The sequence below is a fragment of the Vanellus vanellus genome, assembly GCF_965231255.1.
Source record: "Vanellus vanellus genome assembly, chromosome: 4".
Lineage (NCBI taxonomy): Eukaryota > Metazoa > Chordata > Aves > Charadriiformes > Charadriidae > Vanellus > Vanellus vanellus.
The window spans coordinates 40,502,838-40,574,926 of NC_138909.1; the positions used below are offsets into that span (position 1 = coordinate 40,502,838).

Consider the following 72,089-nt stretch of genomic DNA (forward strand, 5'->3'; position numbering starts at 1 on the left):
TTAACTGCATTAGTGATTGACCACCCGTAGGAACTCAGCCACTTTTGTAGGATTTTGGCTCTAAAGAAAAAAAAGTTCAAGAATAAAAATAGTGTGGATAGGCCTAGAAATTTGACAGAGAAATAAATAATGCTTTCTGCTTATGGCTGCAAAGTTGGAAATAGTTTGAAAGACATCTGCATCTCTACAAGTAAGCGTCTAACACTGATGTTTCCAAAACTGCCTTTTCCCAGCATTTAAAAACCCAAATTAGTGCTAAAATATTCCACTCAAAAATCCTTAGAAGCCTGTTGAAAGAGAGTTTGTTTAAACTTTTTCCTCCAAAACCAGAATAGAGTTTTCATTTTCAAGTCCCTCTGTGCCTTATTAGATGCATTTGCAACAGTTCTACCTTTAGGTTTACTTGGTTTTAATCACAAATTATGAAAAAAATCACCTCTAAAGAATATCATCATCACTGGACAGTGAAACATTCAAAATTCAGGAATGACAAAATTAAGCATCTCTCTACAGATATACAATTTTTCATCCACAGATAAAAAAGAAAGAAGGTGGTGTTTTAAATAGCTTTTGGGTTAAAGATTCAGAAGTCCTGCTCACAAGATCTTTCAATGCAACACTATGCAGTGGCAGTATAGGATCTATACATAAAGTACATCATGCAAAGACTTGAGTTTGCAACAAAAGCACTCAGTATCTAAATCCTGATAGAAAGGCAGATCAGATTAGTCTGTAATTTTCAAAAAGGAATTCATCCCTGAACAGTCAAATCAATATTCAGTATGTCAACAAATCCTATATGTTAAAAGTCTCGTTTGCACAAGTATTCAATCCAAATGAAATTATTTTAGTCGTATTATAAAAATAAGCAGGAAAACATTGGATTTTTCTAGCATTTTAAATTATTTTCAGGTCAATCTTCTCCCTCAAAGCAATTTTAGATTAACATTTCCATAGAGGACTAGGGGAAAAGAAAGTCATGGGATTTGGACATATTTCCCATTAACCTTTCAGGAAGATAAAAATCTAAATCCCTTATACTTTAAAAATGCTGAGCTAATTTGCTTTTCTCAGGCCTGAGATACAGTGAGTGTCAAGAACGTATCAGCAGTAGCTCAATTTCTGCCTTCTGGTCCTTTGCCTCACACACCTCTCATGTTCAACAGCTTTAACACCATAGAATAAATGACAAGTGAACATCAAGAAATGCCCAAACCAGAACTCTGAATTAGCCTAGTCAAACTAAAGCAGTCTAAAAAAGTATTAAAACACTAATTGTACAGACGCTTAACTAAAACTTTGAAGAGAAATTTTTTGGGTTTTATTTTGCTTATTCATAGAATTCATGAGCATGTTGTTATTTTCAGTATCATCTATCCCAGGTTTGTTATAGTACCCAACAATGCAACAGTAAACTGCTGCAAAATGCCTTTATCTGTCTTCCTATTTGTCTGTAGCTGCTTGAAACAACACAAAATACATTTTCTTATTGATGTGGTACAGTTCTAATTTATATGTATCCTGTATCCTGCTACAAATTAAATTCAAAAGTAGACCTTTTTCCAGATTGCACTTCACTAACGAAATGTGCAGAAATAACAACAACAAAAAATCACTAAGTAAAAGCATTTTACACCTGTTTCTATTCTATACTTGCATGACACAAATGTGTAAAATGGGTCTTTAAAAGTTTCTAATTGGTTTCAATTCATGAGCATGGGACAAGAGGAACATAGCATCTGACCCTGAGTTCTGTCTGAAATGCAAATTAGATTCCACTCAGGATCCAAAGTTTAATGTTTTCCTGACATCCATACCAGCCAGATTGATTCTGCCTGAAATTGCATTTTAAATGGAATCTCCAAACCGGTTACAGTGCACAGGAGACACTGACTTAACTTGTGACAGACTAGAATCATCTCTTCTCTAAAAGGACACCTTCTCTATGGTTAGTTATAATAAACTCATCTTCCGACATCATATATATTCCACCAAAATGAGTTTGAACTTTACAGGAAATTATTTGCTTAGGAATCCAAATCTTGATAAATACCACAGCCTTTTGCTGGTTTTCCCCTCCTGCTTCTCCAGGTGAACAAATGGTTGATTTGTTTAAGAGATTGAGGGTGACAAAATAATGATCTGAGTGTCTTATGCTCCCACACCCAGACACAACTCAGTTTTGAGGGGTATGATAATCCCCTTCTGCCGAGGTCACCAAGTCTTTCTTCTTTCACTAGATTGGAATAATAAAATGAATAGCAAACAGGATTCTCTACTCGCTGACAAAACAGCATCATGACCTACATAACTCACCCAAGGCTGTATTTTCCTCTAGAGTACAGTAATTGTTTCCATCTCAAACCCTGATATCACCACTTCATCACCTTTTGCTGGAGGGATGGAAATCTTTGATGCTTGAGCAATTTCAGGGTCAGAATTGTACTGAAAGCAAAAATCAGGTATACCATAAATAGAAAGAGAACATAACAGGTATATACTGGATACACTGCAAGAGAAAAACCAAACAGCCAGTCACCAAAAGCAGAATATCAATGCAAGTGGTACTGCACTTCTTTTTGATATAAAAGAGGAAGAGGTGAGTGTTGTGGAGTGTCAAGAAGTAGGAAAAGAACCCCAACATATCTGTGTGCTCTCTACCTTGAAGACCGTGTTAGCCAGGACCAAAGATCAAGCACATCACGCTGTGGCAAAGTAAAGCTGTGGAGACTGAGGACTGCAGGGTACGACAAACAAATGTAAAACAGTCCGGGAAATAAATGCATCATGGTGAAGAGTGTAACCAAGAAACTAAATGCCGACCATGGTTTCTGAGAAAAATGCTCACAGAAATGCCTCCTCTTTGCATTTTTAATAAAGTTTGCTTGGATATAGAGGGCCATACTGTTACACAGGACAACCTAGGAATGGTGAAATCAAGCGTGTGAAGATCCAATAGAAAGGTTAAACAGGTCTTTATAGTCTAGGTATACTTCTCACAGGTAAATTGAATACTCTAGAAAATCCACTTTCGGTCAAACATTCAACTAAAGGATTCAACTGAAAACCCACAAAATGTACTCTTTTTCTTTGTTTCTACACTGAAGAAAATATTTTGTTATTTCAGACCTCACGTGCAAGCAATCCTTACAAAACAGGTTTAAGGTTACCTAATTTACATATTAAAAATTGAGTCAAGATTATTAGAATGAATATAGGCAATGATGTTTTCTTCTCTCTAAAGAAAAATCTTACCTGTATCACTTCTTTCCAAAGACAGACCTCTGTGACAACTTAGTCTGAGATTAAGTAGCAGTTTATTTTTGATGATTAAGAAATTCCTAGATTTTTGTTTCCTGCATTCCACAGTAGGGAATTTCGAGTGAAATCTTCCTGCTTAGAACATAACGCAAAGAACAGCCTTTGAGACTCAATATAAACAAACTTAGACGCTTCATAACTATCATCACTCCCACATTAGCTTCAGCCCTTGGTGGAGCAAGTTATTTTATGCCTGTGTACTCACGCTACTCAGGGGGAAATAGAAGAGGCAGAGAGAAAAAATTCTGTAAGTTCAAAGGTAGAGCATGTGACAGTTCCCCACTGCTGTCTCTGCGTACGGGTGGCTGGCTTCATGCTAATAAGTGGCAGGCATTATGCATGATTTCCATCTATTTTAGACCTCAGAAGTCATACAGAAAATGATAATACAGCGTTTTCGCAAATAATTACCTAAAAAAAAATTGAGAGCATAAGATTCACAGGAAAAGCAACAATAATATCCTTCCACAATTACCACAGATTTCATTTACAGCAAATGAAGACTACCCCACACTCAATAACGCTGAGTAAACTTTCAAGTGATTGAGGTAAAGACAGAACATTGCTCATGCTTTCAAAATTATCTATTTGCCCTCAAAAGTAAGCTGTTCTGTAAAAGCTTGGTGCTATGCCTACAGCAATACTTTTATTTGCCTTCTCATCCTTGGCGGTGTTTTCCATATTTTCACCAGTCACCATAGCAAATTCTATTATCAACTCTTCCGTGCAGATTCAGCAATCCTTTAATTCTGACTATGTGCATCACTAAATTCACTAGACAAGAATAACTGACTACACCTTTGACTTGCAAAGAAACAGAAAACAGAACCTGGAAATAGCTAAATATAACCTACAAAAAACCTGCCTTTTTCTAGTTTTAATCTGTGTGGCACTGATATGCATCCTGCCATGAGTGCCCAGCATGATTCAAAAGGTCTCCGCACAGGCAAAAATGCCTTCTTTAGAGAACATTTTTTTTAAATAATTTTCAGGGGTTTTTTGGTTTGTGTTTTGTTGATTTTTTTTTTTTTTTAAATTGGGTACCGTTATTTTTTACATCATTCTCAAATTAAATTGCACAACAGAAAGTGTCATACCTCCTAAGGGAAAATGACAGCAACTGAGACTTTCATTAGCGTTAGTTCCCAAACAACTAATAAAGGAACAATTCTTCAAATCAGCTTACATCCAGTGAAATGGAAACGGTCATTACCTTCCACAGCAAGTCCACCTTCTGGCACAGTATGAATATTTTTGATATAAAAATCTGTAGGATAATGAAAGAGCACAATAGCACAAATGAAAAGCCAGGCTTCCCGCACACTAGTAATTCAGGCTAGGCTATTCACGCCTTTTAGCATCTAGAGACAAAAAGTCTCTGGTGAGAAGACAGAACTCCAGAAGAATGACAGCAATGAAAAGAATAGCTTAGGTTGGGATGGCTCTCACGAGACCCTCCGGTCCACCTCTCCGCTCAAAGTGAGAGTAATGTGGACACTACATCATGCAGGCCCTTGTCCAAAGCCAACTTCTGAATCTGTCCAAGACTGTAGGTTCCACCATCTCTCAGAGCAACCTGTGGCAGGGTGAGCTTCCACACCTGCTGGAATTTTTCTTTAAGAAACTTGTTTGTCCTTTGGTTGTTTACCTCCAGGAAAAGTTCAGCCCCTTCTTACTGCTGACTTTTGTTCAAACTGAAGTCATAAACCAGGAAAAGTACCAATATTGTTTATTTACAAATTTAAGAGTAACGTTGTCAAGTGTGTGATTACAATTTTAATTTTCCCATGTTACCATAGATAGTCATTTATACAGTACAATAGTTTACTGCATCCATACTTCTATTCGTAAACCTCAGCCTTTTGAGACATTACAGCCAGTTTTCCCTCTAAGCCGCTGCTTTTCCTCAAGTATCTCCCCTCTCCTGCTTTTCACATACCCCATACCTTAAGCTTTCTCTGGAAAGCAGCCCATGAAGAAACGTTAAACCCCATGGGGGAATAACTGAAAACATTACAGAAGTGACAGGACTCTCTTGCAGCTCTCCAGGCTGAATGTGAAAATAGACATCATATGAGTCATAAATAGAGAAATAGTGGCCTACTAGAAAGTACTGCTTTGCTGGACTTGCATCTGACCCATCACAGCCCCAGAGCCTGGCAATCCCTGCTGCTTCTGGCACAGATGGAGTCACCTCCGAAAATTCTGTCCTGGACTCAAAACTTTTCTCATGTTCATATTGCTCTACTCATCTTTTGAGAGGAATGAATAACTGCAAAATAAGAAATGCTCTCTTCTTTGGAGGCTTTTACAGACTTCCCAACTATATCTCATTAAACAAAAACAAACTATTGTAAAGTTCTAACATCTCAATTAAGTAAACCCTAACAATTCAGTAAAAAAAAAAAAAAGTTAAATCCTGTATAAACACGCCATCATAATATTCCTACACCAAATACATTTATTTGGAAAAAACAGTATTTCAGACATAAGTAGTGGATTAGGTTGGTTAGTTGAAGGAACATAAACGAATTCAGAGATGAAGCTACTCCACCACAGGGAAGATAAGGAACGATGGCATTTTTCCTCCAGCCCAATTCATCTTAGACCACTCTGCAGTGTAATTTCAAATTTCTTGTATTCAAAACAGAGTGACTACGCAGCTGTAAAATTATTGTGCATATGGAAGGTCAAATTCTTGAAGTTGTTTTTTTTTTTGTTGGTTTTTTGTTTGTTTGTTTGTTTTTTAAACACAGGGAGTAACGTGAAGAGGATTCAGTAAGGGCTGTAGGAGCTGGGATCCACCTCTTCCCTCATAGCTGAGTATTTTCATTGCACAAATCCGCTTCACAAATTTAGCATGGGGGTTTGGGTTTGTTTTTTCTTTGGGTTTGTTTTTGGAGGCAGGGGGAAAAGGGTGAAGTTGGTTTTGTTTGTTTTGAAACACAATGTATCAGATACATTCCAAAGATTTAGTGCAATAAAACTTTGGCTTCATCACCTTTTCTGGTATCAGTGAACTAATTCAGGAACAGGCCAACTGCTGAAACATAGGTCATCGTGAAATTCCTAACAAATAGGTGTCTGCTGGTATTTTCAACTGGCATCAGGACTGGATGCTACCAAGAGCCAGAAAGAACAGAGATATTTTTTTTTAAGCCTTTTTGTCTTTGTTAATAATTCTACAGTAATGCCAGAGTAGTATCTACAAAAAACAGGGCTTATTGCAGTACATGCTGAACATTAAAATTACATCTGTGTTAGCAAGTAGTGTGGACCAGCTGGAGCAGATTTGTAGAAGAAGTGGTGGTGCTGAGGACCTGATGTCTGCACAATTCACATTTCACGGCTTCTATATTCTGGGTAGCTTTTTTTTTTTTAAATTTGGAGCATCTCTAGAGAGGGCGCATCGCACACCAAACTATTTCAGATTAAAAAGCTCGGCCTGCTCCTACCTAGCACCGATCAAGAATTGAGCTGGTGTGCATTACTGTTCAATTTCCAGAGGCAGACAAAAAGGAAGATGTCTTAAAGTGGCTTCATTTGCCAAGGACCTGCCCCTGCTGTGCCTACGACCGAAGGGGTGTCCCAGGCAACGGAGTGGAGTTGAGCAGATGAGTTTCTGTGCGCCTATTACATATAGCACATTGCCTTAACACTTTAATGCAGTAACGTGTTTAATGCAACACGGTAACATAGTAACATTGATTTCTATGAAACAGCTTGACATAAAAACAGCTGAGGCCAAACAAAAGTAGCTGTGATTGCTGCTAAAGTTGTTGGGCCAGTCTTCCCAAGCTTTAGAGTTAGGGCTCTAAAGGCCTGTTGGCAGAGAGAGGGACATTTTTCAAAGAGTTAAAAAGATACAAAAAGAAGTATTTCCGCAACATTCATTTTTCTGTCAAGCGGACCTGGTTGTATTTTCCTTCCCCAAATGGCTGAACTTGCAAACACACTCAGGTTCTAATCTCCCCAAATTACTGCAAGTTTCTACAGCTTTCTCAGTAGCCAGCATCCAGCACGCTCAACCAGGGTCTGACAGGACCTGTGCAATACTATTGACTACAAACAGATATACGGGGTAACTTCATCGCCAATCACGATTGCGTTCCAGATTTTTTCTAATTAAAAAAAAAAAAAAAAAAAAAAAGGAGTTACAGTAGCTCTATTTTCAAATTGAGACGGTGCTACTCTAGCAACCTATTGCAATGCTTACTCTGCAGTGTGACACCGCGTGTATGTGTAACACATTATTTTGGTACAAGGAACACAATCCTCCAAATATTTCAAACTCAGTAATCATACCTAGCTCTCAAATGGTTTTTATAATGAAGAACTAAACTCAATTCCAAGCAAAGTTCTGCAAGTGTGATCAGTACTCGCTAAATGCAGAACACCTGCAGAATTTGTTTAGGTGTAAAAAAAAAGAAAGCGCACACAAAACCAGTATTGCAGTTAACTACCAAGCATTAATATAATAGCTTAGACCATAATACATTTCTGTCAAACTACATTCTGTAGCCTAATTTTATATTGGGTTGTTACACGCAAAACGTTGTTATGGGAAAAGAGGATACACCCTAGTATAACTTAAATCTTAACAGCCTAATCAAAGATTATTAGTCCAGATCCAATTATGAAGTGAAAAGTGACCATTACTATACATCAAAAAAGGTCTCAACAGTAGCAACAGTTGAAATTGTTGTACAGGCGCTTCCTATTGCCTCACTCCTTTTCCTGGTGTTATGCTTACCCTTCAAGTGCCCCTCTGGATCTTGAGGTTGATGGCATCCATTTGCGCCCAGGACACACAGCAAGTCGTCAGCATCCCAAGTCTGAGCGTGACGTCGACGGTTTCTTCCTCCTTAACCTATAATCGGCTTGGGATCACTTTTATGTTTGATAACACACTTGTAACATCTTGCTCTTTCTTCACCTGCCTGCATCTTCACCATTTCATCCGATTTTACTGTATATGGTGCATTTTACACGTGTTATATATTTTTTCTCTCCATTCTACTCAAAACAGGTTTTGTTTAGAGCCAGGACTGCATTTCTTCGAGTGACCGCTGGGGAGCAGTTTACAACCCAGGTTTCCAGTGCCAGACCTGCCCCATGTCTCCACATCCCCGGTACTCCTCTACACTGCATCCTGCACTGCCACTTGAGGCTTCCTCTAGACTATCTTATTCCATTAAATCCATAAATACCCCATTCTACACAAAATAACTACTTGCCACAGCCATTGATGTAAAAAACTATGTGTATACCATAGGGGGGGGGGAAAAAGTACACGTAAAACAAGTTAATCATACCTACCTGGTCATTAACAAATTGTTGTTATAGCTAAACCAAGTGAAAAGAAAGCTCCAGGTGAGTGAAGGGAAGCTTGGACAAAGCAAACCTGCTAAGCCTCAGCTATGACACTGTATTGGGTTTACTCACGCCGTGACCTATTACTAGCAATGGTAATAGCCAGGCTACAGCTTAGATAGCCATAAATTCACCCCCTTCTCCTTTCCCCCAAACCTAAGCAACAGGCTAGAATTAGACATTCTTCTTACTACCAAAAAAAATCTGCAAGAACCGACTTAAACATTAATGTCTGGAATGCTATTGTTCCGATACATTTTGTTGCCACCATAGAGTACCTGTTTGCCATAAAGTTTGAGATCTATACAACCTTCTCAGTTGCACATCTATGAAATAGTAGTTTTAGATATAGGAAAGAATAGAATTATTACTTAAATATATTACAGGCAACCTCAGAAGCCTGCAATTAAATTCTAATTCACAGTAGCAACATCTTGACAAGACAGTCTCCCTCCCTCTGTGTACTAGATTTTTTGCTTCATTCTTAAGTCATTTGGAATTAAAGTCTAAGCAACACCTGCAAAGCTTAATTAGCCTTTAAATACACATCCAAGTAATGAGGCCAACATGAGTTTAAGAATAGAAACACATACTGCACACTTTCAGCAGTTCCACTCAATGGTTCAAAGTGATTGTATTAGTGATTCAAAAATCATTACAACTAGTAATGATTTTTCAGTGCAAAAGCCATCTTAAAGATGTGTTTGTCCCACAACTTTTTTTGGCCTTTTTAAAAAAATTTCATGCACTTTAAGGGTTTCCATCCTAGTTAGTCACAGCCACTTCCATAGCGGTTAGGAAGTATAATTTTAGGACTGACCCTATGGACGGGTGGAGATTGTTCCAGGCTGTCTTTGGTTGACTATTCCACCCCCCTCCTAGAAAAAAGCTGGGAGAGTTGATGAACCTCATCGGTTCGGAAAAGACAGTTTTGACTGTAAAGATAATCAAACAGCAATCTAGTACTATATGCATTTATTATACAAATTTAGACAAGGGAGTTCTGAAACGGGAAACTTTCTCTGCCTGGCAGGTCTGAGGACTTCTTCCTAGAAAGGCTGACTACGTGCTGTATGCATCTATGGGCATTTCTGCACTAGGGACAAAGACAAGCTCGAGAAGTTATGCTTGTTTGTAATTTCCCCATACAATGCAGTTTTACACCCTAAATTAACTGCAAAACATCTAATCGGTAAGTTGATCTTCCATAGCTATTGTAGGACCCTAAATCTGAGTAAGCTTATGTATTTAAGCTGCTGATCCAAATTCTGATCTAGCTACTCCAGCTATTTAAAAAAGCCCCTCCAGCTCCAGTCTTTCAGTTAATATTAAATTAACGCAATACTAAAAGTTGAATAACAGGAGTTTACACCTTATATACACAGTGGCAAACCTAGATTAAAGTTTAGGTGTCAGATTTTTAGTTTCCATGCAAGTAGGTTTCAAAATTTGCAGAAATTGAGGAAAATGGTTTAGCATAGCAATCTACAACCACCCTAAAATATTAAAATACCATCTATGCGACATATCTCATCACTATTAGACAGTAGTTACATAAACTCTTAAACTTATTACAAAATAGATTTCCACCACTACATAACATCTCCAAAAAGTTTTTATTTATCATCTTAAACTAGTAGATATTATAAAAATAAACTAATCTTTAATATTCAGTTATTTTTATCATAGTTTTCTTTTTTTGAATCAGAAAACATATATAGAAAAAAATAGTTTTGAACAGATGTCCAAAGGATCGTGAAACCATTTGTTCTATTGCTGCAGAAAAATAAAGCATCTCCAAAATAAGGGAACAGTCTTAGCACCCTGTTCTTCCTCCCTTTAAACTGCAATGCTCTGTATGCACATTTATGGAAACTTAGTAAGGCCTGAACTGAGAAGGATGGCTATCTGGAGGAGGTGGAGGAGGTGGCGGCAGAGGTGGCGGTGGCAAAAATGGGTACGAGGAGTTGTACGTGTTCGGGCCTGTCCAAATCATATTCAGATTTGAAGGTGGGAGGTGGAATTGATGCATCTCATTAACAGAACCAAAAACTGGAGGAGGAAACGGATACTGTTGCATCACCGGATCTTCTTTTCTATGAGGTTGTGGAAACACTGGAGATTCCTGATGGATTCTGTTGTCCGAAGAGTATAGCTGTGGTGGTCTTACTTGTGGTCTCAAAAAACCTGGAGGGCCTGACAGAGGAGGAAATGGATCCCTGGAGAACCCTCTGCCACGGTATCCCCTTGAGTAACTTGAAGCAGGCTGTTGCATTGACTGATGAAGTCCTTTATTCTCACCTTAAAAAAAAAACACAGCAAAAAGAAATGAAAAAACACACACAATTTTAGTATTCTTTTGGAAAGATTAAGTTTAGTGCTCACAAATCTTTCAAGATGAAGTCATAGAAATTCAAAAAGTAAGCTTATCAACAAATAATACTGGCAAATAATACATAAACAACAAAATAATACTGGCAAGTCTACTGTTTAGTAACTCATCTTGATTTATTAGAGTAATATAGGAAGAATGATCCTGAGGGTTGCAAATTCAGTCATTAAAAAAAGAAATTTCACTTTCTTCCCCTCCAGGCATTTTCATTTGTGTTAATGAATCACAGGAACAGTCAAACTGTGAGTATTTTGATTTAAAAGCAACACATTTTAAAAATGAAGATAAATCAACACTGCATCACACTGAAGTGGTATATAGGTTTCAGACCTGAGTTGATATTACTGCACAAACACAGGACACAAGAAATTATTCAAAGTCAAATTAATAAAATTAACTTACTCTATCAGAAAAAAGGCAGCCTGCACCCTTAGCCAATTAGCTTTCATCATTCATCTTTCAAAGATGAATTTTTCCCTGTACAGGTCACAGTAAGCATATATTTAAGGTTCAGAACAAATATACTGCCACTTTCTATATATACCATAAGAGCAATAAAGGGATAAGCACTATAAAATTAAGAACACTGAAATATTAAAAATGTTTCAAAGAGCTGTTAAGATATTCAAAAGGCTATAGAATTTAAACTAAAACATGATGTCCAAAGGATTTTAGGGCTACAAGCAAAAAGGTATTTAGGCACATATCTCTGAATAAAATCACTGGCTTTTAAGAACCTATATGGACCTAATCCTTGACACTAGACTACATAGAAACACTTTCACCTTTGAAAACCTAAGTCTAGAAAGGTAGTGGGATACCAACACTCCTACTCATTTTTACAGGGGGTTAGGACTTAGACTCCTTTGATGCATGCAGTCCTCTCAGAGGACTCAGTCAAAGTACTTGAGTGAGTATTTTTATTCTTTCTTCTCCTATCGAAGACTATAACAATGAGCCAATTTTAACACGCTCAGAGTTTTATGAAGATGCAACCAAGCAAAACTCCAGCTGAGACCGAGTTTGTGCCTCAATTTGTCAGACATCCTTGTTGTTGAATTCCACAGCCAAACTAAATTGCACACAATGTCAATTTATGCCACATTATTTACAGAAAACCACAGCAAATCATAACCCATACTCCCTTGACAGATTGAGACAAGTCCTCCCGTTGTGTTCTCAGTTAGGGAACATAGTTCAGTAACAGCCTCAGCAAGCCCTAGGCAAAGGCAGGTCTGCAATAAGGTGGCAGAATAAGGATACAGTGGAAAACATGCTGTATGCAAGACAAGCAGAAACTGGTAGAGAAAGTAACCATCAGCAATGAAGGGAAAATATGGCACAATTTAGACCCTTCCCTTAAGGGAGAACTGTCAAAACCGTAGGGCAAAAGCCAGTCCAAGAAAGATTGCAGCTTTATTTAAAGGTTACCTGGGAGGGAGGTACTGTACACAGAGTAAAATGGTTAACAGGATAGTTAATGACTTCCCCGATCAAGAGAAAACAGGTTCAGTGGGGCACAATGTCTCACAGCTTTACGAAGGAAGAGCAGCAAACTCACGGAAGGAGTCAGTTCAAGAAAATCAATGGGGGGAAGCACTGCGCTGCGGACAGTTGAAGCAACTTCGTATGTAAGCACCAGAGGAAGAGCGAAGGGGATGAGAGTCAGTACTACTGAAAGGCAGTGGTACAAAAAGCATGCAACAGAAGCAGACCAGTGAGAACAGAAAAACAGGGATGTGATTTAAATTATTCAACTAAAACGGCAACCAAAAAGCAAAAATTTTTGTCAGTAGAGAGGCATGAGAGAAGATAGGTTACTGCTAACAGAGCACAGGAACAGATCTGTCAACAGCAGCAGGAGAAAAGAAGCTGAAGAAGACTATGTATATTATAAAAAACTATACATAGTTTATGAAACTACTATAGGTTTGTTTATCTAATGGCCATGTTAGGTAAACAGAGAGGTTCTCAGTGGGCTACCAAAGTAGAGTTACTTTAAAGGAGTATTTATATGCCATGGATAAGGAAGAGCTTCCTTTTCAGATAGAGGAAAAAATTTCCCATCTAAGACTCGTATCTTCTTCCTGATCATCAAAAAAATGGGTTTCCAAAAATTGCACATGGCCTTCCTTTATCTTCTCCCTGCACTCAAAGGCTTAAGCTGAACTTGGGCCCAAATAACCTCTACTATAAGCAAGCTCAAACTCCAAAAGGTGGCATCTCTTCTATATCCTCACTGTCTGTCAGCTGACACTGTCGTAAAAGCCTTTGAATTTCCTCTGACAACTGTCCTGTTCCTATAATACTTCCCTTCCACAGTTTAATGGAAAAAAAACTTAATTTTCCTTTTAAAAAAAACTGAAGGACATAGCCACAAATTCCTGAATATAACTTTGAAAAGCACAGAAATACTGATTAAGTATATGAAAGCTCAATCATTAAGATAGATATCATTGTCTATTTCAAACTCAGTTTAACAGATAAAAGCATTCTCCCATAGCATTCACTCACTTGATGGATTTGTTTCTGATTTGAGTTTCTTCCTTCCTTGACTTTGAGGCTTCTTTTTCTTCTGTTTTGCCTCTCTTTCTTTTTCATCATCACTGAAATCCAAGGCCTGGTTAAAAAAAAGGAGAACAAAGCCATATAAAGACTGCACAGAGAACTTCAGTTCTAGCAATAAATCATTATTTAGAAAACAATCCATCCTGCAGTCAGCTTAGAAGAATATTAAAGCTGCACTTCCCTATTTTGCATTCAAAGTGCCATGGTGTGTTCAGCTGGCTTCTCAACACAATCAAAAACTTAACATTCCACAAATTTCTCATAAGACAATTATACAATACTCAGTTATTCCTTCTAATTTTCCTAAAAACAGCAACATTCAAGTACTGAACACAAATTTTTGATTGCCTAGATGCAAGAAAAAAAATTGGGACTCTGATGAAGCTGGCTAGTTATTGCCAAGAAAAAGCTTTCGAAGGGCAACCAAGACTTATCACAGTTGAACTACATTAAAAAAAAAAAAACTAGTCTGAAATTGTCACTAAATTGGAAATTTCTGTAGTATATTTAATAACACTGTTCCAGTTAAACTTGAAATAGCAATGTTATTCCACAGGAATTTTCAGCTTTGGAGAATGTTGTCATTTACAATAGATGCAATGTCACTGCAACATTTTGTTCCTGTTACACAAGGTTTTGCTACCTTTTGAATCCTAGCTTACATTTAGAATGAGGAAGTTATCAGTGACAGGAAAAAAAAAAAAATCTGTCAGTGTAATTAGTTCCCTGAAAAACAGCTTGGTCATACAACTTAAAGGTTTGTTCCCACCCTGCCCCTCCCAATTCTGAAAGGAAGGAGGTTTCTGCCTACTGATGTATCTCTATAGTACATACAAACATGGATCTCAAAAACACTGCACTAAAACAGTGCTAAAAAAGCCACATAAAAGTTAATTCTGAATACAACTATTTCTTTTTTTACCTAAGTGGATTATATTCTTACTCAAAAAAGCCCCAAGGAATACAACAAAATTATATATACCATGAAGTAAGATCTTTCACTAATTCCTGCTTTTTCTAAGGATTTCAATACACCATCCTCCGGTAGAGCAGAAATAACAAACAACAGGTACCTCCTGTTGCTAGCTAATTTCCATGTAACAGTCCATAAAAGTTGCCTCACAGAGAAATCAGAGTTATCTGCTCCTGCTAACCTTGCAGCATACAGATCACGCTTTGTCATCCCATGACCCTGAAGACAAGGCCAAGAGAGATTGTATTACTGAGCCTACAGTTAAGCTGGGCTAATTAGGAGCCTGTCAGAAAAGGAACACTTACCACATACCTTAAAGTAGCAAGCATAAAAGGCCTAACATGGATTAATTTAACATTCATACAAAAATAAGCTTCACAGTATCACAAGAACTGACTCCAGCAATTGCACGCAGTTTACTGCGGGAGCTGGCCAGAAAAGTTACCGAATCAGCTGCCAGCTGAGGGCTCTAAAAGATTCTGGCTGTAAGAGACAATTTCAAGCATCAGTAGCATTAAATTTAATCTGCACCCTTGTCAACAGCTATTACCTTCACAGCAAAAGCTACTTTCTCTCAGCTCATCAGCTGTCACAGTTTGGGTATCTTAGTGTAAACTCTAACTGCTAGAACTATCCAATGATTATTCTAATTAAGGATTACAAGATGTTAGATGTGGTGTTTTCTCCAAAATGGAACACACAGACATATCAAAGTCAAAACAGCCACAGAAACAAAGGTGTCTTAAAACGTAATCAAGTTTGCCCATCCTTACCATCACTGAGTTTGTTCAGGCTTCCTTCCTATAGTGAAGTACAGTAAACCTAAAGTTCCCCAGTATCATAATTAAAATTAACAGTATCATAAATAAAATTAAGAAAAATCATAAAAAATAAATACTAACTTTGGAAAAAGAAATGAATCTATACCTGCAGAAGACTTCACTGCTTGACCATATTTAGCCAAAGTTACTTAGCTTCCTACAAATCCACATCACACTTTTACAATCTCATACAGCTTTACAAATATGACTAAGAAACAAAAAGAAAAGCTCACTATCAGCCAATAAGCACATTTTGTATCATCATCACTAGAAAAATGTTTGATAAAAGAAAGCTAAGACTAGCCAAAAGTTTCTGAGTATACAGACTTTCAAAGCTCTATAGATCACATACCTACAGTCCAATTCCATGCACCACTGCTAATTCTCAAATGATCCTTTTCTGTGAGATGTGTCCCCAAGAAAGGAAGGCTATTTACAGTCAGAACTGATACACAAACATTCTTTGAGAGAAGTTAACACTGCTCAGCTCAGTTCCATTTGTGGGAAGGAAGGAAGAAAGAAAAAAAAAAAAAAAAAAAAAAAAAGGATTTCAAAATGCATCATCCTCACCATAGGGGAAAAAGCAACATTCTGGGCTGACAGACTGATGTGTCATTACAGGACCTATTTCCAAGCATCAAAAAGCTCATGTCACAACATCTCTCCTTCAAGCCAGAACAACTGGCCTGGGATAAGGACTGTGAATGCAAAGACTGATACTGTCCCTCACAGCATCCTTCTGGACAAGTTGTCTAACTGTGTGATGAGTGGGTTCATGGTGCACTGGGTGAAGAACAGGCTGAAGGGCAGAGCTCAAAGAGTTGTAGCAAATCCCTGGGGCTACATCTGGCTGGCAACCAGTCACCAGTGGTGTTCCTCCGGGTTCAAGTCTAGGGCCAGCTCTGTTCAACATATCAACAATCTGGAAACAGGAGTTGAATGCACCATTAGCAAGTTTGCTGATGATACTAAACTGGGAGGTGCTGTTGACTCTTAAGGGACAGGAGGCCTTGCAGAGGGATGTAGATAGATTGGAGCATTGGGCAATGATTAACTAATTTTAACAAGTCAAAATGCCAGATTCTGCACCTAGGACAGAGTAATGCTGGGCACAAGTATAAATTGGAGGGGGGGGAGTAGCTGGAGAGCAGTCCTGCAGAGAGGGACCTGCAGGTCCTGGTCGACAGCAGGCTCAGTATGAGTCGCAGTGTGCCCTGGCAGCCAAGAGGGCAAACCGCATTCTGGGGTGCATCAAACACTGCATAACCAGCCAGTCAAAAGAGGTGATTATCCCTCTGTACTCAGCGCTGGTGCAGCCTCATCTCAAGTATTGCATGCAGTTCTAGACCCCACAATTTAAGAAGGATATTCAGGTCCTTGAACGCATCCAGAGGAGGGCACCAAAGCCGGTGACAGGGCTGGAAGGCGTGAGCGGCTAAGGACTTTCGGCTTGTCTAGTTGGGAGAAAAGGAGGCTGAGGGGCAACCTCATCGCTCTCTGCAGCTTCCTGAGGAGGGGATGTGGAGAGGGAGGTGCTGAGCTCTTCTCCCTGGTATCCAGTGATAGGACACACGGGCATAGTTCAGAGTTGTGCCAGGGAAGATTTAGACTGGACATTAGGAAGCATTTCTTTACCGAGAGCATGGTCAAACACTGGAACAGATTTCCTAGAGAGGTGGTCGATACTCCAAGCTTGTCAGTGTTTAAGAGGCATTTGGACAACACCCTTAATACCACACTTCAGCTTTTGGTCAGCCCTGAATTGGACAGGAAGTTGGACTAGATAATCATTGTGGATTCCTTCCAAATGAAATAGTCTAGTCTAGTCTAAAAATTGTTTATTACAACACTAAAAAAAAAAAACACCTTTCCTACTTAATTATAGAGTAAGAAGCACCTACTATGCAGCTTAGAACTATTCCAACTATGCAAGCTTTTGGAATATTCAACACAAGCAGGTAGAGATCTTTTCAGGATACTATGGTAGACACAAGGCTTGTAGGAATTTCAGCTGTTTTCGATAAGATAGGCTTAAAGTAGAAATTGCAAGGAAAAGTGACTCAATTGTCGAGCTAAAAAAGAAATCTCATGAAAACACCTCAATAAAACTATCAGCCTTGTGATTCTTATTGAATCACAGTGACAGTGGACAAGGGAAGAGCAACCCATGCCATCTACCTGGACTTGTGCAAAGCGTTTGACACTGTCCCACACGATATCCTGGTCTCTAAATTGAAGAGATGGATTCGACAAGTAGACCACTCAGTGGATAAAGAACTGGCTGGACGGTCGCACTCCAAGAGTTGCGGTCAACAGCTCGATGTCCAAGTGGAGACCAGTGACAAGTGGCATTCCTCAGGGGTCGGTACTGGGGCCTGTACTATTCAACGTCTTTGTCAGCGACATGGACAGTGGGGTCGAGTGCACCCTCAGCAAGTTTGCAGACGATACCAAGCTGTTTGGCGAGGTAGACACGCTGGAGGGGAGGGATGACATCCAGAGGGACCTGGACAGGCTGGAGAAGCGGGACCAAGCCAACCTCATGCAGTTCAACAAGGCCAAGTGCAAGGTCCTACATGTGGGACAGGGCAATCCCAAGCACAAATACAGGCTCAGTGGGAAATGGCTGGAGAGCAGCCCTGAGGAGATGGACCTGGGGGTGCTGATTGACGAGAAGCTCAACATGAGCCAGCAATGTGCAATCGCAGCCCAGAAGGCCAACCGTATCCTGGGCTGCATCAGAAGGTGTGTGGCCAGCAGGTCAAAGGAGGTGATTCTGCCCCTCTACTCCACTCTTGTCAGACCCCACCTGGAGTACTGCATCCAGCTCTGGAGTCCCCAACATAAGAAGGACATGGACCTGCTGGAGCGTGTCCAGAGGAGAGCCACAAGGATGAACTGAGGGCTAGAGCACCTCTCCTACGAGGAGAGGCTGAAAGAGTTGGAGCTGTTCAGCCTGGAGAAGAGAAGGCTCTGGGGAGATCTTATTGCGGCCTTCCAGTACCTAAAGGGGGCCTACAGGAGAGCTGGGGAAGGACTTTTTGCTAGGGCATGTAGCAATAGGACAAGGGGGAATGGCTTTAAACTGGAAGAGGGCAGGTTCAGATTGAACATTAGGAAGAACTTTTTCACTTTGAGGGTGGTAAGGCACAGGAACAGGTTGCCCAGAGAGGTTGTTGAGGCCCCACCCCTGGAGGTGTTCAAGGCCAGGCTGGATGTGGCCATGGGCAACCTGGTCTAGTGGGAGGTGTCCCTGCCTATGGCAGGGGGATTGGAACTCGATCTTCAAGGTCCTTTCCAACCTAAACCATTCTATGATTCTATGAAATGTACAATTAGAGTGGAGTTAAGGAACACTGGACAGGAAGCCTAGCTGTCATTGAAGAAATCTTTGCAGATCCTACAGTAAATGATGTCAATGGTCATGAGGAGCTCTCACTTCTACATCATCCTGTATGACTGTCTTTGTGTAGAAGCAGCTCATCTCCTCTCATGAAACTAGTGTTTTGTAATAGCTAACAGTAGCGAAATCTTACTAAGGAACATTCAAAGAATGCAACAGAGGAGGTGTCAAGTTAATCTAACAGAGCAGAGAGCTTAAACACCCAAGTGGCCAGTTTGTAGAGTACTAGCAGGCCTTTAATGAAAATTGCTTGTGGCAAGGTAAAAGACAAAGCTGCAGTGAACGAACAGCAAGGACAAAAATTCCCTAGCAGAAGCAAAACTATTAGGTGAGGTAAAATTATTGCTACTTGAAGTTGAACATTCAGGTTGCCAAACACGTTCTAGAAGGACTAGAGGAACTGAAGATAAAGATATACATTTTCCCAATTGCAAAAAGCAGTAGAAAGAGACAGTACTCTCTACACTGACTGTGGCCTCTCCAAGAAAAGGATGACCTTCTTTTCAATGAAGAGGTACATCCAATTCTTGTCTGTGTAAAAAACCCAGGCTTGCTAATTAGTTACTCTGCACAGAAATTTTTCTACATATATACTGTGTAATCTAAAACAATAAACAAGAAAAACCCTATAGTTACTTCAGGTGGTGGTTCTTGGTCATTCTTCCAAGATGCATCTGAACCTTTTTCCCTAAAAGAAAACAAACCAATCATAAATTAGACAAGATGAAGCAAGATGGTGTAAGGAGGCTATGAAACATCTTGAGTCACGTAGTAGTAACATATTCCAGTTTAGAAATAATTTGCAAGAACTTTACTATAGCAAATAGAGTAACTCTTTCTTCAAGGTACCAAATCTCCTATACCAGGAGCTGCTTTGAAATAGGCATTCAGTTTTTAATGTTGTTTCTAAGTGAATAAAACTTCACTACATATGTCACCTGAAAAATCTTCCTACTTTGAGTGAAGATTGAACACTTCACACAGCTAATATTAAGCTTTGATCAATATTTTCTCAACATATCCTTTTAAACCAAAACTGCTTTGAACCTGAACTGAGGTAGTTCACTGCAACTTTCTTATACAGACTAACTGCTGACTACAGTCATAAGCTTTCTCATTCTTCTGGTTACAGAATACGTATCTCCAGTTAAAAGGGACAATGAACTAGTCTAGTAGGACACAGGCTTTAAGTATATCTATAGCAAAGAGAATTCGGAACCAAAAGAAACTTTAAGCTTGGCCTACAATTCTACTAATACAATGTTAGCTAGATAATTAGGTTTCACCTTCTGTTTCGTTGTAAATATAAAATTTCAGATTTTAATCCTGATTCCTTTCCTTTTCAAAGTACAATCACAGTTTTGAGTAGCAGTTCTAAAACTTTAAGCCTGTAATACTCCACAAGCTGGTCTGCGCACAGACTAACAAAAAGCAGAAAATAAAAATCATTGGTCATCAAAGTTGCAATCTGATAAGGTTCAAAACCCTTCTTGCAAAGCACTGACCAAAGCTTAACTTTCCTACTAACCACACCATCTTGATTTCTTTATATAGACGTTACAGCACAGATCAGAAATCAAAACTCTTTACCCTTTTTCAGTGACACCTACTTCGTAAAAAGGCAGCTTCAACAAATAATACCAATTGCCTCACTAAAGCTTAAGAACATTTACCAACAAAACTCAGAAATAAAATATTGTTTCAGTGAAATGCAACTTCAGTCACATTAATCAGAAATTATGGTTTATGTCAGATTACACAGGTGTTCACACTGGTCATTTTAATGCAGGGCAAGAAACTATGTCTGACGCACTGTTCAGCTGCGCTGGTAAGTCATGAAAGTGTGAAAAATCTTACCTAGTGTTCAATTTTGTACCATATATGATAGTAAAGTACTACCAAGTTCCCAAAACTAGTTGCAAAGCATGTTACAAACTAAAACATGAGTCTCACGTCTCAGATGCTGAGTACAGCACACAGTTATTGATGTGGTAAGCAGATGATTAAAGTCTGTGTAGTTACTGTGCTAAGCAACAAAGTTTAATGGCACAAATCAAAGACCAGCTGGCATCAAAATGCTGCAGAAAAACAAACAAGCAGCAGAGTGAGAAAGCGATCTATTTTGGTCTTCACTGAAAGGAAGAAAAATATGCTTCTTGCTTCCACAGAAATGGGAAAGGAGTGTGGGGGTGGGGTGGGTGGAAGACTCCTGTAGGCCTGGCCACACATGCATGACTAAAGAAAAAAAAAAATATTCAGTAGGAATACTGGCAGAGTTGTAATTAATGCAGACACCAATACTATAATTTTTTTCTGAATATAGTCAATAAGTCAATAATCCTAATACACAGAAACTAAATCACTTGTATGACAAAGGACTTTTTTAACCTAGTTATTTCAGACAATTATCCATCAATAGTTAGAACACTGTTGTATAGCAGTCATTTATTGTGCTTTATCTTTTATTCGGTATCTTTGAGAACACATCCTTTTAAATGGCAACGAGTCCTTTTCATACATGCTACTTTCCTCAGTCAGACTGGGATACACAAACTCTTACTGAGAAGTTTCTGAACATCATACTACATTGCCACTCAAATCCCTCCAGCCTCCCAAGTTTACAGCAGGTAATTTTCATATTATATATGAAAAAAAATTCATAATATATATTCATATATTATATTATATATGAAAATTACCTGCAAAATAGATTTATTGACAACTAAATTTCAGTTCTGGCCTTCTAACATTAAATAAAAATAGTAAATAAATAAAAATGTGTTCAGAACTCAAACAAGTTTATTATAAGTTATGAAACTAAACAAGAATCTGAAGAACAACAAGATCTGGGAAGTTCAGCTTTCAAAACCGATGTATGTGTATGCATGTGAGAGGCTGTGGGGGAGGGAAGTATCAATGAATTTTTTTTCTAGTTATGATATTTTAGGTAACAGCAACATGAAAAGAAAGCAAGCTTAATATATTAAATTGAATCAGAAGCTACTAAACTTTAGTAATTATAACACTTTAGAAGCTTGTAGTTTGCAGCTACTCTGAAAGGCAAAACAGTACAACCTCGTTATTACAACACAATTGAGAGTACCTAAAAAAAGAGAAGTTTTAGTGCCAAGCTTAGTCCTACAGTTTCTCACTCAAGGCTAAACTAAAAATACAAAATTAAAGTTATGTTAAAAAATACATTATAACCAGATTAGAAAAGTAGTCAGACTCACTGTTTTAGTTTCTCTGCAAATATATACTGGGTGAAGTCTTCCACTGATGGTGCAAAATACATGCTATCTTGCACATTAATACCTTTTGCTTTGATGTGCTCAGAGCTGTTAAATCTTAACACATAAAAGGGATGTAAAACAGGACCAAATATCTCAAATATCTGAAACACAAACAATATTAAAATGCTTAAATAAATCACCAAGAGCAGGTAGCTAATTTCATTGTAGACAACTGTGAAGTTTTCAGACGCTTTCTATTTAAGAAGTTTGACATATTTTCAAAATGCAGCATCCAATACGGTTATTTCCTTGCTGTAGTTTTATTACCACATTTTGTTTGACAGTATATTTCCTCAGCTACCTTTTAAGATATAATGTGGAAAAGTAAGTTTTCTCACATGTTGATGTTGCCTTTGCATACCCAACTGCACTGCTTTCACTGTCTACTTCCTCTACTTTAGCAATCTTCCCTTTTGTCAGATCTCTATTATTCTCTCTCTGTTACGCTTTCAAATGTCTTACACCTGGAACAATCTCCTCATCATTTATACCTCAAAGTTCATCTTTACAAGACATCTTTACGTCACTTCCCCTATCTGTTCCCCAACTCTGTAGAGAGCAGAGAATTCTGAGATGTTGTACAAAACATCTGCAATTTCAGGCTGAGGTTTTTTGTTTCACTTACATCTAGCATTCAAAGATAATTATAGTAGTAACTGTTCTAGATGACAGTTTTCCTTTCCCAGAAAACATACAAAATTCAATGCAATACCCCTCTCAGCAAACATACTTCCATAAAGCACATGCTGGCTGGAACAGTAGAGCACAGATATGTAAACATTCCCCATATTTCCTGAAACTTGGTTCTAATTTCTCCAATCTTTGCCCTCAACTCCTGGCAATAAAAGAGCACAGCCTGTTATTCAAGACATTATACATGTAAAATAGAATCACAGAATTGTCTAGGTTGGAAGAGACCCTTGGGATCATCGAGTCCAACCATCTACCCTACTCTACAAAGTTCTCCCCTACACCATATCCCCCAACACCACATCTAAACGTCTCTTAAACACATCCAGGAATGTGAAAGCAACATCTCCCTCTCCACAAGCACTCTCATAAAATAGTGGAAACTCACCACGCATTGTAATTCGGTAAGGATGCAATGAATTCCAGGTTAGGAATTCTTGAGATTAAAAAAAAAAAAAAAAAAAAAGATGACTACAGCAAAAGTCAAAAGCACAAAGAAAAACTACATATCAAGGAAACATATTTCATTTAGTTGACTTCAACACTACTTGTTGGAACATAAAATAATACTTTGAATTTTATATTAGAATAAGAGGGTTTTATGCTTTACACACACCTTTCCTGCTGCTTGTCGATCTTCTTTAAAAATTATACTTTCCTCATTTACTGGAGGTAGGCCTCTCAGTGATTCAATTATTACTAAAATGGAAAAAAAAAATCAATTAGAACTTTATGTTTCAATAGCAGTATGTAGTTAATTGCAGAGAAAATTAACAAACCACAGTATTATTTGTCTACTAAAGTTCACAGAGCTTCGTCTGGAAGTTCTTGAGCAAACACTAAACTACAAGTGGACTCCCCACCTCCTGTGATACAAGTGGTAACATTAACATTTGTTTACAAAATTATTGTTCTCTAGGGTGGAGAAAGAAGAGACCAAATGACAGGTACAACTGAGAAGTCTGAGATACGAATGTGTGAGATACCTCTTGTATTTACCCAGGATGTTTCTTAACTAAACGCACAGCGGCAATAACCTGGGGTGGTTTTGAGTGCAGATGCACATGTATATTCTGCCTTCTTAGTATTCCAAACGAACTTCTCCTTGCAAAAAAAAAACAATGGAGATAGCTATTTGTTATAGCTTCCTCTAATAAGCCATAAGAACCAGAGAGGAACACAAAAGATGTCTGGCAGTCCAGTCACAGTAGCAACTGGTGATGCCATTTATGTACACAGACACACAATTTAAAATATATTTCTGCTATTTGATGTCATATAATAGTCTCTACTACATTTGGGCCTAATCCATGATTAATGATGGTACAAGTGGTCAGAGCGAGCAAGTCATGGGCCTAATCCATGATTAATGATGGTACGAGTGGTCAGAGCGAGCAAGTCATTCTAGTAGCTCAAAATATGAAATCTTAACACTTAGTATACACAATTTGATATACAGGCTACTTCATTTTTAGGTTTTCCAGATTCAGAGACATAAAAATCTTATTCTTTACTGGAATTGTTAAAGAAGTTCACATTTGTTGCTTTAGTCTCCAGAAATACCATGTCTTCCTTCACATTCAGTAGGCATTATGCTTAAAGCTGTCAATACAGAGGTGTAGCAGCATTACACTCAAAAAGTCTGATTCTGAAGTTTCGTGGTTTGGGTAATCCCAAATGTGGGTTTGGTAATCTTTTCTACCTCTAAAACAGCAGAACGCTCCCTTAAGCATTCTCAGTGCCTCTCCACCATATACAGTCACTCAAGCACTTAGCATCACTCAGACTCCAACAAAAACTAACAAGATTATTACTGCTAAACTTACATAACAGGACTTAAAGCAATAAACATCTCAAGCTAAAACTCCAGCTTTGCTACTACTTCAATCTGCAAACACCTTATGACATGCCAAGCAAGCCTGTTACAATGCTACAGGCTTAACAGTTCACTGAATTTCAAAAGAAGCTAATCAGTTGATTTTGTGTCTACCTATAAGATAAAATATACAGTGAAAGAATCTAATGTGTTGCTTAACCCTCATAAGAAATATACCTTAGCCAAAAAAAAAAACCAAAAACACCAACAAAAATCCCAAAATAGTATTTGTGATTTCCAAACGAGACCTCAACTACCCTCATACTAGATACAAACCTGGTATACACAGGTATCAATTTAATTCAAAAATCAAAAACCAACCCACAATTAGCTGGCAGAGTCCCTAATATGGCCACAAATCAGTTGAAATTGAGGCCACACAGACACCTGTTTCCAGAAGAACTGAAAAGAAATGAAAACATATAGAAAAAGGAAGACAGAAAGCAAGGTACCAAAAGCAGAAAAGTAACATGGATATCCTGGGGCTTTATTCCATCCTTACATCCTTAGTCCATTTTCTAACTTTCACCAACCAATCTAAATTCAACACCATATATTTCAGTTACACAGAGCAGAATACAGACTCAATAATTCATCTATCAGTAAACTGATGGGATTTGAAATGGTTATACATACCAAGAAGGAATAGAAATTAAGGACAGTTTTAAAAGCTGAAGTCTTTAAAAACAGCTTTGTTTAAACATTCACATACTAATAATTGCAAACTATGATTCAACCATTTCTCTTTTAACTTATTTTCGAACTATCATTTTAGCTGAAAACAGCCTTTTTGAAAAGTGCCTATTATTATCAATAAGCAAGAAAAGGCAAAGTAGAACAGAAGAACAATGACCAGATTATACCTTCCACTCTCTCAAGCCAGCTTTCTGCACATGAATGAAATAAAATCTAACTCTAAACCAACAACAAAAATACTGTAAAGGAATTGCCTGTATTACCTGAAGTCTCTTACAATAAAAGAAAATTTAATAGGAAAGGCGATTTGCTTTAATTCTTTTGTACCCACTCAACATAAATACCTGACCTCCAAAATTAAACTTAATTTCTAATTTTCAAAAGCAAATTGCATTGAAAGCAGTTCAAGCAGAATGGAACACTTGAAATAAGCTGAAATACAAATATACTATGGATATTTTATTAATACTGGCTTCAGCAAAACTTTGATTTCACATATCAAAACCTGACATCCCAGATAGATCTGAAAGGATCCCTAAATGCCTATCACCTGCAGTTAAGCTTACATCAATTGTATGTCTCAATCCCATTAAGCTTACCCTCCAGGACCTATAAATCATGTTAGCCATGCTGTCCTATGACTGCTGACACCGGCAGCTTGTATTTGGTCAAGGTACCAGAAGTGGGATGAATTAAAAAAAAAAAAAAAAAAAAGAAAAAAAAAAAACAGGAACGAACATCATACACAATATACCAATTACCCAATAAGCACTGTTACACTGGCTAAAGAAACAAGTCTTTTTACTGTCCTCTTATATTAACAAGCAAGCACTTGCAACTGCATTGTACTGCATCTGTGCTTTCAGTTACGCACCTCCTGTATCTTCAGAGATAATTCAAATATAGGATATACAACTGGAAGATTTCTTAAAATACTGAAACTGTTCAACCTTATTGTTGCCAGAACTAAGATAAAGATCATAATACACAGTATTTTAATGAAAAAAATTAGAACATGAAAGTCACACAAAAACACATGCACAATAGTTGTAGTATCTTAATCTTTAAAAGATGCAAGCCAACTAAAAGGGAATTCAACACAAACATCATTTGGTAGTCTGAGTTCTCAATCAGCAACCCGCTACCCCCTGAAATAGAATGCTGCGTTGAGGGAACAGTTAAGTACACAATTAATGTAGAGGTATACAGAAAATATTTTAATTAAAAACAGAGCAAACATCTCTTGCCTACCTAACTGCTCAATGATGCTGGAAACTGTCCCAAAGAGCTTCAGTTCAACATCATCAGGCAGAATTATTGATAAGTCTTCAACAGGAGGCAGTTCCTGAAAATATCAAGTCTATGTTCAGAATATAGTCTCATCACACTAATACATTCATCACTTTGGTGCTGCATAAATTTGACAGTCACAAAAGCCTCCTAGCATTTAGAAGATTTAATACAAAAAAAAAAAATATCTAGTTTGATTTGTCTCTTTCAGAATAATTCTAAATTAATTCATCGTGGGGGAATGTCACTTTTGAAGACAACTTTTCTACTGAGGTGCTACTCTACATATTTCCATTGCAACTAAAGTAGAAGCCAATTTTATTCAACTGGAGAAAACCAACAACTGATAGACATTTTGTTCATTTTTTTGAACTTTCAAGTTAGATAAATTAAGTTCAATGTACAACACAATAATCAGTAATGAAAAAAAGCCAGCTTGTAACCACATTCAATGCATGACAGAAGAAAAACGTACAGAGATTAAATAGCATGAAATACACCAGATATGTATCATCTGATTCGACAAAATGATGCCTGTCCATTTATGCCATGACTCAGACCATTATAGAAGATGTAAAGATCACAACAACCTATACAAAGAAAATTACTTTTAGCTGTAAGTTGTATTTGATACACAAGAGGATAATCATAGAGAACATTTTTGAAAAAAAAAACCACCAAACTTCAGATATATAAATGAGTACTGCACAAACAATATTCAAATTAAACTTTTTCCTCAAACGTAAGCATCAAAATCTGCTATCAAAGGCTGGTAAACACTGAACTCATCATCTACCTCATTTTTACATTTACTCATAAACTAAAATTTCTATGTATATACTATACTGCTGTGAATTCAATATGAACTATGCAAAATGCAAGGTAAAGACACATAGAGTAAGAATTATCTTTAAATTCAACATCTGAATTTGGATGCGGAGTCTAAATCTTAGCACTAAACTGTACTTTTAAAGGCCACCACCAGAAATAAAATCCCTCTCCAATAGAGGAATCTTATCCTGTCTTATCAAAACTTCACCTGATAATCTTCACTCTTAACAAAAGTGCTTGGCAAAGGCTTCTAGAGCAACTCAAAGACCAAACAGAGGCCAAGACTTTCCCAGATTATATAATATAGCATTAAAGTCAAGACACAAATTCAGATAGAAACACCACAACCTTCTACAGGGCAATAAGTTTTCCAACATTTGCCAACTTCACTGCTAAGAATTAACTAAGTCATGGACGCCAGAACAAGTCAAAGGCTAAAGACCAGAAGGAATAAAGCCAAGATTTTGATCATAAGTCTCAAATTGGTAAATGGTACCACCTGTCATACTCTATACAATATCTGCCAATCCTACACTTCAAAGGAGGAGGTTTCTAAAATAGTTCCACTAACACTCTTTAATATGTGCACATTTTTTCTACTAAGCACACAGTTAAATACTTTGTTTAATTTTTCATTTTATCTTTGACCCATGCTTTAGCAAGCTAGCTATTATTTGGGACTTTTTAACAGATACATTTTAATTTTCAAATTAAAATAGACTAATTCTATTACTATAGAATGTCTTAGTACAAGATACAGTAAATAACGTAGTTGCTAGAAATTTGGTTCCTACTATCACTGGCAAAAAGCTATAGCCTTGCTGAACTAATGAAATTAATCAGGCCCGTACTTGAAAGGAAGACAATATTTTGTACACACTTGGAGCCAAAGCTAATAAGCTAATGAGACAAAAGAGCAGACCAACAAAGCATTTTCAGACTATTATGAATTTTATTTAAATAAATAATTTAGATAAAAGGTAAATAAAACCTGATAAGTATATCTATTTGAGCAAGGATTTTCATTCAAAAGTCCAGTGCTGTAAAAAACATATCGTCATAGAAGCACTTATAATGGTTCTACTATTAAACATGCTTCAAAACAAAGTGCATGTAAGCAGGAATTGCTCTGATGTTTTACTCCTTCAGAACACAACATTATGTTTGTTTCTCAATCTTTGATTAATTTCAGGGATAAAAGAATATCCTAAGAGCTTTTCTTTACTCCAAGCGTCTCCACAGAGCAATAGTTTAGGAATTAACAACATAATCCCATCTCCTGTTGTTGCTACTACTAACGCGTGCCAAAGCATCAGCCTTTGCAGACAGTTATCTAGCACTTCATTACAAATGCTCACAGAGCAGTGAAGCAAAGGTAAATTTATCTGCTCTTCAGAGGTTCTTCTTCTCTACCTTTCTAATAATTTCTTGTACCCTTCACTGGATTTGTTTCTCATTCCAGAAAGCATTTTTTATGAAGGGGAGAGATGTACAGAATAACAGATAAACATATACTGTTAGTGTAAATTGACATTACAGTGTTGGATTATCCTTTTATTTGCAATACATTACAAATGATGTATAGCTAATCATCCATTAGCAGACTATTACTAAAACTCATTCCTTTCAAACCTCTTAATTTTGAGATAATAAGGAATAATGGCAGCAATACTTAATGAATGTGTTATTTATGAGAACCAAAAGCAAAATACAGTATCTTGATGTAAATTAAGGTTCTGATCCGCAATACATAAAACAGTGCTGTAACAGAAATTGCAGAATAAAATAAATACAAACCACTTCCATGACCACTTTAATAATTTTGCTTAAGTGAGCAGAGGCAATGCAATTTGAACCTCTGGAAGGCTTAATACAACATTTGAAATTTTTACCTCAAGGCTAAACATATTTGAAATATGTCTCACACAGAGAAAGGATGATGAAAACCTGCACTATACCAAAACCTAAAAATGTACTAAAATATCCAGGATTTTATCCAGAAGTTTGTTTTCGTTGATTACTACTATGATTTGATACAAATATGAACCTAACATAAGTTGTGAACCTCACTTCAGAGTGGCCTTAGTATACCGAAAACTAAGACATTTCAAGTTATTAACTGTGTTGCATACCTGAGCTAGTGTAAAAACATACATTCAATCACTAGGTATTGCAATGGCTTAAAAATGTATGACGTTAAAATATTTTAAGTTGGGTTACTAGAAAAAGGTTTAAACGACAACACATTGTGCTTACATCAATAGGCAGCTCATCTTTTGTTTTAACACAGTAAGGTCTGTTATCCTTCTCATTTGGATGTTCATCTTCATCAGATACTGTTGAAGGAGAACACGAAGAGGAGGATGTAGTTGATGAACTATCTGAATCCGTATCACTGAAAAAAACAAACATGGGAGTTAGAATATAGACTTCTACATTACAGATAAAAAGAGTGGCTAGATTATACATTACTCAAATACCTTTGGGCACCAGATACGTTTTTCTTAACTGTATACATTTGTATACAGAAAAACAGCAATCTTTTCTGAACCTACAAGTCACCAGACGAGATCATTAAAAAAAAAAAAAAAAAAAAAATCTGAAAAAAGGTATTTGGCAGTTCAGAGCAAATGCTAACAACTACAATGGCTTGCTTGGCTTCCCACTGTTTCGCTGTTGATTGGTGAATGTGGCATGACAGCAATCACCTCTTTAAGTTCACCTAGTCCAGTTTCTTGCACCAGCTACCCCATGCAAAAGTCCAGCACCAGCACAACTCCCTCTGTCAGACATACATGATAATCACAGTTTTAGACCTGCACTTCATTGGTTTGTAAGTGAAATAAGATATTAGAGTCACAGGATGATCACTTCAGTATAGTACCTAGAATAATACAGCCAAATTAGGACCATGATGTCTATGCACTATCAGCATATTTCCATTTTATGCACCACTTAAACTCCCAGTATCGACCATCATTTGACCTAACTGGGCACAAAAGAAATTATGAAAGATAATACATCAAGCTACCTGTTATAACTCACAGTCACTCTTTTGTACAATCCCAGTATTAGCATAAAGATAAGCGAAAGTCAAGAAAATACTTATTCCAAGCAATGCACCTTGCACTATGAAGGTAAAAAAAATATCCAATTTTTGCAGATAAAAGAAATTAGTTTCGTAATTCATGGCCTGTTTAAATTTCCCTAGTACATATTCACACAGATTAGTAATTTAATTTTTCCTCACTGGCACATGCATGAGAGATGTTTATTGTCTTAGGCTCTTAATATTTCAAGTAAAGAGCACAGTAAGAAGCCAGTCCTTATTCATGTCAACATGTTCCTTTCAGCAAAAGTCTAAGTTCTTGAAGAACTGGTGGAAGAAACAAACGTGTGGAGCAATTGATCCTGGTGACTGAAAAAACATGTTACAAACCTTACACAAAAATACACTGAGACAAGCAAACTTTTGTAAAACTGCATCTATCCTTTCTTACCTTATCTGTCCATTAACAAAGTAGCATTTAGAAAGAAAGTGATAAATAACGTATAAAAAACACTTCCTTCTAGATTCTTTGGTACTACATTGTCTCCTTCACAAGCAACCGGATAGCTTTCAATTATCTGTTGCTATGGGTTTTTTTCCCAATGAATGCTGATAGGAAAGACAACAAATAAGAGCACCTCTCCGAATAAACCTTTTGAAAAAGCCAAATAAGGACTTCTTAGAACCAAATCAACATAGCAGAAAGACAAAAGTCAGTCCGGCCACCAGAGACCAATCAGTGGAGGGAGGGAAAAAAAAAAAAAGGAAGAAAGAAGTTTGAAATACATGTAGTCAACTAAGTAAGTTAAAGCTATCAAAATTTTGTCTTTTAATATTCATCTGAACATCAGCACAACAGATTTTGGAAGCAAAAGACTAAAGGTGAAGCCCCTGCCATAGGTCAGGAATTTCGCTCTCCATCACTTTGGGATTTTCTAGGAAAACTTTTAACTGAGCAAACAAAGTATTTCCGAAGTTAAGTTTTAACCCACTAACTGTTAATAAAGCTCAGTACCTTCTTTTTAAGAGGAGATCCTTAAACTTCATTTCAGCTTTCACTAGTTAGAAGGAGAACATATACATCTCTCTGCAATGGCCCAAAAAGAAAACGCAAAACTCACTGAAACTGACAACGTGTGCAGGCTTTGCAGACTGAAACAGAGCCCCATCTAACCAAGGTTACCTTTCACCAACTATACTGAACACTAAGGCACAGATGCAGTACAAGATGGAACCTTTTACAAAAAACATACAGGTTGAGAATGAGCTTTTCCATCTAGATGCGAACATTAGAGCATGAGTTAAGATCTGCAGACTCTTTACCTTGAATCCTACATTCAGTTTTTTTCAACAATAACACTGCAGGGATGTTGCCACAAGTGATGTAGGTGCACTCTGGGAGGATCATGTCAAACCAGACATTCAAAGGATCACGGTGGCCCAACCAACCATGGTGCTCAACAGGCCGCCACCACCAAACTCATGTTTTCATTAAATCCTACACCCTTACAGTCATTGTTTTGGAGGCTTATTAATTCAACAGTAAAACTCCAAGTGAAACATAACAGAACATATCATCTACAATGCGACAGAGAAGACTACAGAAGCTGAAACACCGGGGCGGGGGATAGGGGCGGACTCGGGCACCTCTCTCGCATAGCGCTGAGCCGTAGGACCCGCACCGCGGGCCCACACTCGCCGCCGCCCGAGAGGCCTCAGTGAGGAAAAGGGCGACCCGCGAAGAGCGACGCGCCCCCCTCTCCCCGCGGCCCAGCCCCGCGGCCGCCAGGGCTAAACCCACCTGTCCGAGTCCGACGAGGGGGGGGCGGCGGCGGCGGCAGTAGGCCCGCTGGGACTCGCAGGCGGCGGCGGGGCCTGGTCTTCCCCGCCGCCCTCCCGGGGGCTCGGAGGGTTCGGCGCCCCCTCCGTGCTCATCGCTTGCTCCGCGGCCGGCTCCCCCTCCGCGGCCGGCTCCCCCTCCGCGGCCGGCTCCCCCTCCGCGGCCGGCTCCCCTTCCGCGGCCGGCTCCCCTTCCGCGGCCGGCTCCCCTTCCGCGGCCGGCTCCCCTTCCGCGGCCGGCGCCGGGCCGGCGGTGCCGGGTTCAAACGCCAGAGCCTCCATCCGCGCCACCACTTCCATCTCGGCACCGGCGGCACGCGCCCCACGCCGCGCCAGGCGATCGTGACCCCGCCCCCAACCAGACGGCACTTCCGGTTGCCCCGAACGCCCGTGCCCCGACGCGCTAGGGTTGCCTGGGGGCCCGCTGAGGAGCAAGGGCGCATGCGTGGGGCGGAGGGGCGGGGCCTCGGGTGACGTGACGGGACGCGACGCAACGCAACGCGACGCAACGCAGTGGGAGAGCGCGAAGCGTGGCGGGTAGGTGGGTGTGTGTCGCTGCAGTGTGACCGGTACTGTGGCGATACCTCAGTTGTCAGCTGTAACCCGACAGTAATAGCTGCAAAACCTAACCGTGTCCTTAACATCACCAAGACGCTCTCCACAACATAAATTGTCCACGTGTGTGCAAGGTTCGCCATCAATACCCACCCCTTTGGGGCCTGAGGGCCTTTGGGGCCATGTCCCATGCCGCATGGGGCAGCCCACTGGTGGTGTGGTCCTTTCTCGTGGTGTTGCCTTGCAGTTAGAATTTTAGCCGTTTTTGTTTGCATTAAAGTTGTTAGCATCAAGGTTAGGCGTGTTAACCGTTCTTGGCCAGATGGTTGGCCTTAGGGATGTTTCTTCACAAGTTTCTGGGCTAATTAGTAGAGGAACTTTCTGAGACGTTCTCATGGATGACAAGGATTCTATCCTTGGGTCTATGAGAAAACACCTAATCAAGGAAAGCAAGTATTGTTGTCTTTGCAGTAAAACATCCTGGAGCAGATGAGCGTATGAACCTCAAGGGTGCCACTAATCTACCATGTTTTGAAAGGCCTGGCCAACTTGGCAGAAAAGTGAAAATTCTGGATATCCTAAGCTGAACTATCTTCATTTAGTATTATTACTAAAAATCACGCCCATAGGGGAGGAAGACCCTTGCACAGGTGGAGACCCTTCCCTTATGCAGGTGCAATAGCTGAAGAGAATGACATAACAAATATTAACAAATATTATAATCCTATGTAAATTACTATCCAATCATTGTAACTGCGAGTGTGCTACCTTGTAATTTTTCATGTATAAATACGAGGAGAAAACCAGCACGGGGTGTGCGTGATTTGTGGAAATATTCCACCATGCACCCTGGCCAGAATAAAGCAATGTCGCCTCTCTAAACGTAGTCCCTGTGTTTCGGGAGAATCGGGACTTAGACCTCTTCTACAGATAACACTGGCACCCAGGGATTGGGCCATACGTGGTATCCTCTCCTGTAGGAGAGAAGGGAGGAATTCCCCCCACCCCCCCGCAGCTTCTCTGTATTTGGGGTCTTAAAGCTTCTCCCCATGGCAATAACTCAGGAGACACTACAGGTGTCTTCTGAACACAATTTATCCACGGGTGTCACTCCCCACTCAGAAAAAAGAGGTGGGGAAGTAACTCAGATTCGCAAATCCCCAGTGGTGCGGACTAAGGTGAGACAACTGTCAAGGTCCGTACAAAAACATTTATCATATTCCCACAGTAATTAATACATGTTTCAACTAGGTCCACGATAAAGGGTTAGGTATATAACAAATTATTGCAAGTGGTAAAACAAATTATGGCAAGCTGTAAGGTACGCCTTGCGTTACTTCACAATTCTAAGGGGAAAGAGAAATGGAGGGAGGGAGAGAGAGACAAAGTGTGATAAAGAGCTCACTGGTCCTGCTTGCAGCGTTGGTCCTGCCAAGGGGGGTCTCTGGTTCATAGGAGCGCACCTCTGCGGATCCCCCTTTGTGATACTTATTTTCCCCTTTTATGTTTGCAATATCAGTACGACCCACCCTATGGCTATGGTGGCAGTTTCGTCTCAGGTTCCCCCCCTATCCTGGGTGATGTATAGCATGATTTGGGTGGAGAGACAAGTGCTATAGTCATATATGTTAAGCATGATCTTGATAATCATCATTAGCATATGCAGAGGGATCAATTTTAATATGCATTTCATGGATAATGGGGCAAAGGTCGTTCATCGGACATCAGAAACGATGGCCCCAAAAACAGAACTAACAAGCTTCACAAGTTGAGCAGAAAGTCCTGGCTTCACAAGAGTGAACCCCACCAGATGCACCCTGTGTTACTCAGACGAGTTTTCCTGCCTGAGTCACACGAGATAAGCGTTAGCCTTAGCAGTTCTCTGAGCGCAAGGCCTACATTATCTAGACTCCGCATTATCCACCCTGCGATTATAGCTATATTTCACAGAATCACAGAATCATCAGAGTTGGAAGGGACCTCTAGAGATCATCTAGTCCAACTCCCCTGCCAAAGCAGGATTGCCCAGAGCACATTACTCAGGACTGCATCCAGGCGGGTCTTGAAAATCTCCAGGGAAGGGGACTCCACCACCTCCCTGGGCAGCCTGTGCCAGTGCTCTGTCACCCTCACCGTAAAGAACTGTTTCTGTGTATTTGAACGGAACTTCCTGTGTTCTAACTTGTGCCCATTGCCCCTCGTCCTGTTACTTGGAACCATTGAAAAGAGCCTGGCTCCATCCTTCTTCAACCCACCCTTTAGATACTTGTACGCCATAATAAGGTCTCCCCTCAGCCTTCTCTTCTCCAGGCTAAAGAGTCCCAGCTCTCTCAGCCTCTCCTCATAAGGCAGATGCTCCAAGCCCTTAATCATCTTAGTTGCCCTTCGCTGGACTCGCTCCAGCAGTTCCCTGTCCCTCTTGAACTGGGGAGCCCAAAACTGGACACAGTATTCCAGTTGTGGCCTCACCAGTGCAGAGTAGAAGGGGAGAATGACCTCCCTCGACCTACTGGCCACACTCTTCCCTATGCAGCCCAGGATTCCGTTGGCCTTTTTGGCGACAAGGGCACATTGCTGGGCCATGGATAATTTACTGTCTACTAGGACCCCCAGATCCTTCTCCTCCAAGCTACTTCCCAGCAGGTCCGCCCCTAACCTGTACTGGTGCCTAGCATTCTTCCTCCCCAGGTGCAGGACCTTGCACTTGGTTTTGTTGAACCTCATTAGGTTCTTCTCTGCCCAGCTCTCCAGTCTGTCCAGGTCACGCTGGATGGCAGCACGGCCCAGTGGGGTGTCAGCCACCCCACCCAGTTTGGTATCATCAGCAAACTTGCTGAGGATACACTCTGTCCCCTCATCCAGGTCATTAATGAATATATTAAACAAAATTGGACCAAGTATTGACCCCTGGGGGACACCACTGGTTACAGGCCTCCAACTAGACTCTGTGCCGCTGATCACAACCCTCTGAGTTCTGTCCCGCAGCCAACTCTCAATCCACCTCACTGTCACCTCATCTAGCCCATACTTCCTCAGCTTCCTAATGAGGATGTCATGGGAGACAGTGTCAAAAGCCTTGCTAAAGTCAAGGTAGATGACATCCACAACTTTCCCCTCATCCAACCAACCAGTTATAACATCATAGAAAGCTATCAGATTGGTCAAGCATGATTTACCCTTGGTAAATCCATGTTGACCACTTCCAATAACTTCCTGTTCCTCAACGTGTTTGGAGATGACATCCAGAATGAGTCGCTCCATTACCTTCCCAGGGACAGAGGTTTTTCAAGGTTTCAAGGTACTTGTGAGTGTTTGAGACGTTCCTCAGGGAGGCTCAGAGGGCCTGCTCCCTCTCCTTATCTCTCCTCAGGCTGCTTCTCTCAGTCTTTATTTCGGGGGGGGTTACAAGTTGTCTCTTACAATGGGAAAACCCAAAGGGAGTTTCAAAGGCAAGCATCATCAGGAGGTCACCGTGACTGCAGGCCTAGAGATGAGCCCCTTCAACCCAGGCTCCAAACTGCAACCTGCTTGCAGTGCTCCTGTGTGATGCGGCGTGCTCCTGACCACCACAGAGCTCCATTACGCTGTCCTTCGGGCTGCCTGCCAAACCAACAGCTAAGGCTGTCCTCATCCCCCGTGGCAGAGTGCTATACAGGTCTGAGGAGGAACCCCATAAATAAACGAATACATGAAAGAGTTAACATGCGATAATGCTGAGAGTGCCAGAGAGGACTGGGACTGGAATATCTGGTGAGACCAGAGGAGAGAATAATACATTTTCTATATAATGAACTTCCCCTCCTGCTCTGAGAGAACTGTGTGCTCAAAGGGCACCCTAAACTTTTCATTCTTCTCCAGAATGTCCAGGCTATGTTGGACAAAACCGTCACAAGTGAGTGCTTCACAAGTACCCCACACAGGCTGAAGGGAGCATCTGACAGGCAAAAGATGTCTTTCTCTGGTAGTTCCACTCTTCATTTGCAACACAACACAGCAGATGCAACCAACAGAATTTATTTAGTAGGAAAATTAAATGTGTACAAGTATGCATATAACCTAATTAATCGGTTTTGTGGTGTTTTACATTTGTTTAAAATTATCTATAGGTTCAGAAGAATGGGCACATTATGGGCATTTGGTATTTTTTGCACTGTCTGAAGTGAGGACCCTGTATAGGCTTTATGCACAAACGGCAGAAGTGAGCTTTCTGATGGTGCGGTTACTCAGAACACCGAGGTTAGGAATCACCTTCTCCCCAGCAACAACCTTGGGGTCCTGAAGGGATGGTGCATGGGGCGCGTGGTCTGAATGTCGCTGCCCCGTCGTGCAAGCTCCTTAACAAAAGAGATATTTAGAAGTTCATGCAATTAAATGGCAACAACAATTAGATGTCAATTGCATGGAGATTAGGTATTGAACAATCGTAAAAATGGTTTATATTGAATCTCAATGGCAAATATGTTTTCATCCGTAATGAAGTGACAGAAATGAGATACATATCCAATTAAAGGGTAAGTAGAGGCAGAATACTACTAAAACCCAGGCAGAATACTACTAAAACCCAATCCTGCAAAGACAGAGCCTGCAAAACCAAGTTTCATTTTAGAATTGAGCAACAAGAGTTTGTTATTAGTTTGAGGGTTTTTCTTATTTAGTTGTTTGTTTTTCAGAACTGGGACTTGAGGTGTACCTGAAATGGACCATAATACAAGATCTGTGAGTTTGTGTGAGAAAGTTGATCAGTACGACTGAGAGGGAATAATTTCCCTAAAGCAGACAAAGCCCTTATGGGCCAAATCCTTTCCCAACAAAAGGTAAAATAACTGATGTCATAATGTGGGGTGAAATTACTTGAATGATGAGGAAATGGAAATTAATTTTATTTGCTAAATACAAATGTCTTATAAAGGAAAAAGCATATTTAAGTCTCTACCTTGCACTTATGCAAGTAAAATTTTTCAACTGTCTCATGAATCATGTCTGCTGCTTTTTAAAGGATTTTAGTAAGTGTTTTGTAGCTTTACTCTGGCACCTAGATTGTGTTTTGACAGTTTCCTCTGTGTTTGTGCAGAACTGGCAGCATCTTTCAAACAAGAAGATACTTTATTTCATCTGAACACTGCAGTTTAGCCTTTAACATGTAAGGTAGCATTTCTCTTAGACTGAGGATAGTGCAAGGCGTGATGCATAGTAAACATCATCATCCATCCAGGCAGGCCATTTTTAAGCAATCTGCAAAGCAGCAGCACGAGCATGAAGGTGTTCTAGGAAAAGAGTCATTTCATAGATGAACACTTGAATCACAGCAGTTCTAACGCTTGTTTTCAAGGTCTGCGCAGTTAAGAAATGTCACTGCTGGGACTAGAATCCAACGTCATCTGTCAAGGCAGGGCTAAAAGTGATTGCAGGCCTGTTTTCTGCCTGCAATTTCTTTGATGAAGCTCTCTGGAGGTGTTGTTTTCTACATTTATTTTTTTCTATTCCTGCAGCTAAGACAGGTGTGTGTAATTGTTCCTGTCACACTTTTAAAGCTAAAATGACACCATTCAAACTATTATTACAATGTTTTCTCTAATTTCTTTGGATGCAATAGAGAAATCTGTTGAAAAACAAAGTTTCATTCTGATATGTCTCCTGAACTTGAAGGTGGAAAATCACTCAGAGATTTCAGTATGCAGCTTTTTGTGTCTTTAGAGAAAAAGGCATGAAGAAGAAAGGAAGTCATGTTTCCTAATGTATTTGAAATATGAAAACAAATACTATTGTGACAATTATAATTGATACATTTTATGATTTCATATTCTAGTGGTCTATACACGCTGATATCAGAGATTGTAAGTAGTATAAGAACTGTGCACTTTAATTAATAGAAAGAACAGTAAATTGAAAAATATACTTCTGAAAATATTTTTTCTTAAATTTCGGGTTCATTTATTTAGGTAATTTGACAGCATTTTGTGTATAACCAGTTTCAGTATTTCATCGGTATAATCAGCTGCTTAGATCTTCCTTGAGATTCTTGTATCAGTTAAGGATTATTTTTAATATAAAATAATAAGAAAAAGAACACCCTGGAAATATTGATTTAAAGGTGTATAAAACATAATCTGAAAGTGAGTTGTTATAGTGTCCTGATCATTTCAACTGCCATACCCTCATGTGGTGGAGGAGCCAACAAGGAGAGGTGTACTACTGGACCTACTGACAAACAAAGAGGGATGTGTGGAGGACATTAAGGTTGGGGGCAGCCTTGGCTGTAGTGATCATGAGAAGGTAGAGTTCAGGATTAAGTGCAGTATGCACAAAATGACAAGCAGGATTGCAGTCTTGGACTTCAGGGCTAACTTTGATCGCTTCAAGGAATGGCTTGGAGAAATCCAATGAATTAGGGTTCTAGAGGGTAGGGGGGCTCAAGAGAGTTGGTTGATATTTAAGTATCACTTCCTCCAGGCTCAGGATCAGTGCATCCCGAAGAGCAAGAAATCAGGCAAGGGAAGCAGGAGAGCTGCATGGTTGAGCAGGGAGCTTCTCAAAAAGCTCAAGTGGAAGAAGGAAGTTTACAGTATGTGGAAGAAGGGTCTGACCCCTTGGGAGGAGTACAAGAATGCCATCAGAGTATGCAGGGATGAAACAAGGAAAGCCAAGGCCACCATGGAATTAAATCTGGCAAAGGATGTCAAGGTCAACAGGAAGGGTTTCTTCAAGTACATAGGAGGCAAAAGGAAAACTAGGGAAAATGTGGGCCTGCTGTTGAACAAGACAAGTGCTGTGGTGACAGATGATGCAGAGAAGGCAGAGCTGCTGAATGCCGCCTTTGCTTCTGCTCGGGCCAGCCCTTGGGAGTCCCAGACTTTGCAGGTAACAGAGAAAGTCTGGAGGAAGGAAGACTTTCCCTTGGTTGACGAGGAACAAATTAGAGATCAATTAATTAAACTGGTTACCCACAAGTCCATGGGTCCTGATGGGATGCACCTGCATGTGCTCAGGGAGGTAGCAGAAGTCGTTGCTGGGCCACTCTCCATCATCTTTGAAAGGTCCTGGAGAACAGGTGCCTGAGGACTGGAAGAAAGCCAATGTCACTCCAGTCTTCAAAAAGGACAAGAAGGAAAACCCAGGAAACTACAGGCCGGTCAGTCTCACCTCCATCCCTGGAAAGATGAAGGAACAGCTTGTTCTGGGCGTCATTTCCAAGCATCTGGAGGAAAAGAAGGTTATCAGAAGTAGTCAACATGGATTCACCAAGGGGAATTCATGTCTGACTAATCTGATAGCCTTCTGTGATGGCATGACTGGACGTGGATGAGGGGAGGGCAGTGGATGTGGCCTACCTTGACTTCAGCAAGGCTTTCAACACTGTCTCCCACATCATCCTCACAGGCAAGCTTAGGAAGTGTGGGTTAGATGAATGGACAGTGGGGTGCATTGAACAGTGGCTGACATATAGAACTCAGAGAGTTGTGGTTAGTGGTGCAGAGTCTAGTTGGAGGTCAGTAACAAGTGGTGTTCCTCAGGGGTCACTACTGGGTCCAGTCCTGTTCAATATATTTATCAATGACGTGGATGAAGGGAACAGAGGGTACCATCAGCAAGTTTGCTGAGGACACAAAACTGGGAGGGGTGGCTGACATGCTGGAAGGCTGTGCTGCCATACAGTGTGACCTGGGCAGGCTGGAGAGTTGGGCGGAGAGAAACCTTATGAAATTCAACAAAAGCAAGTGTAGGGTACTGCACTTGGGGAGAAATAACCCCATGCATCGGTACAGGTTAGGGGCTGACCTGCTGGAGAGCAGCTCTGTGGAAAGGGACCTGAGAGTCCTGGTGGACAACAGGATGACCATGAGCCAACAATGTGCCCTGGTGGCCAAGAAGGCCAATGGTATCCTGGGGTGCATCAAGAAGAGTGTGGCCAGCAGGTCGAGGGAGGTCATCCTCCCCCTCTACTCTGCCCTGGTGAGGCTGCATTTGGAGTATCATGTCCAGTTCTGGGCTCCCCAGTTCAAGGACAGGGATCTGCTGGAGAGGGTAGAGCAGAGGGCTACAAAGATGATTAGGGGACTGGAGCATCTTTCTTATGAGAAAAGGCTTAGGGACTTGGGTCTTTTCAGTCTGGAGAAGAGAAGACTGAGGGGGCATCTTATCAATGCTTATAAATAATTAAAGGGACGGTGCCAGGTGGATGGGACCAGTCTTTTTTCAGTGGTGCCCAGTGATAGGACAAGAGGTAAGGGGCACAAACTTGAACATAGGAAGTTCCATCTAAACATAAGGAGGAACTTCTTTATTTTGAGGGTGGCAGAGCACTGGAACAGGCTGCCCAGGGAGGTTGTGACGTCTCCGACTCTGGAGACATTCAAAATCCACCTGGACGCCATCCTGTGCAATCTGCTGTAGGTGTCCCTGCTTGGGCAGGGGGTTGGACTAGCTGATTTCCAGAGGTCCCTTCCAACCCTGACCATTCTGTGATTCGGTGATTTCCTTGCTTATTACTGTGCAATTTAGCTTTCACGCAACTGTAGCATTACTGAGGATGCAGACAGTTTGTAGTGACAAATTCCTCCTCACAGCCCTAAATGTGGTCTCCAGGTGCCATGAGGTGATAGAACTTCTAGAAAATCTGTTTACAGATTCAGAGGTATAGTATAATCAGATTAACAAAAATCCCTTTTTTCCTCTTATCTCATATCCTGTGGTGGGGTCAGAGAAACCCTTCAGAAGACCATTTCTTCTCCTGGTGACACTCTTCCCTGCTTTGCGCCAAGAGGTGATTGGAATTCCATTAGTGTTGATTTAGCCTTTTCATTAGCACTGGTCAGAACAGCATTACTATTCTTTCATATGGTGTGGGTACAGTTATACAGCTGTTCAACTCTTCAGTTCACGTGTGTGCCCGTCCTTCTCTGATAAATATAAAGAGATGAGAAAGAGAGAGAGAATGTATGGATTTGATGAGTGCTGAAATAATGGTACTGGAAAAAGCATTGTAAACACGTAAAACTGCGATTACAGTAAGGCTTTTTGCCAGCATAGTGATATCAAAAAATCACATCCCTATGTGCCTTTGCCATCCTTCAAGTTTCTAGTGTAGACTTGCTCCAAGTGACCCAGAGCAAAAGGATGGCACTTCACATCACTCTTCACAATACTTCACTTTTTAAATTGATGAAGGAAAGAAAATTTCTGTTATAGGCCCCCAAATTGCTTTTATTTTGACCTCCAAAAATAGATAAGTACATGAGCTGAATGTGTCTTCTAAAATGACCAGCAATGTTAGAATGCTGACATCTGAATTGTTACTCTAAAATCTGAGAATAATTACTCCAGGGAATTGAACAAATCACTTTAAAACTTTCTTTGAATGGTTGGTTCCATTTGCAGACTGTCGTGCTTTAACCCCAGCCAGCAACTAGGACCATGCAGCTGCTCGGTCACTCCCCACTCCCACCCCTCCATCCCCCAGCAGGGTAGGAAGAGGGAGAAAAGGAAGGGAAAGGAAAAAAAACATCATGGCTTGAGATAAAGACAGTTTAATAGAGCAACAATGGAAAAAGAAAATACGACCACCGCAACCAATAATAATAATAAATAATAAATAATAAATAATAAATAATAAATAATAAATAATAATAATAATGGTAACAGAATATAAAAAATAAAATAATACAACACAAGTCACCCTCACCACCCGATGATTGGTTGCCCAGCTTGTCCCGAGCGGTTATCGCAAATCCCTGCACCCTGGCCAACTGTTTATATACTGAGCATGACATCTATGGTATGGAATATTCTGTTGGCCAGCTTGTTCTACCTATGCTCCCTCTCAGCTTCTATGGGAAGCTGAAAAAGTCCTTGACTAATGTAAAACATCACCTGGCAACAACTAAAACAATATGCATTATCAGCATCATTGTCATGCCAAACCCAAAACACAGCAGCTACTAAAAAGAAAATTAACTCTATCCCAGCCGAAACAAGGACATAGACAAAAAAATCCCTTCAGAAAACCAATTTTTTGCTGTTATGAGGAGTAACCTTAAGCTGCATGTCGATGCCACCGATTGAATAGACATAGAATAGAGGCTTACTTATTACATCCCTTACCGAACACAAGTCAGGAAAAAATGACAATTATCAGCACATCTTTTGTATGAGACAATCCTTGGTGACACATCCATATTAATATGCCTGTATGCCAATTTGCAGTGAAGGCTTTGTCCAAGGATGCTTGGATGCTCATATGGTAGGTGGGATATGCATTGGATCTGGTGTTGATGACTGTGGTTCCCCCATACCATTATCCATTCATTTTGTTCCTCATGTTTAGTCCAGTTTCAAGGGGAAACTATGACCTTAAATTTGCAAAGGTTTGAAACTACTGCTCCCATCTCAAAGCCTTTGTTTTCACTCATCAACTGAACTACTGGAGGTTGAGGTATTCATGGTCAGGAGCAGTGGGAGGGAGAGGAAATCAGATGAACAGAATTTTTTGTATGACTATTGCTAGTCATATTTCATTCCACCCGGATGAATTAATATTGTAGCTTGCACAGCTGAGATATCTCGTTCTGAAACAAGATGAAAATAGCTACAGTACAGAATGTTTTACTCATTTCAAAGCTTCAAATTATTGTACAGATTTAAATTACGCAAACTACTTAGTTCTTTCTTTGTATAAAGGGTTGGGCAGTTTATAACTAGATGAAAAGAAACAATATGACTTCTAAGGATAAAAGACCTTTTCCCCAAAATATATATTTTAGATATGGAAAAATACACAACTTTATCTTATAGTCCCATATTCTTTTACTTTATTCTTCCAAATATAGCCAGAAATTTTCTGATGATTGAGCTGCCCACAGCCAACTTCATCAATAGCGATCCAAATCCTTTCACTGATGGATGGACTGGTTCACCTCCAGTTATTCTAAGAGTTTGTACCATTCATTTATCAACTCTTTCATTAGAGTCTATTACATTCTTTTTCTAGTTATGATTTCAGTCCAATATTTTAACTTATACCAATATAAGCATAATTCGGTTAGTTGCCAAACCAAGTGCATCCAAGCAGCATCTCTAAATGTGATTTATTCTGATATGTATAAATAGCTCAGAAATTTCAAATGCCTGCACTGGCGTTTGTGGGGAGCCACATTTGGAGACAGTAATACGCTCTGTAAAATCGAGTGTGGCTTCCCTATAATGTCCTCAATATAAGAAAAAGAACAAGTTTTAGTAAACTGGTTGCTTTTCTGATTGTCAAAAATTCTTGTGGTTCAGGCATGTTTCCCATAACCTTGTGTGAAGTTTTTGTGGCTATCAGAGCACTTTTCCAACTGTCTCCGGAACATGGAAGATCCTTCATTTTGTCCTGACACATGCTCTCAACCATTTTGGCTGCACAGCCTAGCATTCTTTCCATGCTTGCAATAATGTTTTGGGTAGACAGGCACTCATTAAAGTGTCAATATACTACAGGCATTAGGCGTGAAATTCATGAAGAAATTAAAGAGTGTAATTTTTAATCCACTTACGTAATAATTGAATCTAAAAGATCTTGCTGCCAATATTCAGATGTTTTGCTGTAGATTTCTGCACACTTGACATCTCAGATTGTATTTCTTAGATCGTAGTTTCATAACTTCAATGCAGCATAAACTGGCGCTGCCAGCAAAATAGACTGTTTTGCCCTTCCCCCGGTTCTCATTTTCTGTCCTGTTCCTTGTGCCAGCACTAGTGCTCATGCAGACATGAGTGAGTCAGGGTAGGGAAATCCAGTGAAAATTAAACCACACGCCCCCTCCCCCAGGTTAGTTTTTAGCCAGATCAGTCCCAGATCCCACATTTTGCTTTATAGCCCTACGAATGCTACCATCAGCATGAATGGGCTACGGGATGTGAAATGTCAAGACCCAAGAGCTAAGGTATTTCAGAGTTAAGGGACAATATACAAGCTCCTAGCACAGAAAATTTTGTCTCCTTCCAGTCATAAGGAAGAACTAGTTGGGTTTTTTGTGTTTGTTGTTTGGGTTTTTTTTTTCAAAAGACCAATGTTAAAAAACAGAATAACAAAAGGACTATGAAAAATCCTAAAAAGTCCCTTTGAAACAAAAATTGTTTTGTATGGAAAACCATAAAAAGGCACTTCTTTGAAGTATCCAATGAAAGCACCCTAACCTAAAATAACAAGAAGGTTTGGGAGACCAGCAGGTGAGAAAGTTGCATATTTAGACTCATTGTTGAATAGCTTTTGGGAAATCATTAGGTCCTCAACAATTTGATGCAGGGCCTTCACACAGGGAGTTCCTTCCACAGAATACACTGATTTTTTTCATCTGTTTGGTTGGAACATGATGATCTTTCCATTACATTCAGACTTAAACACAGGGAACCAAAGTACATTTGACCTTTGGCTCAACTATAACGATTTGTACCTACCCCCCCCCCCCCCAAAAAAAAAAAAAACAAACCAAAACCCAACCCCAAAAAAAACGCAACACCAAAACCTTATCAAAAAATGAAAATATCTCAGAAAATAGATTTTTTCTGTCTAGCAAAAATGACTACTGAAATCACATTGCCTTAGTCCTCAAATCTTGTTACTGATTCCTCACTGATAGGTAAGATCTGCATCACAGTGTCCCTTATGAGAGCTACAAGTGAATTGCAAACCTCACAAGTAAAACTTTCATCTGTAGAAAGTAGTCTTTTTGGAAACCCACCTGATGAAATACGGAATTCATTCTCGAGAGAAATTATGGTGCCTGTTATCTCAGTGTCTACAGACAAAAGTGGAAGTCTTGTAGATGGAGTCTTCTCATAACATCACCAGTAAGACACACATGGAAACAAACACAGCTGAGATCACTTACTCAATGATTATTCAGAAATAATAGCCATCAGAAAGAGAACAAGCAAGCACATTTCACATTACACGCACAAGTTGTACCCAATATACCACAGTGATCTAAAGAAAGTGGAAAGAGAAACTAGAGTGACAAGACTTCCTAAAAATCCTTGCCTCTGCTTTCCCTCCCTTTTCCCATCCAGGGAATTTGTGTTTCACACTGCACCTTTCTCTGTCCCAGGAGTTTTATATGCTCTGTGTTCTCTTTTCATGCCATGTTCCTTTTCTTTCCTTTTCTTTCTTGCTTGTTTGACTTAATCCTATCTCTTTTTTTTTGTTAGCAATTTGTTGTTGTAGATGGGAACCAAGGAACAGAGACGTGGAAAAGACATGGCTCATCAAATCCAGTCTCCTGCAATCTCAGACAATCATGTGATTCGTGTTTGGTCCAGAAGGACTAGAAAAACATCCACTCTCTGCATCACAAAATGGAAAATACTTTTTGTTTGATGAACTGTACAATAAGATGAAAAGCAATGCTACTACAGTGCCTCAGAAAGAAAGTAAAACAGACCTTATGAAATGATCAAAACCTTTCTCCCTACAGCACTAAGTGGCCATTTTTTACACAAATTACTTCATTTTTGACCAGGTAAAGGGAGAGGTACAATTTAAATGGGATCAACAGTACCAATATCCAGTCTCCCCTTATTTGAGCCAGTATCTTTCTGCGAAAAGTAATCCATTATTTTAGTCCTGAACCATGTGTTCTGAAAATCTGTGAGAGCTTCTGAATTCTGATCCCTGATCTATTTGCTGATTCATTCTTAAAAGTGAATTTTGAGTATTTGGAAGAGCTGAACTGCTAAACCTGACTGTGACACTTCTCAGCCTGAAGCATTAAGTGGCCAATATGTGAAAACTTAGGTTTACCTATTGTCACAAGTGATCTGGAAAAAACGAGGTGGCAGAATTTGCTGGCTATTACACCAATGAGGGTAGGAAAGGTATGGGTGAATGTGAGAAACTGCAGAAGACCATTGAGAGACTGAGGGGCTGGGTCATAAAAAGGTAGGAAAATTTCAGAATCAAAAATTGTAAAATCATACATATGAGCAAAACAGCCCTAATTTTACAGATACTATAATAGATTCTCACAAGTTTACTACAAATATTGAAAGACACCTTAGGATTATCACAAATAGGTCTATTAAAACATTAGCTGAACACTTGCTAAGAATCCAAAAAAGGAAAAAGAAAAAAGACAGAAAAGAAAGAAAAAGAGGAAAAAAAATAATCAGAGAAAAAAACAGAAAAGTATTATGCTGCAGAATAAGTTGTGCTTCTGCATCTTGAATACCGTACGCAATCCCTTATATCATAGAGGATATAGTAAAACTGGAACAAGAGTAGGGAAGATTCTGTACTAAATAGAGAGCCTTCTTCAGTCTGCAAAAAGACAGCCCAGATGTACTGTCAGAGCGATTTATGAGGGATGTGAATAACAAGCAACACTTGACAATAACCAGAGACCTTAAAACAATGACATTAAAACATTAAAAACCTGCATGAGGCAGGTCAAAATGGAAAAAAAAAACCAGAAAGATGGTCCTTCACATGACACATATAATTGAGCTATGGAACTCTCTTCCACAGAATGTTTTGGATACCAGAAGTTTTTATTAGTTGCAAAGATAACATTACTGCCTCAGAATGTTCCTGAGCCACAGACTGCTGCAGGCTGGGAACACCTATGCTAGTTTTGTTAATTATGTTTTTTCTTTAGACAAACATCGTCATCTATTGCTGCAGACAGGATACTCAACTAGAGGAGTCCTTGGGCTAAACCAATACAGATGGTTTTGTGTTTTCTCAGAGCAGTAGTTCCCGAGTGTTTGATTTGCCTGAGACATCTGGAGCTCCTGAAGCAATGGCTACCGCACAGGAACACTGCCTAATCTGTTTATGCACACTAAGTCACATACAGAAGGAATACTATGTGTTATTGTACACACTCAGAGACTTATCAGTCAACTTATTAGTATATACACAAGAGACAGATGTAATAGACGTGCTGGGTGGTGTATTTACTCTTATTTCTGTGCAGAATTTTTCTGCGATATATAGGCATCTTAGCCATCAAAAAAATAAATTAATCTGTTTCAGAAATGGTTTAGTATTCCTACTCAGAAGGTTAATTTCAATCACAATATGGCACTCTAAAGCACAAAGCATTTTTATTGAAAAGAGGAATGTAGTATTTGCATTCCACATTGTAATTTAATGCTGATAATTAGTGAGTGCTTCTCACAAAAAAATGAGCATGCTACAAGACACATCATCCAGTATATTCAGAGTGGATTTCATCTTATTTCAGGAAATGTCATATATTCCTTAATAATCTTACATCTCTTATAGCTTAGATTAATTAAAATATCTCAAAATTCAATTTGTCAGTCAGTACCTGAGGTTTGCTTTCTGAATTTTGGAGATATGCGATAGACAAATTGTTTTTGCTATTCGAGGCGTATTCAGAGAAAACTGGAGAACTATTGGTTGCTTTATCGATTAAGCTAAGAAAAAAGGTCATACGCTAGCAAAAGTACAGCTGAACAGATTTATCCTTGTTTACCATCTGCATACAATAAGTCTACAGCTGGGAGGATTCATACTTTCAGGCCATCTATTTTTTCTGCAGATCCTGTTTTCTATCAAGCTGTTACTGTGAATGTAGATGTTCTAGGACTTTGTCTTCCTTATGGATGTAAGTACTACCTTCTATCATTACCTTCTTTTATCGATTAAACCCTCCGTATAAGCTAGCATTTTTCCATCAGAAACATAGTTCTGAGACAGTGTGGAAAAGGAAGTGAAACTTCACTAGAAGTTCAGTCCCTTCCACTCAGAAGCAATGTGTTCATTGCAAATCAATGTGTACTGCCCCTCTCCAGGATCATACTTTGCTGGATATTAGAAACTAGACCACTTCGCTTTGTCCTGTTCTCTTTGGGGAAAAGAAGAGAAAGAAGTGAGGACGAAGGTGTTCCAAAAGCAGATCGCTATAAGAAACCAAAAATTTGGAGTAGAGAAACAAAATATCAGCAAAAGATTAGAGAGACATGACATCTGATTTCACACCCTGTGATGAACTCCTAGATAAATAATTGGAGCTTAATTCCATCAGTGAGAAAGGCATCCTTCCTCTTTCAGCCAGAAAATAACACTCTTGAACTTTAAACAATTATGGCCCTCTCTGGTAAAAGTAGGAGAGGGCTTCTAATTTCCTTAACTGGATTTGCTTACTCAGATAACTCAATATATTCAAAGGAAATACAATCCAGAGACGCTCATTTGTTTTCTGTTCATCTAGGAATGCCAGTTCGTTATAAAAGATTTAGCTCCTTATTCCCACAAAGCTGAAATCATGTATACAAAGATGACTTCATGGACACACACAAAGGTAAGGCAGCTGTGTGTCCCTGCTTTTTAGCTTTCTTAGGTAACCATCCTGTCTGCTCAGCGTCAGAGTAGAGGAAGGAGTTTCAGTTGCAGCTGAGTTCATGAAAAAGAAGAGAAATTTCAGATGGTAAGTTTATAAGTGGAGCCATTTCCTCGGACTAGTATCTTCCTTGTGTCTTCAACCTACATCTTATTCAGGTAGCTGGTGCTTCTGATTTGATTTCTCATTTTTCCGTTCCCTAGAACTCAAAACAGAGTAACTTAATAGTAGTACTGATATTTATATCTTTTCTCTCTGGCAATGAGGTAGGAATCGCATTGTACTTTGAAGGGCTCAATCCAAGAGTGAGAAAGTACAAATGGCAAGTACAAATGTAAGTACAAATCGTATGAGATCAGAGGTCACACTGTCATCAGGGAATTGGTTACTGTAGTGCCAGAGAGAAGTGATTGGTTTGACTGGGAATAGGAGGAATTACTAGCAAGGCACAGGTCAGTCTATGTGACAAACAGGCTGGTGAAAACACTGATTTAAGAAGACTGAGAGAAAAGAAACAACAGTGAGAGGGCAATTATTTCCAAGCAGAAAAACACTAGACCTGTGATGCTAGAACATCAAACACTAGAACAAGACGATGCCAATGGCAGCAAAGGGAAATCTGGCTACTGGTAACTGCTGAAAGAGAAGGTAGTCTAGGAGCATTAGTTGTTAGACTGTGACATTGTAATGTATGTGACATTGACTTATGAAGCCCTAATTTGTGGGCAAACCAACTGTTAGCTACCTAATAAACTATTTGGGAAAAGATAATATACAAGAGCAGAGGAGAGCAGTATTAGAGGCTAATGATCAAGCAGTGGAATATTTTTTAGTGGTCCACATAGCCATAGTAGTGTGAAATTTAAAAAATCAAAGCTAGCCAGAAGACTGAGTAAATTCGAAGTATAGAGGTAGGGCAGAAATTTTGCAACTACATTATTTGAGTGCTTATCTCTTTATTTATCTTTCTAAAATCTATTTCTGTTTCACTTACTCTTAGTAACTTGTATACGAAATAGGAAAATCAAATAAGAAGATGCTTGAAGGACGGTTACTAAAAAATAAGAAGCATGCTCTTTCATTGATTTATTACTTTATTGGTACATGCATGTAATCTTCATTCAATTCCTCTTTGTCATCTGTTGTTATGCAATATGGTAAAACTACTCTGTGATTTGTATTTAAGTTGTATATTTGTATTAAGTATTTAATAAATCATGGTTTTGGGGGCTGGTGTCCTTTGTGAAGCTGTCCAGGATCAGGAATAATACTAACAAAACACCTATCATGTTGAAAAAGAGTTTGTTTAGGTAATGCAGTGATCACTCAGCTAGATATTCCTAGAGGCTTCTTAATTATAAAATAAGAATACCAAAAATAGAAATAGCTAGGTGGTTTTGTTAGGCAATTTTTTCTTTTTGTTCTGCAAAAAGTACATTGTGATATTAGTCATGAATTCAAAATAAAGAATATATCAAATATATTCCGGTAATATCAGTGAATTCAAAACTGGAAATTTGGCGTGTCATCAAATTGCTGATAATTCCAGATGGTACAATCCTATCTGAAGCATGTTCGGAAGACAAGTTCACCAGTTACAGTTACTTGTTCTGAATCGAAATGTTTTCACCTATCAAGTGTTTCATTTTCTGAGCTACATTTAGTTAACGTATAATCTAAATAAATTTGCACCAGCTCATCTCCTTTTGAATAAAGGCAGTATTTATATATTGATATATTTTCAAGATTTTTCAAATACTGTTTCCTGGACATTTCCGTTTGAGAGGTACAAAAACTGGCTGAGAAGTCTTAACAACTGTAGTGCTTCTCAGTGTCTGATGAATCAAAACGTGTACTTGAGTCACATATTCACTGACATTCAGGTGAAAATAAAAGGCCAAGTTATGAGGAAGTTAGGCAGGCAAGTTTGGCAGTGACCGGTTGCGGTTCCTAGTCTGCTTGCAGCCCAGGATGGAGGTGCCTTTGGAATCGGTTGTGGACAGGAGACCCAGTTATCTCCTGTGCAGTTATGGACAGGCGATCCAAATCCTTCTAAGTGTTTTACACCAGCATGGGAAGATTTGGGGGTCCTAATGGGTAATTTACTTTTCAACAGAAAGTTCATAGTTAGGCTAAGCACAAATACTAGGAATTTCCACACAAACAGGTGAGTAAAAAATCAGATATCACTGATGTCTGTAGGAGGTTTTTTTATGGGTTACAGTGAGCAAACTCACCTATTTTGTTTGTCTGTGTAAGTTCAATATTCTTCTTGTCGCTATGTCACAGAAAATGGGTGAGACTGAGAACATTAATATCTGCTTCTTCCAATATTTTACATCCTGAACCCTCAAAGAAGGTAAATGGCATCTTGATCTCTGTAAACAGGCTGCTTGATCTCTTTGCCATCAGGAGTGTCGATATGCATCAAAGGCACCTACGTATTCCTCTTTTTTTATCTTTCAGGAGATTTGCTGTTTCATAATAGAAGGGTTGAGTGGTTTATTTTATCTACAAGCTTATTTTCTTGCAGAGTAATTTGTGGTTAAAGATTCTCTGATGGAACATTTTCTTCCAGTGCTTCTCAGAATTTGTGACGATTCTCTGGGTATGATCTACTTCAGATCAGCCATGTCTGCTCAGCAGGTGAGCTGGCAATTTGGTACAACAGTCCTGATAGGGCTGCTTTTACCGAGGATCCAGACAAGTTTTAGAATTAGTTTCTCTTACTGATGATTATGGACATCTAGACTGTATTTTATATAGAAGATGTTCTAATACGTCTCTGAGGCACTGCAGTGCAGGACAGGATTTAGTTAATATTCTAGTAATCAAAATTCAGTAAGTCCACAATACACCTTTATCTGAGGTTTCTCAGGGGGATTGGAGGAGGTATTTGGGCAGAAAGTGCTGGGTTGTTAGACAGATGCACTAGGTTACCTCAGGGGAGCAGATAGCTCTGGTCCCTGAGGCGCTGAGTTACTTCGGAGGTGTCAGGGCTGGGGCTGTGGTGGGAAGTGGGAAAATCTGAAGTGGTCTTAACAAAGCCTAAAAGAGCCTTTAAAAAGGCTCATTTCATCCCCAGGGGGGCTACAGGGAAGGCAAACTGACTCACTACAAGTGGACCAGGGAAAGGCACAACTGAGAATGAGGTAGAGATTAGGTGGGAAAAGCTGAGATAAGAAAGGGCTAGACAGCGGAGAGAGTCCATATCATAGTAAGCGAGCAAACAATCTTGTGCAACAATGTACCAAAGTAGAAGCAAAGAATAACTATTTTAGCAGGAAATGCTAACAAAACCTTTTTGTTTAAATTTTCTATATCTTGATAGAACCATCAGGAGGAAAAAAAAAAATAAAGAAAACCACAATTCTTAAGGGAAAAAAAAAATTACATAGCGAAGGAAAATAAAGCAACCCTAGGAGCAGAGATCTGCAGAGATGCTTCGTCCTCCTGTCCCTGCTCACAGTGCGGCCACCTGCAAGCCCTAGAAAATATGCCCAGCATCCCAGCAAAGCTAGAGCACTTGTGAAGCAGAGGAGGGCAGTTAATTTGTCCAGTAGAGCGGGCAGAAGGTTTTGCTTGGCTCCCCCAAATCCTAAACCTGTGCTGTATCTCTCCCCCCAGCAGCAGGAGCAAGTCCCAAGGATGGGAGCGCAGGAGGCAGGGGAGGAAATGCGCCCTGGGCTCCGGGACCTGCCTATAAGGAGGGCTCAGGTCATGCACGAGCCTCACTGGCAATCTCGAGTGCCATTTTTGTTGCCTTGAGCAGGGTGCTCTCCCTGCCTCTCTGCTCTTCTGGTCTCCGGCCAGGGTGCTCCATCATAGGCTGGCTAGTGACAGTGATGCCCCTGTCCCCAGGGCAAGTGTCACCTAGGGGTGTCTTCTGCTGAGGTCCCTGGGACTCGAGGCCTTGTGCCCTGCTGAGAATCTGGGTCCAGGTCTGTGCCCATAGGGCTTCATGCTCCGTTGGCAGTCCAGGACAGAAAGTGTGAGAGCCCTGTAGAGAGGACATCTCCTTCTGGAGGCTTGTGCTTTTGGGAGGGTGGGGGGCCAGTTTTGTGCTGACAGACCATTGACCCGCCTGTAAGGAGGGTTCAGGTCTGTGTGTCAGTGATGCCCCAAAGTCAGCCTGCTTTTTGTGGGTCAGCCATGTAGTCAGGGTCTGTGCAGCAAGGCTAGGCTCTGCGGGAGAGGGGGAGCCTTTGCTTACCTGGAGCCCTGCGCTGCCCCCATGGCTGGTGTTTGGGTGTCTGCCTTGGCGGCTTCATGCTCCCCTGGCATGCTAGCCAGCCCTGCAGCCCTGTGGCCAGGATATGTGTGGTGCCACCCTGCGCCCTCCTGGAGAGGGCTGGGGTGCCCTTTGCTGGGCAGAGCCAGGAGGACAGCCCTGTGGCTCAGGGTGAGGTGTCCTCTGCCTCGGTTTTGGCTGGTTTAGGGGGCGGGAGAAAGGAAGGCAGCCCTGTATGTGGGACAGCAGCTGCTTCTCCCTGTCCCTGCTGAGGCTGTGGCTACTTCCCAGGCTTAGAAAACATACTTAGAGTTCCAGCAGTCCTGCCCCATGCCCTTCACACCTGGCTAGAGGATGAACCAGGGCCACAAAGATGATCAGAGGGCTGGAGCACCTCTCCTATGAGGACAGGCTGACAGAGTTGGGGTTGTTCAGCCTGGAGAAGACAAGGCTTCAGGGAGACCTTATTGCCTAAAGGGAGCTGGGGAAGGACTTTTTGCTAAGGCATGTAGCGATAGGACAAGGGGGTATGGCTTCAAACTGGAAGAGAGTAGATTTAGATTAGATATTAGGAAGAAATTTTTCACTTTGAGGGTGGTGAGGCACTGGAACAGGTTACCCAGAGAAGTTGTTGAGGCCCCATCCCTGGAAGTGTTCAAGGCCAGGCTGGATGGGGCTTTGAGCAACCTGGTCTAGTGGAACATGTCCCTGGCCCATGGCAGGGGGGTTGGAACTAGATGATCTTCAAGGTCCCTTCCAACCTAAACCATTCTATGATTCTATGATTTGCCATGTTGTTCCTTTGGCTGCTTGGGGAGAGTGACAACCCTGTAAGGAGGGTGATAGTCCCTCTCCCTTCACTTGTGGGGGAACCTGAGCTCACCCCAAGCCCTTGCCCTTGCTGTAAGCAGAGGAGGGCCCCCTTACCTGGTGGCTCTCCACTGGCTGGCCATATGGCCAGTGTGACAAGCCTGTAGTCAGGGTGCCTGTCACGAGCTCCCTTTGTCACATGGAGCAGATGGAGCTCCCCGTAAGCAGGGCTCAGGTGCCTATGCTCCTGCAGGCTGCTGCTTTAGGCAGCAAGCAGGAATGACCTCTCCCTGCCCCTTGTTCCCGGGGCACGTTAAGGAACTGCTCCGCTTGAAGAAGCAGTTGAGTGTTTGCTATCGCTTTCTCCTGGTGGGCCTGCCCCACCATTGGGGTTGAGGTCTCAGGGCTGGGGGGTGTCCTGAAGAGCAGGTGTTCTCCAGACAGCGTGACCAGCCCGTAAGTGGGGTGTCAGTCAGTGTCCCCTGCTTTGGGGCTGTTTGATGCTTGTGCTGAGCAGCAAGGTGGACCAGCCTGTCGATAGGGCTCCATGTGTCCCCGATACTCAGAGACACCCCCTGTAAGCAGGCAGGTGCCTCGTGCCCTTGCCTCTCAGAGGTGTGGGGCCGAGGAGCGTGGAGCAGGCAGCACCCTCCCTGGGGTGCAGGCCCCTTCCGCCATCGTGCTGCTCTGCTGCCTGGCTGTTGGGAGTCATTCTTGCTGCTGCAGGGGCTGAAGCAGCCTCGTTTGATGCTGGGTGTCAGTGGGGGCATGGCTGAGGCCTGGGTCCCTGGCATCGTGCTGTGAAGACGGTGGATTGAGGCCCCGGTAAGCAGGGGAGAAGCTTCTGTCGCCGCTGTTTGCCAAGCCCAGCTCCACGCACCCAGAGCGCCAGGCTCAGCTCCTGTGGGCCCTGCACAGTGCAAGCTTCATTCACAATGCCGTGACGCCTTCCGCACCAGGGACAGGCCGCTCAGCAGCAGGGGATTTGGTGATTTTTGCCCGATATGCCTCAGAATTGGGAGGTTGTTGGGGCGGGCATCCTCAGGTCACTGCTTCTGTAGTGGAAGGCTTGGCTATCGGTGGATTTTTGTGTGCGTGTCTTGAGAGGCATCCCTCTCTTCATGGTCTGCCGCGGAACTATGCCTGCTTTTTTTGTCTGCTAAGTTTGGGGATTACCTATTCCTCTGTGAAATCGTGTGCAAATTCCTGGATTTCAGCTCTTCAGCATCAAGAGCTTTTTTTATTATTTTTTTTACTTGTTTTTTGTATTTGCTTATGTTTAAGGGCCGCATTTCTGAACTCTGCTTCAAGAAGTTTCTCCTGTGCAGTTGGGTTGCTGCATGGGCTTTGGGGAACTGGGCATCTCATTCTAATGGAGAGTTCGGCAAATTTCTGGATCAGACTTCCAGGCCCTGTGCTGGCTTGAGTTAACCATGTCCTGAAATTCCTGGTTCTTATTCCATCTTAAATTTCTCTTTCAGCACTGGTAGTTAAAAGGAAGTTTCTGAACTTGCTTCCCACTGATACATATACCAGAGATCACCATTAACATCAAAATACTGGAAAATGGCCTCTGTATCTACCTTTTTTCCAAGGAGAACATTCCTGAGCTGATGGCAAGGCAATTTGTAACTTCGTAACTTTCAAACATAACTCTCCTTTAACTCATGCCTTCAGAACTGCACTTCACATTTGATTTTAACTTTGCCCCACATATTGGCTTTTTCTGACTCCTGTAGGTTTAGGGTGTCTTTGTTTCTAGGTAGTGCTGTTTGTCTTCTCAGGAGTATTTTGGAAGTTGTTGGTAAGCAGTTTGTGTCTAGCAAAGTATTACTTTGGATATTTTTGTGCAGGAATTTTGCTGGCGGTGGAGTTTTACCGTTAGTGGTGGTTTTTATCGGGTCTTTTGACAACTTGTCTTTGAGATGCAGCATGAAATGTAGGATGGTCTTATAGCAAGAATGGATGAAAATCAGACAATTTTGTAGAGGACTTAAGTACAGCATAGGGTGCCAAGTTGAGAGTGAATGTATGGTGCAACTGGACTGATGTGGAAAGTTAATAGGGGTGACTTTCTGAAAGTTACTGAGACACTTAACACCTTGCTGGTTACATCAGCCCCTTTTCCTCTGCCCAAGTGGGCTGAGAAGGGCCATGTATAGCTGAAGTGTTCCCAGGCACTGCAGTGGACCTCACCAAGCTTGAATTTCCACAAATTCATAAAGGTGCACCGATTGTAGAAGATCCAGTAGTAAGCTTAATATCTGTTAAAGAAATTGCAAATTTTCCTTTGACCAGAGCTCTCTGGGATAAACACGCTACTTGTTTATTTCACAAACTGTCACAGGGATTAATTTCACTAGAAGGTATTGTGAGTTAGCAAATAAAATTATTTCATTCTTGTTATGCTGTTTTAAGTTAATCCAAATTCAGGGAGAAGATGGAGTTTGTCTTAAGTTTTACAGGTGTGTCACTTTTTTTTTTTGTAAAACTATAGTGAAAATGGTATAAATTCCTCATTTTCATGACCTCTGGGAATATTTTATTGTAATCTCTTATGTCCTAACATACTTTATGTAACAGAGGCTCTCAGTTCAGAAAGTTTCTTTCCTGACATTGTATAAGTCATGAAAAATTAAAGGTGTGGGGTTTTCGTTATTCTGATATTAAACTTTGATTAGCAGGGAGAGAGAAGCTGAAAGTGGGAGAAGGGAAGAGGTGCACAAGGGCAGCGTGCTGTTTGGAACGGGTACAGTGAGCCGGGGATGACAGGAGAGAGCAGGGCAAGGCAGGGGCTTTCTCCGCTGGGAGCGGGGCCCCAGCTGCCAAGGGCAGTGGGATCTTGGGGTGAGGCTAACAGAAGTTGCCACCCTCCCAGCACCATGGCCTGGTGGGTGTTACTGCTTTCTTTGTTGCAATCACAAATAGACACATACTTCATTAACTTGCGTGTAAAGTTTAATCTGAAACATTTGTAGATGCTCTTGGCCTGACATTTCCATTTTGCACCGATTTAGCTGTGCATTAGCAAAGAGAGAGTTATACAGTGGCCACATACAGAAAGTGGAAAGTTAGAGACATTTAAGAAAGATGTAGCTCTGCTCCTCTTCTGTGAGTATGAAAAGGGGGTAACATCTCAGTTCCTACAATACTCATCAGAAGAAACTTAAAATTTTATTTTGTATGTCAGCTGGTATTTGTGAGTTAAGCCTCACCACGTACGTGTTTTCATATCCTAATTTTCCACAGTGCAAGAGAAAGTAGGGCCCCATGAATTCTGAGAGCATTCTGAGATAATCATCCACTGCTGTTGGTACAGTTTTGATGTATCATCCCCTACCCTTCCTCTCATTCCTGGAAACAGCATAACCTGCTAGTTTGTGTACAGTTGCCACAATACATTAAGCCTTGCACTTTGCTTCTCATTGGGAAATTTCAAACACTCAAGGCTGTAAACAGGCCTCACTGATGGAGCTGGGTCCTGAGAGAATCACATTGTTCAAGATGAAAAATCTTCTGTTAACATTTTTAGCACTGCGCTGTGCACAGCCAGTCTTGAGTCATTTACTTGTGGTCAAATCAGAGAAAAGAAGAAATGAGTGTCATTTTAGATACCAGAGAAATTATTCATGTGTAGAAGGACTCATGGAAAGCCCTTGAGAAAAGAACTGATCTTTGGCCCTGTGAAAGAGAATATCAGCTTTCATTAAGCAAACAAAGCCTTGAAAACATAAATTTATAAAAGTGCAATTCTAAGAATCGATGACACTGATATTTCATGTCAGCAACAGACACTGGACATAATGGATTGCCAAATTACACATAGATAGATGTGGAGTCATACTTCACATTCTTAGGTGAAACGTGACATTTATGGAAATCATTATATCCAATCATATGGTATGATACTGTCTGATCGTAATGTCAGTCTTCGCAACGCATAAGCCAAATCTGATCCTAATGATAACGTAATGGAAAATGCCTGTTCAGCAGCCACCTCCAGAATGCTTCAGGTAGCTTGACTTTTCAGATTTTCAGGTTTCTTTCAAAATGGGTTTGAATATGTGATATGCAGGTAGCCACTGCAGTGGACCTGCCTCTTTTTTTTATGACAGAAAAATGTGCTGTGTTACCAAAACATGGCCCCTCCAGCAGTGTGTCAGAGAAGTGCACAGAGGACTTTTGTCTGTTCTGATATGCTGACTGCCTTGTCTCCGTTGCGGCGCTCAAATAATCAGGAGTAAAGAGAGGCTTGAAGTTTCCTCTCCCAATCTTCACCTCAAAATCATGGTGTAATACTTACTACCTCACTTCACCTTCTTACATCAGCAAGAAGAGAAATGTGTTAGTTAATTGAAAATACCTGCAAAAAGACCAAGACCCAGTCCTCTCCAACTGTATGCTCCTGGAGGGAGGCTATTGCCTCCACTGGTGTGACAGGATTCATGTTATTCAGCTGGTCCTATTTCTGGTGCAGATTTCAGATAAGCTAGTAGGAGGCTACCTGAGATACTGGTAAAAGGCAAGTGACTGTGGAGTGCCATGAATTTCAGTATTCAATATTTTGGGATGGGGATCTTATTTTACATAAGAAAGATTGCATACACTTCAGCTAAGGCAAAACCCTTTTTAGGGAAATGTTTTGTTATATTTGAGCAACAATGTAGTATATGCAATCATCCCTCATCCTTTTTTGTTTTCTGTAGCCTTGGAAATACTTGAAGACAGCACATGTTTTTTCCCTTATAAAGTTTTTTTAAATAACCAGTTTTAATTGCTTGTAATAAATGTAAGTGGATGAAAGACTTTCAAAGCTCCATGAGGTTTTGTCCAATGGTAATAATGACATGAACTGCCACAGAAAGCTATGTTCCATTATGGCTTAAATTAAGAGAATGCTGCTCAAAGTTTCCATTTCTTCTAAGAGGTTAGAAAATTAATACCAGATTTGTATTAAGCATTTTTTTTTTACAGATAATTAAATACTGAGCTAAAGCTGCTGTATTTTTTTATGTTGACAGCTTCAAACTTGTGAAGAAAATATTGTTCCCTTTTGCGCAATAAGCAGAGAAGCCAACCTTTAAAATGTATGTTTCTTAGTTTTGAGGTTTCTATATGAAAACAAACACTTGTATTTTTTCTTATCTCATTTCTTACTGTATCAGAGAACATTCTTGTCAATGCTACGGGAATCTTTATGACAAAAATTCTGCACACAGAGATTGGACAAAAAAAAAACCCAGAAGTTTGATCCTCTTAATCTTTGAATAGAAGTGTTCATTATTTGAAAGCTCTGCTCGAGAGAAAAATGGGCACCTTCTTACACAAATTTAAATATTCTACACACAATTTAAATGTTCTTTCTCATAAGCATCAACTGAAAGTTTGCAGTGTGTCATAAAAACTGAATGCGAACTGCCTATGTGATTACAGCTCTCCAGATTGAGGTATATTTCTATTAATTCAAGCATTAAATGCTTATCATTCAGTGTTCAGGTTCAAACCATGGCTTTTGTTCCTGCAAATATCCTGTTAAGTAAGAGAGATAAGTACAAAACAAGGAAATTCATTACACATTTCAAATAGATGCATGCTGAAATATCAGCACATTGTTTGCTCAGCTACACTTCTCATTGCTTTTTGAGAGAAAGTAATGTTAGGCAAAAGCTGTTCTTCCTCAAAAGTTAGATTTATAGATTTTTACATGGATCTGTTTTCATCATTTCCTCCTACACTGTCCACATAAGGCTATTGGAAGAGTGAGCACAGATCAGTCAGCAGTATATTACAAATAGCAGTGAACTGTTTATCTCATTATCCATGGATGATTAGCGGCATCCCATAGAGATCTTTATGCAAGATCAACATGGCAGTCATCAAACTTGAAAAGCATTTTGAAGGATTAATGGATAGAAATCTTCCCTTTCCCAGACAGACTTAAGCTGCATAACTTTACAGAATATTTTCTGTTATTCAGATGACATATCTCATTTAAAGTCATATCTATTAATTAAGTAGGATTTGGAGACTGATGACTGTCTTTGAATAAAAAGTAATAAGGCTTCTTAATTTCTAGGTTTGGGGAACCCAGAAGACAGATGAAAAGGTATTTTTCATTTGTTAAGATGACTACCGCATTGCAGATGCTGTAAGAACTAGCGCAACATGTTGTCCAAGATTTGAAACGTAGAATTCGTAGTAGATTTCTTTGACAGGATGCAATATTGCTCAGATGTAATATCTTAAAACCTGGAAGAGTTTCCCCAGAGAGACGTTTGGAGAAACTACTCTAAATGCAACACTTCTGCTTTGTTTAGAGAAAAAGCATTGCATTGCTTGACACTTGTGATTTATATGACTACAATCCCATGGATATGTTATCAGTTCTTCTAGAGGCATCATCACTGTAAAATAAGGAGCATATAAAAAAAAAAAAAAAAAAACAAAACCAAAACACCCCACAACAAAACCAACCAAGGTTTATCAATCATTTTAAGCAATACAGAGAGATTAATGCTTCCAAATGTTGCACTGATACCCAGCCTGGGAAAAATCCACACCTTGGATAAAGGCAGGAAAGGAGAAAAAGGAACTTTTCTGAACAGTAAATTATGCTGTGTTGCTTCCTAAAACAAGCCGTGCCTACAGGTTTCTTTGGAACCCTCAGAAATTTTTTTTGGCACATTTTCTATCGCTAATGCTATGATTTGTTGTTCTGTTGTATGTACTGTGTTTTATATCATGAGCGTAAGAACCAGAAGAGGGGAATTTCTAGGGAAACATGATGAGAGAGATGCCAGTTTAACTAGGTGACAATTACTTTCAGTTCTGGGCTTTGGCAGAAATACAGCTGAGGGTATCTTATCTCTATTCTAGTGCTAAGGAACAGCAAGAAACCAAACAATCGCAGTTCAGAAAGTTCTGCTCGGTGTGGACATTACTATTACTATGCTAAAATTTGGTACTTTGACCATATGCACTCGCCTAGTCCATTGTGGCATGATACTAGACAAATTATGTTAGACCATCTCTACAAGGTGGACTCGCGTTGAATACGTTACTGCAGGGTAAGGCATACGAGAGTCTGTAGTCTTGAAAAATTCTTATTTGCTGTAGCCACACATCAGAACACCAACAATGTTTAGGGACATCAGCTACTTGAAAACACCCAATTAAAATAAAATACTATGAATAATCCGTACATCAGTCAGACTATTGGTTTTATACAGATGTATATTGACTAGAATACTAAAAGCTCTTCTACCTTCACAGTATCACAGTATCACAGTATGCTAGGGATTGGAAGGGACCTCAAAAGATCATCTAGTCCAATCCCCCTGTCGGAGCAGGAACACCTAGATGAGGTTGCACAGGAAGGCATCCAGGCGAGTTTTGAATGTCTCCAGAGAAGGAGACTCCACAACCTCCCTGGGCAGCCTTCTACTGGTTGGAAGTGTGTTAAAGGCATTTTGCAAAACTGACTAACTAGATATACTGCGCCATGTTAAGCATGAACCCCAAACTTCCAGAAGCTGTTTGTGAGGCTAAACTCTGTTAAAAGCACCAACTTGCTCACAGGGGCAAAAAAACCCTGGATGCTTTTGTATCTTCTGTGTATGTGCTGGTTGCATCAGAGAAGTACAGAGTTTAGCAGCCATGGAAGGATGAAGAATACTGTCAAATTTATTTGTATTTTTTATCAATTTGGCATAATTAAAATAACATAAAACTAAATTAAATTAATTGTCTGCTTCAATTCCTATCTGGGAGCTCTCTATTGTCAAGCAAGATACACAGGGACATATTTTTAACATGAAATAAGATTTCTTTGTGCAACCTTGGCCCCTGAAAATCAATGTAACTTTCAGCAATTTTTTTCTTATTAAAATAAGCAGTACAATTGAGACACTATAAAAATATTGATTATAGACCCCTTTAAGAAACAAAGGGCTTAATTTTAGGAAAAACTTAGCACAAAATACAGTCTGAAATAAGATAAGATTTGCAAATGCAATTTTTTAATAAAGAATTACAGTCCCCTGAGCTTTCTTTGAAAAAGGAGTGGAGAATGAAGGAGAAGGCAGAAGTTTGTAGAATAAGAAAATTCAGGTAAAATTTTAGAACCATTTAAAATTATTTTTTAAAATAGATTTTTTTACAAAAAAAAAACTGCATTATTATTAGTATTATTTAAGAAGGTGAAAGTAGATAAAAATGGAGATGTGTTCAATGCAGTAAGTACTCAACATAATAAGAAACTTTATTAGTATTAGTTTTACCACTGTTCAGGTAATTTCTTCTGGCAAAGAAGGCTCGCCAAAGATATTCCCTGACCTTTCCTGATCTCACAGAAAAATTGCGGTAGGACTTATTTTACATGGAACAAAGTTTTTACAATAGGGGATTATCATCATTTAGGACTTTCAATATTACTGCTTCTGTTTGTAAATTCCACCAACTGTGGCAGTCAAACTTAGAGGTTAAAAAATAATAGTAGCTTGGCAGTCATGAAACCAGCTGAATTCATGGAATTTATTGAAGTTACAGTCAGAAACTTCTCTTAAATGTCACATTAAATAATGACATTAAACAATAATGTGAATAAATGACAATGAGGGATAAATGAAAATATTCCAAATAAATACTCTTTAATTAAATCTAAAGCTCTAAATAAGTATTATTTAAAACAACATAGCCAAAGTCTGACATTTATAAAAGCATATCAAGAGGAAGGTTTAAAAATGTAAAGTTCCACAGAGAACTTCAATTCTGGCAATTTAATTTAATTTTAGCATATTTTTTTCTTGAAAACTGTTGATATCTGTTTGCCTAATGTAGCCTACCTCATTTTGGTTAATGGTATTTAAGCACCCTAAAGCTAAATGAATGAGGCAAGACTGAGATCAAAAGTAGCTCTTGTATAGGAAAACACTAACTGTTGTATTACAGGCTTCCCTCATTTATTTGCAATTACAAAAATTGGGAAGAAATCCCTGAAAGCCCCTATTTATTACATGTTGCATGCTGTCTAGAATTACAGTGTCAAAGTAAGAGAGCATTTTTCTGACTTGTTTTATCACTTGGCGTAGAGCACAGCTTCTTGAGTCAAAGAGAAGAGGGCGATGACATGGCCTTAAGCCACATTGGGCTTCACAACTGCAAGCACAACAGGTAAGAGCACCACGCGACCTTTCTACCTGAAAAATGCCATGTCCACTAGCACAGGCATTGTGACTCTTACCTGGCAGGGATGCCACGGCTCACACGTAGCCTGAGCGGCCCAGGCTTGTGCAATGTGGCCATTAATCCCAGACTGCGAAATTTTCAGCAACCTAGTCTGAACTACAAGTGTAGGTCAAATTTGGTTTGAATCAAGTTGCTGAAGACCCAGACATCCCAAAAAACAAGCTGCCCTAAGTGGAACCAATGTAGGGTTACCTGCATGTCCTCGCTAGTGCACTTGCAATTGGTTAAAAACCCCATTAAAGATAGATTGGGAGGGGGGAAGAATTAAATCAAGGACAGTTTATAACAGTAAATACAACTGCTCCCCTTTATATCCATTGCGTGTTAAGCCATTCTGATACCAAAACTAGTTATTTTGAGAAAAAAAATATTGAATGGGGAAACTAATGTAGCTTTTATTCACAAAATCATCAAATTGTTTTGCTTTGCATTTTACCAAAAGTCTGCAAAGCCAGGTATGGGGCCAATATTACACTGTTATCTGTAAAAATACCACAACCTTTAGAATTTATTAGAACTGTCATGTCTTGGTGCTGGGTATTGTACAAGTATCTGGAAGGGCTTCTTTCAACACACTAACTATGCCAGCTCTTGAATATATCTAATTATACACCTATAAGTAAAATGGAGATCGTTGTTAATGCATAGTTACCAACACAATCGCTGATGAAATGGAGGCAAACACACGCTGTGGATGGTTTGGCTTGAAGCCCTGGATATCTTAGGAAGATTTAGATGTCATTAAGAAAAACCCATTGTTTTCAGAATTATTATTTCCCTGCTGAGAAAACATCCTCCAGTCTGCAAAACCGGCATATTAACTTAGCATGAAAAAACAATCTTATGACATTTATTTCCACTAGGATGCTAGAAATTCTAATGAGAAACCAAATTTGCAAAGATGTTTATTGATGGGAAGGGAACAGGCTTAGAGAACAAAAACTTTTTTTTTTTTTTAAAGCAAGTTATCAGGAGTTTCATATAATTCCACAAACGCATACTGTTTAATGAGATATTTAGGTCACACTGGAGTAAAAGATAACCTGGAGCGTTCCTGGTAATTATCACTGAGAATTATTTTTCTTGGTATTACACAAGGTTTAGATTTGTACTACAGACTCTTTGCAAGAGAATACAAGAACCTTATGCATCTGTGTCAAGGTTGCCTACTCCTTTCCAGAGATACACCGTCTTACCTGGACTAACATGTACTGCTCTGTACCCGCTCTCCTTTGGGCCCTTTTAACCCCTCCACGTGTAGAAACAAGAAAAAAAATTGCCTTAGAGGCGTAAATATCGTATGCTTCACTCCACTTCTGGGCTGATGTATGTTGCACCCCAACCCTCTGTGGTTAGCTCTGTTAGCCTACAGACATGACAGAAAAGGCTGCATGTGCAGTATCTTTAATTTTGCTGTACTGTTATAACCAGTTATTCCCGTACCAAGATTTATTGTAGCATTTGCTTTGAACGGAAAGTGGTTGGTTTTCAATAATAGGAAGAACGGCAAAAGTAGTTAAATGGTCTAAATGCTTGAAGAATATTTTAGACCTGGACCTGAGCTCTTGTTTTGAGTTATACAACAGGAACACATGAAGGATAATACTTCCCACATAGTCTCTATTCAGACTGCCTTGGGTTGTGGTCTGATGGGCTCTTCGGCTGTGTTGGTTACAGTCCCAGCTGGGGTGATCAGGCAAAACAGTCTCTGAGCACATAGAATCTTTACCCTTTTTCTGAAACATCTACTATTTAGTCTCAATCCTAATGTAGAAAGCTTTTTGCTACAGGATTAATAAGAGATTTTTAGGTGCTCAGGGGTTTCATTTCTATAGTCTTCAGATCTCGTACCTCTACATGCCTTGTGTCCATGCTGAAAAATAATCTTGTCAAGAAGTTTGCTTATGTATGAATCAGTCTGGGTTTAGAAAGCACATGTTTTTCAAGCAGTATCTTCCAGGATAAAAGGCAATTAGGCACCTCAGTGAGATGCATGCCTGTCAGACTGACTTGAAAAATCTATACTTCAAACAGGAAATAATTTAGGATAATAACAATTTCAAATATGAAATGTAATCAAAGAGAGGGCAGCTAAGATGAATGCAATCTATTTATGGTGGAAGCAGGTGAGACAGTTATATTATCTCCATAAATTCAGCTTTGCTCTTTTCTATGAGTTATTCAAGCTTTCAGAAAAGTCATAACTTAAAGTAGCAAGGTATCCCTTTGGAAATGTTGGGCTTTGGTGTTGTTTTTTGTGTTAAATTATTGGGATTTTGCTTTCCTACCCTCTCCTACCTGAAAGTTAATACGTTCATTAATTAAAAAATTTAAAAATTAAAAAAGATTTTACATTTACCATTTGAGCAGTATAACCAATTGGAATTTATGCTAAATTAAAATTAATTAGGGAAAACAGAAAAGGTATGCATTGTTAGATCAAAATCTTAACTTCTCTTTAAACCCCGATCAACTATCAATTTCCTACTTCCCATTTATCAGTCAAGAGCTATTGCCCCCAAAAAAGCATCACAAAATGATCCCATGTTACTCAGTCTGCAACGAATCTCTTGTTGCTTTCAATTGAAGGGGTTCTGTGGGTGTGGGTGTGGGTGTGTTTAAGCAGTAAAAGATTTGCAAGGAATGATTTAGATGATTGTGCTACATAATAATGAACAGGAATTGCAACCTTGAAAGAAAAGCAATGGCTATTTTATTTAGACTTCAGAAAACAGTGTCTCATTCTGTCAAAACCAATGCAAAATACTGATTTTTGAGGGGTTGACTTTGGGAAAGTTCACGGTATTCACAATCAGACCAATAATTTCTTTTCAATTATAAAAAAACAGGAGAGTATCTAAATATTGGCAATCTGAATTCTGCACTGATAAACAGAGAAAACACAATTATGCCCCTAAATGTGCCTGATGGACTCATAAGCAATTATTTTCACCACACTCAGCAATCAGCTTCCTTGTTGCCTAATGGCACCTGTCACTGTAATGAAAACTGTAATTTGATGGGAAAAAAGGAAAAGCTCACCTGCGGGTCTACAAATAACGGAGATAAGAGGAAGAAAAACAATAGGCTGGACATATAGATATTAACTGTCCTCACTGACGTACTACATGCACAGTAGCCAGGGAAACAAAGGAGACAAAGGACCAGTTACATTTATTTATTTTAGTAGCTGACAGTTCCGATTGTATAAACAATCATTTAAGTCTAAGTAGAAAGTAATACTATAAAAATATGTACTTTCCTGAATTAAATTATGTTACATATTTATACCTGTTCTTCTTGAGTGCTGATTATAGCGTTATTATGGCATCTGAATGTCTTCCAGCAGCTCACCAGCAATGTACTTGTTATGTTATATTTTATTAGAGAGCTTGATCTTAGAAAATGTTGTACAAGCTGCATCTGGAGCAAAGATAACTGACTCTTTGCCAGCATCAAAATTTCAGGATTGGACTGATAAGTTCCTATTTCATCCAATCTGTTACATTTTATTCCCCACACACATACACATCCAGCATAACCTGGTTCTCTGTACACATCCTTTTCCTTTAAACAATTGAGCTATGACTTCCAGTATTGTAAAACTGAGGACTTGTGTCGCTTGTTGGCATGAACTACAATGCTTATAGTGCTTAATCTATTTTTTCTTTTCAGCTAACATACAGAACTTAAATTATTGGTAATGCAAAAGCAACTTGTCCTCTTTTACCTCCTTTTGATTACTTCTAGCACTTTTGACAAAACTGTTCAATTTGTAACAGCTATTGAAATTCATTCCTACATCAACAGGAAAGGCTTACATGTAGACCAAAGAGCATGCCTGAAAAATTTGGTGGCCTTCTACGAAGGGGATACAGTGGCAGTGGACAAGGGAAGAGCAACCCATGTCATCTACCTGGACTCGTGCAAAGCGTTTGACACTGTCCCACACGATATCCTGGTCTCTAAATTGAAGAGACATGGATTCAAAAAATGGACCACTCGGTGGATAAAGAACTGGCTGGACGGTCGCACTCAAAGAGTTGCGGTCAACGGCTCAATGTCCAAGTGGAGACCAGTGATGAGTGGCATTCCTCAGGGGTCGGTACTGGGGCCTGTACTGTTCAACATCTTTGTCGGCGACATGGACAGTGGGGATGAGTGCACCCTCAGCAAGCTTGCCGATGATACCAAGCTGTTTGGCAAGGTAGACACGCTGGAGGGGAGGGATGCCATCCAGAGGGACCTGGACAGGCTGGAGAGGTGGGACCAAGCCAACCTCATGCAGTTCAACAAGGCCAAGTGCAAGGCCCTACATCTGGGTCAGGGCAACCCCAAGCACAAATGCAGGCTCGGTGGAGAATGGCTGGAGAGCAGCCCTGAGGAGAAGGACCTGGGGGTGCTGATTGACGAGAAGCTCAGTGTGAGCCAGCAGTGTGCGATTGCAGCCCAGAAGGCCAACTGTATCCTGGGCTGCATCAGAAGACGTGTGGCCAGCAGGTCAAAGGAGGTGATTCTGCCCCTCTACTCCACTCTCATGAGACCCCACCTGGAGTACTGCATCCAGCTCTGGAGTCCCCGACATAAGAAGGAGATGGACCTGCTGGAGCGTGTCCAGAGGTGGGCCATGAGGATGATCTGAGGGATGGAGCACCTCTCCTATGAGGAGAGGCTGAAAGAGTTGGAGCTGTTCAGCCTTGAGAAGAGAAGGCTCCGAGGAGATCTTATTGCGGCCTTCCAGTACCTAAAGGGGGCCTACATGAGAGCTGGGGAAGGACTTTTTGCTAGGGCATGTAGCAATAGGACGAGGGGTAATGGCTTTAAACTGGAAGAGGGCAGGTTCAGATTGAACATTCGAAAGAAGCTTTTCACTCTGAGGGTGGTAAGGCACTGGAACAGGTTGCCCAGAGAGGTTGTTGAGGCCCCATCCCTGGAGGTGTTCAGGGCCAGGCTGGACGTGGCCTTGGGCAACCTGGTCCAGTGGGAGGTGTCCCTGTCTATGGCAGGGTGGTTGGAACTCAATGATCTTTAAGGTCCTTTCCAACCTAAACCATTCTATGATTCTATGATTAAATCATATAATCACCTCTATTTTCCTGACTAGCGATTGAAACTGTTGTTCCACTAACAATTCATTATTAGTACAGCTCAGTTTTAAAGACAGAACATGTTTTTTTTCTACATCCTGTCAGTTGCTTGTGTATTATGAATTGCTTTATTAAACAGTTGAAAGCTTACCAATAGTCCCGTGAACAGCCCCAATGGGAATGGTAGCTTTCAGTGAATGAATTATAACATTCAATTGCACGCCTGAAACTAAGCAATGTGTAGAAAAGTGCATTTCATTTCTGCATGCCAAACTTCAAAGTAAAATTAGATGTTAAGTATCTGCTGAACAAAATTAATTTAAAGTTATACAGGTGAAAGTAGCAAAACTGTTGTCAAGAAAGGCTGATAAATTATTATGCAGGTATTCTCTCTCTTTTCTTCCTCTCTTTTTTCTTCTTGCCCCTTCTGTCTCAGTTTTTCTTCATTTTCCAGCACCACAGGATCTGTGCATTAAGCTTGATGTGGTTTGGAGAATTGTGCTGTAAATCAACACGCACTTGTTCCTTCATTGTTTGTTACATTTGAAAAAAAAAAAAAAAGGAAGGAAAGAAAGAAAAATGGAATTTAAAAAACCTTACAATGGCACATAGCAAGTTTAAGTTCATTGCCATAGTGACTAGAGCTTATTTCTCAAGCTTAGTCTTTCCATAATAACAAAGCTATCGCCCACACATCTCTCAGCTTATTCTTCCTCGTATAAACATTCTCATACATAGTACCACAGAATAAGTACAGTAGATACTGTACTTTGGGTTTTTTTGTGAAAAATCACAGAAAAGAGTGTGAATTGCATGTGTGGTGAGAATTACTGTGAAAAAATGTACAGAGACGGGAATTAGCTTACTGAAAAGAGAACTGCCATTAGCAAGAGATTCATTACTTTCTCTAGTTTTCTTCTTATTTTTTAAAAAAGATTTCTAGAAACATTTGAAAAATGATGATATATCACAATTTTTTTCTGATTTTCCGAAGTCATGTTGACCTTAGGCAATTTGCAAACTTATGTTTTAAAGCAACAAATATTATTACAGATTCTAAGATGAACGTGGTCTAAAAGTCATGCTCCCAAGCTTCTCTACTATTTTTCCTAACAGTGCCCCTGGTTATGCTGTTTTTTTCTTGAGTTACCACCTCCTTTAGTAAGAGGGGGTGAAAAGTTACAGTAAAGACATTCTGTATCCTTTTCTAGTTCCCCTGCCCCATTCTGCATAGAACAGTCATAACGGGACTTTATAGTTCAATGCCATTATTCAGAGGATATTGGATGCTAATAGCATACCAAGCTATTTAAATTTTTATATTTCACAAACAATTTCTATAATAATATAATAATATTTTAGCACACAAATATGGAATGGAGGATAATTCATGAAGAAAAATTATGAAAGAAGAAAAACGGTTTTCATTCACACTAAAAGGGTTGTACTTCATTGTGAATTTACATGTAACATCTAGGATGTTATGAGAGTGGGTAAGAACTGGATTAGTGCTATCAGTGCATCTTTATAAAGTAATAAAACCACCAAAAATGTCATTTATTTGGAACAATGTTATTCAAAAACTTGGCTTCATTCAAGAAATATGGTATTTCTGGGGGAAGGAGAGGATTTTAAATGTCTCTTAGTACTTCATGGTCTTATCAAAATAAAATGTTTTGTTTGAAAAAAACGGAAACAACTAATTTTGAACATTTAAAACCAGAACATAATTTTCATGTTTCACAACATCATTTTTCATTAAAATTTTATCAAGATTAAGATAAAAACATGTTTTAAAAGGTTAAATAACCCCAATCTGTATAAGAATCTTTTCATTTTGTTGTGGGTTTTTTTAATAAAATCCCAAACTGGAATCCTCACATAGTCCAAACCATGTATTTCCATGATTTCTTTCTGTCTGATCCTGAAAAAAAATCTGTTATTGTTTCAATACCAATTTCAGTGTCCAATGAAGCTATTACACGTTTTCCTCATCCATTCACCACATTGGATCTTTACCAAAGGATTTGCAAGCTCTGTTGCCTCTATTAGCAATCTGGTGCCTGCAGAGAGACGGATGCAAATGTTTCGCTTTCTAACCCATAGCCAAAAAGGACATTGGCACTAAATCAGAAAGTTTGTTACCAGAATTACTTTTCTTCTTATCCTCATGGTTCTACAAATTCCTTATTGATAGCCACCTTTATTGACTTTTGATTTTTTTTGCCTTATTTTGTGTAGAATTGTCACAATGGGACTTTACAGGTTCAGTGCTTACCCTGACAGACTGATCTTATTCATCTTACTTGGATATAAATATGTCTGTTTCAGATACAAAACTTCATAAGCTCCAGGTTCACGAAGAAAGGTCTTCTAAAAGAGCTGTTATTTCAAAGGCAGGCTGTCTGTATGGATAGCCTGTCCCTTGGAGAACTCTTTTGTCCATCAGATCAAGACAGCATAAATCACCTACGTATGGAGAGAGCTCCCATCTTGACGCTTCCAGTTGTCCTCTGTTACCTCCGTTATATTTTGAAGGCCCACTTCTCAAATTGTACCACCTGTACTACTTCAAGAACTAGCAGATAGGCTGGCAAGATTTTGGAGCTATAATTGCATTTACTTAATAGGCTGTAAGGAAACTGCTTGTATTATCCAGTACTCACTACAATGGTTTCTTTGGTCTTTACAAATATTAAGAATATTAGCTTATGCCTTGTGTTACAGGTTGCTTGGAATTATTCACGCAAACTTTAAGATATCTAATGTGGGTGTTGTTAGTGCTGCAACATAGAAACATATGCATAAATACCACAGTGCTTTATCTCAGACGAATTTGAACTGTTTCTAACCAAGCTGTGATGATTAACTGAAGAACAGCATCCTGCCAACATGGCTACTAGCAGTGCTCTGGGAATACACTCACTTATAATGATGACCAGGCCCCTCACTAAAAATAAGTAAAAAAAAAAAACTAAAAACTATGAGAAACAGTAAAAAAAGCCATTCTCTTAAGCAGTTTTTACAGCAGAAAGCATTATCTCTTATCTTTCCCCATGGATTTATCCTTTCTAGTTTGGTCTAGAGGAGGGCAACTCAAGATTTCTTCCAAAACCACGAATCATAGAATCATAGAATCACAGAATCAGTGAGGTTGGAAGGGACCTTTAAGATCATCAAGTCCAACCATTAACCTACCCTGATAAAAACACCACCACTCCTAAACCAGGTCCCTAAGCACCTCATCTACCCTTTTCTTAAACACCTCCAGGGATGGTGAATCCACCACCTCTCTGGGCAGCTTATTCCAATGTTTAATAACCCTTTCAGTGAAAAAATGCTTCCTAATATCCAATCTAAACCTGCCCTGACATAACTTGAACCCGTTTCCTCTCGTCCTATCAC

At 39.8% G+C, this 72,089-nt stretch overlaps 1 protein-coding gene across 1 annotated transcript; it reads right to left on the reverse strand.

Annotated features, from left to right (window-relative positions):
* Positions 1–10,297: 10,297 nt before the first annotated feature.
* On the reverse strand, positions 10,298–32,762 carry NAF1 (nuclear assembly factor 1 ribonucleoprotein). The gene is made up of 8 exons (XM_082482985.1): positions 32,378–32,762; positions 29,784–29,922; positions 26,658–26,751; positions 23,451–23,533; positions 22,085–22,245; positions 19,488–19,539; positions 13,601–13,706; positions 10,298–10,995 (listed from the first exon to the last, which is right to left on the reverse strand). The coding sequence occupies exons 1-8, from the start codon at positions 32,713–32,715 to the stop codon at positions 10,571–10,573; spliced, it is 1,398 nt and encodes a 465-aa protein (XP_082339111.1). The 5' UTR covers positions 32,716–32,762; the 3' UTR covers positions 10,298–10,570.
* Between the last annotated feature and the right edge of the window lie 39,327 nt (positions 32,763–72,089).

Excerpts from the sequence above, each read along its gene's own strand:
- NAF1 (XM_082482985.1), bottom strand. The coding sequence starts at position 32,715 with ATGGAAGTGGTGGCGCGGATGGAGGCTCTGGCGTTTGAACCCGGCACC. Across the intron at positions 26,752-29,783 it reads AAGATGAGCTGCCTATTGAT|GAACTGCCTCCTGTTGAAGA; the intron begins GTAAGCACAATG and ends TGATATTTTCAG. Across the intron at positions 22,246-23,450 it reads ATCGACAAGCAGCAGGAAAG|ATATTTGAGATATTTGGTCC; the intron begins GTGTGTGTAAAG and ends TTTGTGTTTCAG.